This window comes from Aulonocara sp. 'chitande type north' Nkhata Bay, linkage group LG2 (assembly GCF_057382095.1).
Source record: "Aulonocara sp. 'chitande type north' Nkhata Bay isolate Kocher_YH1m ecotype deep benthic linkage group LG2, A_spYH_male_GT1.1, whole genome shotgun sequence".
NCBI lineage: Eukaryota > Metazoa > Chordata > Actinopteri > Cichliformes > Cichlidae > Aulonocara > Aulonocara sp. 'chitande type north' Nkhata Bay.
The window spans coordinates 3,491,361-3,563,449 of NC_141345.1; the positions used below are offsets into that span (position 1 = coordinate 3,491,361).

At 39.1% G+C, this 72,089-nt stretch overlaps 2 protein-coding genes across 4 annotated transcripts; one reads left to right on the forward strand and one right to left on the reverse strand.

The window, feature by feature from the left end:
• Nucleotides 1–1,132: 1,132 nt before the first annotated feature.
• Nucleotides 1,133–6,328, reverse strand: zic3 (zic family member 3 heterotaxy 1 (odd-paired homolog, Drosophila)). Its single transcript, XM_086302379.1, has 3 exons — nucleotides 5,056–6,328; nucleotides 4,139–4,302; nucleotides 1,133–3,558 (listed from the first exon to the last, which is right to left on the reverse strand). Exons 1-3 carry the CDS (start codon nucleotides 6,044–6,046, stop codon nucleotides 3,376–3,378), a joined length of 1,338 nt encoding a protein of 445 aa, XP_086158505.1. The 5' UTR covers nucleotides 6,047–6,328; the 3' UTR covers nucleotides 1,133–3,375.
• A 592-nt stretch (nucleotides 6,329–6,920) lies between these two features.
• Nucleotides 6,921–44,504, forward strand: zic6 (zic family member 6). 3 transcript variants are annotated; one of them, XM_086302396.1, is made up of 5 exons: nucleotides 12,554–14,809; nucleotides 16,463–21,196; nucleotides 23,069–23,209; nucleotides 29,296–40,833; nucleotides 40,956–44,504. In XM_086302396.1, exons 1-2 carry the CDS (start codon nucleotides 13,852–13,854, stop codon nucleotides 17,086–17,088), a joined length of 1,584 nt encoding a protein of 527 aa, XP_086158522.1. In that variant the 5' UTR covers nucleotides 12,554–13,851; the 3' UTR covers nucleotides 17,089–21,196; nucleotides 23,069–23,209; nucleotides 29,296–40,833; nucleotides 40,956–44,504. The 3 variants fall into 3 exon arrangements, 2 of the variants coding, with proteins under 2 accessions (XP_086158522.1, XP_086158514.1); XR_015130556.1 differs by lacking the exon at nucleotides 12,554–14,809 and adding an exon at nucleotides 6,921–7,449 and having other exon boundaries at nucleotides 21,127–21,196; nucleotides 29,296–44,504; XM_086302388.1 differs by having other exon boundaries at nucleotides 29,296–44,504.
• The last annotated feature ends 27,585 nt before the right edge of the window (nucleotides 44,505–72,089 follow it).

Below are 72,089 nucleotides of genomic sequence, written 5' to 3' on the forward strand. Positions count from 1 at the left end.
TCCTCGTAGTATGCTTTCTTTACTCTTATCACGGTCACCTGCTGCGGGTCAGAGCGCAGCCACGTCTGTGCTTAGGACATCTCAAATCCGCGCGTAAAAATGCAACCTTCGTGCGAGCCGCCGTGCTTCGGAGAAAGCCGGGTCTCGGTTATTTGACGTCACGGTGTGTGAGAGGAGCAACTTGAAATGTGCGACTAGACTAGCTGGGAAGGGAGGGAGGAAAAGGGTAGGAGGGGGAGGCAAGGAGGGAAGGGGTGAAAAGAAATGAAATCAAACCAAATGCGAAGGGTGCGCTTGCGCAAAAGTAGAACAAAACAGAATTAGAATCAGTTTTTCTCAATAACTGTTTATAGCTGAAGAATACTGTGTGGTGGGGGTTTAAAGTAACCCTCTGTGTCAGACTTACCGGGAAGTAAAGTCGTCAGATTACACCAGTCTCCCAGACAGAGCAATAGGAAATGTGCATTTGTTGTTGTTTCTTTTATTTTAAAGCACTGAATAAATTCCTATTTATTACACGGGGCTTTCCCGATGTGTGCATGTGCACTTGTTGTAATTCAGACAGATTTTTTTCGCCGTTTAAATGCTTATTATGGCGCCTATTGATGTGTGTTAACTCCTTTGGTTGTTTTTTATGTAGCTGTGCCTTGTTCGGGTAGTGGGAGACGCTGAGGCACTGCCACTTTTGGCAACGATTCCTGCTCCACTTTCACGGTCACACAGTGTCCTCAGTTGCCCGTCTTCCACTCTGCATGACAGGATTATTATATATTTTTTTCAATCACTGTAAGCAGTCATTGAAGAAGAAGAAAATAAACTTTACATTTGCAGCTTTCATAGTCATAAACAGATGCCTTACCGGCCTTTCTAAAGTCCCTACACACTGCCAAGAAGTGGTCCTTCAACTTCCTCCCCCTAGGATTTCCATTGAACACACACACACACACACACACACACACACACACACACACACACACACACACACAAGGCCAAGATACTAAGATGGCGCCTTAATCAGTGTCAAGTTCAAGTGACTCCTACTAAATAGCATGGCAAGCAGTGTCGGTTATATGCGTTAACATGCAGGGTGCAGAACAACATGCTGATAATAATCAACGGCGCAGTCTGACAGTCGCTTTTCATAATGTTTTGTTTAATTTCAGTCAAAATTTCCGTTCACATTTCTTCATAAATAGTTGATAAAATAAATCAACCAACATACAGTAGCCTAAAAAGTACAAGGAACGTTTGACTCTGGTAGCTATAGGCTAACGCATAGGCCTGCTGTTGTAACATGGTTTGCCTCGATGTGGCACAGTGACACAGTTCATCAGTAAAACATTTTTGCTCTTCAGGAATAACTTGGATTGTGACCCATTTCTCCCAGAAAGTGTTACAACATCACATTCTAGCTGTGTTTATACATCAGATATTATTCTCTGACCTCTGGACATGGGGCAGAAAGGTGGTGGGAATAAGAAAAAGTACTTCTTTTAAATTAAGGTATAGAAAATAGCATATAAAACATATATTCCTTAAATTATTTAAATAAACTTATTTCATATATCACTGTCAAGAGGTACCGTTTTTACATTTTATTTTAAAAGTAGTGCTGGTGGTCTGAAATTGTTCTCATATGAGTACAATATACTTTGTGTATGCATAATATTTAATTCTTGAGAATAGGTTACAATGCAATGCTGTAACTCTTTTTGCCACTGAACGTGTTCTCCCCAACCCACATAGATCTAGAATTCCTTCCACTAAATTTTGTTAAACACAAAAATGTCATCTTGACAAGTTATTCACACAAAACAAGCAAATGTGTAATCAAACTGCTCTATATGCAACACCACAACAAATAACACGCTTAGTTTCACAGAATTACATTTAAAACAATGCAAGCTGACAGACAAAAAAAACTTTTTTATTTTTGAAGATACTGTGTTGTGACAGTTCCATTGTTGCCGATGCACACATTTAAACATACTTGCACAAAGACACTGCTGGAACTAGAAAGGTTGCCATACTGGCGCATATAGTTCGGGTCTTGACCTCAATTTGAAATACTCAAAATGCTGTCACCTTGATTTGGAAATCATGACTTCGCACACTCTAAGACCTGTAGTATAGGAGTGCAATAGGCTGATGGGTTCATTCTTTTCTCTCTTTTTTTTCTTCTTCCCCCAATACTGAGTTTATGCTAAGATTGACATCTAGTTCTGATTCTATAAAAGTAAAATACACAAAAAGTTTAAATTTAACCAAAAATAAAGATAACAACAGAACCGTTTTATAGCTTCTCAGCTCAACTGAACTCAGCTCCACAAAGTCAATGATTTTACATGTCAATGGTCTCATAAACAAAATAAAAGTGACGGAAATATCTGCATTATATATAGACAAATCCATAATATTCATATAAATGATTTAATTAATCCAAATAAGACACATGTAGGCCTATTGGTTAAAAAGGAAAAAATAAAACAACAACAAAAAACAGAAGGATACAATCGCGATGTTGGAGCTTTAGTTTATCATTTGTTCCATGTTAAGCTGGTTATGACCAAAACTGTACAGTTCTTGTTAGAAAACATTTCCATAAATATCATTTAAGTTTCAGAACTTATACCCATAATTAAATTACAAATTGATAAATATGGCATCATGGATATGTATTTACAACGGTATTAACAAAAGGCAACGTTATATTCAACGGTAACAATCGTAACCTAATACCACATTTCTCCACCTGAAAACGGACGTTGACAACAGATTCGACCCCATCAAACAAGGAAATACATTCACGAGATAATATTTAGTTATGATTTTTTTTTTCTGTGTTCAAGTTCATGACAAAGACTTTGGCACGTTTCTTAAGACTGTTTGAAGTTTCAACAATCAATTGAAGAGGCGACAATAGAGCGTCACCGTTATATAAAACAGCGTGAAATAATTTTCCTTTTTTATTCTTTTTTTTTTAAATAAAAATTTGAGAAAATACATAAAATGAAAAATAAAACATTTTTTTCTGAAAACTTTAACTAAAGGATAAAAAAACATTTATTTATATTGAGAAAGTATAGCGTTTATTTATTCGTGATTTATTTGATTTCCTCAAAACTGCGGAATAAAAGTCAAATTTCGTGATCCTGAGAACGTACGTGGCCTGCTTGGTGCTGGCTTTTGCTCTCATCTCCTGCTGTTGTTCTTGTTCCAATCCCATTCGCGTGTGTTTGCGTGTGTATCTGATGATGATGTGTGCGTGTATGTGTGTGTGTATGTGTGTGGAGTGAAAATGAATAGTTTTTTTTAATGTTTTTTTTCCTGCTCATCCTCTTGGTCCACATTGAGAGGGAATTTGTTCTTCTGACTTCAAACGTACCATTCATTAAAGTTGGGTGCCAGTCCTTCGCTGTGACCAGACGTGTTTTGTACGGCTGACGGCGGCGTTTTTGTCGGGTCCTCAGTGCTGGCTGAGACCAGGACTGGCGGTGTGGACGACTCGTATCCGGAGCTTGCTGCTGGAGACGATTCAGATCCTTGAGACTCATGAACCTGCAAAACATGGGGACACGAGCACTGAGTTACTGAGGCAGTCATTGTAAACGGTGACCTTTAAGTGTCTTTATGGAAGGAGGCTGAACTTAAATGCGGATTAGCTCTGAGTTTTATGGGGCAACTGTAATGGTAAACAGGCGAGCTTCTGGACTGCATAGAAATATCCGCATCAACACACTGTTAAAGTTTATATAAAAATAGGTTTTCTCAAAGTACTAGATGGTTAAAATATATTTTAAAAAATTGCTTATTGCTAGCGGATATTTATAGAAGACGGCTATTTTAAAGAAAAATACAAATCAAAATCCATCATCAGAGAACAACAACAAAGGGGGAGTTTTTTTTTAAACTATTAATCGTTTAATCTTTTAGCTATTTAAAATCAAGAGCCGCTAACACACTAATTGTGATTGCACACCATTTTTGTACCTTTTTTTGCAGTGTGACTGGGCTAGCCTATAACATCTTAAAAAAAAAAGCCTAAAGTTGTGATGGTCTCTGTCTGTGGTAAAGGAGGTGGAGTGGCGTGTGTGTGAGTGTGTTAATGTGTTTAAGGAGTAATGAAGACGTTAATTACCTTCATGTGTTTCCTGAGAGAGCTAGGGTGTGTGTATGACTTGTCGCACACTTTGCAGATGTATGGCTTGTCTGATGTGTGCACATGCATGTGCTTTTTCCTGTCGCTGCTGTTGGCGAAGCGTCTGTCACAGCCATCAAATTCACACTTAAACGGCTTCTCACCTGGAGGATTAAATAAACATCGTGAATTACCCCTCAATGGCCCGCACAAACAAACCCCCATTGTAACACCGACTGTAAATCCGAAGACACAAGATGTAAATTGTCTGCAGCCTATTATATAACAGAGTAACCTACATTCTCGGGGCGACATGGATACTGCTCCACTACTACACACTGCTCTGTCAGGCTTTATTTATTCAAGAGGCCTGCTCCTTCATGCTACTACTGGCCTCCTCAGTGCGTGTGCGCTTGTATAGTAAATACTGAATCAACAGGGCATTCTGTACCGTGCACTGACTGAACTAGAGCGACAATTATGAACGCAGCCAGAAATTGCTTACTTGTAATGTGTTCAAAAAGCACACGAGCCCCGTGTCTGCCCTAAGCACCAATACAGCAAATGCACCGAAAGTTTGGCGTAAAGTAAATGAAGTATCTTTTGGACTGGCACAAAACTTCTCAGGACAAAAGCTGCAAGAATTAACGAGGCTGAACACTACAGCAAAGTTGCAGAGCAATGTGGTTTATACTCTACTGTGGAAACATTATCCAATCTGTATATTTTCATATAATTTCGAAAAAAGGGAGCTTATCGCCATTAGAAAAGTTGGTCCAATTTCTGAAAAGGACCTCGTAAACAATAACACAACAACATGCACGTTTATATCTGGAACACTGAAGCATGGGGTCTATTTAAAAATAGGCTCTCTTTCTATATTTTTTACATGATGCTAAGATGCTGTTGGTGCCTACCTGTATGTGTTCTTTTGTGTATTTTCAGGTTTTCCGATCTGGCGAATATTTTCCCGCATCCGGGGAACGGGCATGGGAACGGTTTCTCGCCCGTGTGCACACGGATGTGATTGACGAGTTTGTACTTGGCCTTAAAAGATTTCCCTTCTCTCGGGCAGTCCTCCCAGTAGCAGACGTGGTTGCTCTGCTCGGGGCCGCCGACGTGCTCCATGGACACATGAGTGACCATCTCGTGCATGGTGCTGAAAGTCCTGTCGCAAGTCTTTTTGGGTCTGTTCATCTGGTTCTCGTCTATCCATTTGCATGATAATTCTTGCTTGATCGGTTGCCTCATGTATCTAAAGAAGGCTCCCGGACCGTGGTGTGTCGGCACATTCATCCCCATATTCATGTTGATGGGGTGGTTGTAGTTGTGGAGCTGAGCCCCGTAGTGGTCTGTCCGAGGGCTCGCTACAGGACGATACGGATCAGGTCTGCCGAAAATGTCCCCGCGCAAGCCAAGATGCATTTGGCTGTTAACAACATGTCCACTGGATGAAGTGTGGCTCACTCCCTGGTCATGAAGTCCTGGAAACAACAAATGTCCTGGGTTATCGGTGATCCCGGGCGGCCCGTGGAGGCTCCCCGCCGAAGCTGCAAAGATCCCATGCTGGGTGCTCGGAGCTGTGGACTCTCCAACGCTCCGGTTCCGGAAGAGAAAGTCTCGTGTTGAATTGAAAGCTCCCCCGCCGTACGAGCCCACCTGCCCGCCGTGAGAGTGTCCCAGTGCAGCTGCATATCCACTGGCTTGCGGTGTGAAAGCTGATGTCTGGCTGGAAGCGATATCGTGAGCCACGGGGCTGATTTTAAAAGCAGCGGAGTGGGAGGAATCACTGAAGGGATTCAGTCCCAGACTAGGGTCTCTGTTCCCGATTTCGTGGTGCCGCGGCGTCCCGAAGCCCCCCACTCCTAACGATGCAAACTGCGGACCGCTATCAAGAAGCATAGTCATGAGCTTGAAGCAAACTCAGGAGCTGGGAAGAAAAAAACTGAAAATAAAATTAAAATCCAGTTTAGCGGAGCGCGCAAGCTGCACACTGCGTCGAGATGTACCACGTTGCGCGGAAAAATCCAAAAACAACAAAAACAAACCAAGCCAAAATGGGGAAAAATCCTATGCAAAGAGTTGGGAGAAAAAACTCCCGTTGACTGCAATCCGTGAGAAAGAGGATCAAACTTCCCCCCCTTACCAAGCGGATGATGTCCTTGGACTGATAAAGTCAATCACTCACTCCCAGAACATAAATGAACTCGGGAGGCAGTGCTACGACGGCCAATCGGCGTTCTGCTACCCCTGTAACACGTGACTGCGACGAAGGGTGGTAATTGGCTTGATTTCTGGTGATTGGCACAGTTTGTTATTGAAGATGGCAGTTCGTCTCAATTGCTTTCATTTGATTGGTTGTTGCAGGCATTATTTTGCAGGTATAACAACGCTCTAGCGCAGATCCTGCATGTGTTATGTGGAGCGCATGTCAAATGCAGCCGTACACGAGTCGTACTCCTGATGAAACTCCCAAACAATTTTAAAGATTCAGAGAAATATATAATCTACAATCTGTAGAGGATATACTAGAAAGCTAACTTTTCGAGCAACCACTTATGGCACTTTTGAACTGAAATTTGTAGTATTGAACTTAGAAAAACTAAAATGTGTTGTAGGTTTTATATAGTATCTATCTATCTATCTATCTATCTATCTATCTATCTATCTATCTATCTATCTATCTATCTATCTATCTATCTATCTATCTATCTATCTATCTATCTATCTATCTATCTATCTATCTATCTATCTATCATTATCCTTTATTTTTTCTCTTTCATGTGACCAGTTTGGCTCTTATTAACTGAAAACTTGAATGTACTTGGCGCAGTTCCAAAATGTGGCTTTCTTGAAGCCGCTTGAAAGGGGAGGGGGTATTTTTTTTATTTTTATTTTTGCAAAAGCTCTATAGGGTGTAAGACGGAGGAATAAAAGACAGAAAGAAAGATGGCAGTAATTGTAATATCCTGAGATTTTTTCGCTCAGCCAAAAAATTCGTGCCATTGAGCAAGTTTCACAGGGCTGCCGCTGACTCGCTGCAGGACACATAAAATCTGATCAAGTTCAGAGACGCGCTGAGTGCTTCAAGCGGCGCTTTTTAACTCCAAGCCTTTCACATCCTTTCCCCCTCAATCTGTCCCAGGAAGGAGCTCACATTCTTTATTTTAGGGGATCTGGGCTAAAAAAAAAAAAAAGCGAGAGAAAAAAGAGAGAAAAAAATCAAATCAGTCCTTCATTCTGTTCTCGCCCTCATCCTACCGCATTCACTCCCAGAACATTTCGTCGAGAAAGAGTTATAGATTGAAAAGGTGAGTTTTCCTACTTATCCGTCGTCTTTCTGTGCTAGAGAGAGAAGAAGAGGCCTGTGTGAACTGCATGCTGTGGAAGTGCTAAACTCTACACTTTATTTAGCCCGTGGAGGTTACACGGGATTTAGTTTTGTTGAAGTGAACCTCGGCTGCTTAGTGTTTAGGCCTGTTACTCATATGTTGATTCAGTTGTTGCAAGAACCCGCAAACCTCTGTTTTTTCTTTTTCTTTTTCTAACCAGCTCGCATACTAATATAACATTTACGCTTTTTTTACATAACGACTCGACAACATAACTCAATAACTTATTTTGAAGGGGGGAGAGGGAAAAATGAGATTCACTTCATCGTTTTCCTCCATAAGCCGCTCTCTCTCCCTTTCCCTCTCCCTCTCTCTCGCTCAGCCTCTCTCCCTCCCTCTCTCTACTTTTCTTCATCTCTCTCCCTTTCTCTCTCTCTCTCACGACGAAGGGATAGCCTCTCACAGTTTACTCCCCCCTTCATTCTCACACACTCGTCTTCTCATACTGCAACACAGTAAGCGCGTACACACACACACACACACACACACACACACACACACACACACACACACACACACACACACACACACACACACACACACAGTGTAAGACGAACACATACACACAGAGAAAAAAAAAACTCATCGGGATTTATTGCGACCTTTGTGAACTTTCGCAAGCGACAAGCAGCCTGTTAAGTTTTCCTAAACTCCCTCCATATTTTATTGGCTCGTTGAAACGTGAATGCTCCATACACCACTTAAGGTTATGTGCCGTGTATTCGCAAGCCATATTACCGCTATGAAATAATTAAGTGACATGGTTAAGATGAGTCACAAATGTTTGTGAGCCACAGAGCAGCAGCGTAGGCACCGAGCTCTTGCTGAGAAAAAGGGGGGGGGGGGGGAGCTGTCATCAGCCAGGCCTAATGTAAAGCAACTGTTGCTTGAGAGTTAAATTTAAAACTACCGCTGATCTCTTCTTGTATCCTGGCATTTGTTAAATATTTTTTATTCAATTCACTGCACGAATGTGGAATTTGACAACTGGGGACATCAAACACTCATTTACTAATTATTCATGCTCTCATCAAAACAAACATAAAGAGAGTCAGGATTACAAGAGTATTAGGTAGCATTTTTATTTATTTTTTTATTTTAAAATTTCTGTTTTGTTCTGTATTTTATCCACGACTTCTTGCCAGGAAGGGGAGCATTTCCCGGGAACGTTAACATTATTATTATTATTATTATTATTTATTGAACAATAGAAAATGTGGGAACTTTCAAATAGTGGGGAAATAAACTTTCCAAAACTAACGTGACTGCGGTTTTGCGTATTGTTTGTCTCATGCACACCAGCTTTTTTTTTTTACCCCAAAATATTTAACATCGAGCTCTGCGCTGAGTGGCGTTTTCCTCTCACGTTTGGACGTATCTATTTAATTTAATGTAGGTAAAGCTGCAAATCCATTTTACAATCATACTGATTTGTATATTTAATTTAATATTTTTATATGTTCTTTTTAATGGCCAATTGCATTAAATTCTTGCAGGAATATGCATATATATCATTACTTTGTATTTGGGTGTGTGTGTTTTTATTCATTCTGTAGCTAGCTTTTTAAGTATCCGTAATGAAACGTGCCAATTTATTGAAGGCTCTTCTGCAGGACTGCGGTATTTATAATTTGCTTATTTAGTTATCTTTCCTGGGATTACCTCACTGGGCGTTGGAATAGCCTATTGGTTATAACATAATCTTCTTCCAACTGAGCATGCGCGTTACCTAAAAAATATCAGAATATTTTAGTGTGCATACCTCTGTGACAGTAGGCCCACTGCTGCTGGAAAAGAGCAGAACATAATCATCACCCTAAATGGTAAACATCTCACATTTATATGTTTATTCTAACTAGATGTGTTAGAGTCAGTAATTATAAAGGATTTTTCCATTGTGTAATTTCGTAAATGACCTAGATGCATGGTAATTCTATTCTTATATAAACCAGTAGACATATCACAGCCCAGTCTTTTTTCTCTCTCTGTGTATGTGCATGTAGCAAAGTTGAGTGATTTTTTTTTAGTCCATGATGTCTGGCCTGTGGCCCACACTATGTTTGGCCGGCTTAGGCCGCTAGTGCTATAGACAAGTTTGTGGACTTGAAATTAACTCAGTAGTGACCAGACAGAAGTATAACCTTAATCTCTCCTAAAATGGAAAAGCTGCAACCGAATGCCACTGTATGTGATCCTGTTTTCAGTATTTACATTTTAAAATGTAAAGTAAAGTGATCAATGTATCCCAGAGGCACAATTACATGGATGATTCTGTGATTCACTGTTTTGGATAAATAGACAATGTGAAGATTGAACTTCCACATTTTGCTGTGGTTTAAATGTGTCATGTCTGTTGCTTGATTTATTAAGAAAATGAATTGTGGTGCTTTGTGTGTTGAATAAGGGTGCATTCTCTATCACTTTTCCCACTTCTCTTATATTCGATGGAGCTTAAAACACTACAGTGGCTCAGGTTCGCATTCACTCGAACATCCAGTAAATTTAATAGAGTCTGAGAATAATAGAGGTTCTTTTATTTGTTCCAGCTCTGCTATTTGTCTTCATAACATGTGCATCCACTTATTTTCAGAATGCATAGTGCTTTCACAAAGCAAAAATTTACATTATGCTTTGTGGTTTCAAAACACATGGAGCTGCAACAAATGCTGTTTTAGTTTTTCCTGCACATGTAGCAGCTGATAATGAGAAGGATTTTCTCATCATATTGCTTTACAATACAAACGGTAATTTAACTGTCTTGTAATATAGAATTTCACAGTGCCTGTATTACGTTGATACTAGGCATGTTTTTGTGCTATGCATGTGTTTAGTTTTTTTCCAATTCTCATGTTTTTCAGTGGCGAAATGTTTCCGCAGTTCCATATTTTCGTCATTTATTTCATTACAGGCTCATAACTGTATGTAATACAATAATAACTGTGCAGATCGTTGTATGTGTTTCATAGATTATATGGTCAGTTGGGCCTTGACTGACTACAGCACATGGAGTTTGCCTTTATATGGCTGATGGAGAGGGCTAAATGACTTCTTGCTGTGATTTGCTCGAGCATCTGTCTCCAAATGGACTCATCCCAAACCTGTTAATTCATCTAAATTTCATAAAGTCATGGCAAGACTGTGCACTGCCATCCCTCATCAATTATAATATTTCAGCGCACTCCACACTAATGCATGCAGTTGTTTAAACAGCCACACAAACCCACATACACACGTTCTTATTACTACAAGAAAACACAAACACAGCTCACACAATCACAAATGAATATGGATACTTGAAATCATTTTGTTTTTGGTTTCCATTTGAAGTTTTTTATTATTATTATTATTATTATTTATATCTTGTGTTACATTACAGCATTCACCATGTGTAACGCTAGTGATTTGTATACGGATAGTGACTAGATTATTATAGAAAAGAAGCCATATTATTATAATATAGCCTACAACAGGCTACATTTCATTTTAATATGTGTGTGTTTATGTGTGTGTGTGTGTGTGTGTGTGGTGGTGCTTGTTTTTCCCTTTTGTGTGCAAATAGTTTTCCCCAAAAAGGGTCTTATTTAATAAAAAAAAAATAGACTTCTTCTCATCACCATCCAAGGTTAAATTAACTGAACTTGCTGAATTTTCAGTCCAGTCTATAACATTGCTTCGTATTCAGTAAGCCTTGAATTTAAACTGGCATTTGACTTGTCTTCCATTTTTTCTCTGCATTGCGCCTTTATAATATATTTGATTCATATTGACTAAGAGCGTCTTGGAGCGACATGGACCTTGTGGCTGTAAAAACTATGCCCTGACATGAATGTTTTGATTGTTGCAAGTGATATTTCACATGCAGCAGTCACCAGAATTTCATCTGCCTTGTCAAACAGCCAGCATAAACCAGACTTATAAGGCTGCAGGGCTGGAGGAGATTTCAGATGTCAAAATGCTTACATTTCTTACAAAGTAGATATTTGACCTGAAGTTTTGTACATTGACGTGCAATTTTCAAATTAGTTGTTTGTCATAATAACATTGCATGTGCGTAAAGCAACATTGCAAACCCCTAACCAAATAAACACTGTTTACTGTTGTTGCCATTGCTTCCAATTTTATGATTTATTGTTTGAAGGTAACCTCTCACAATATTTATCTCATGAAATTAAAAAATTGTTACATTTATGTAATATTTAAAGCAGGTACACTAACTAACTGAAGAGCTCACATTTCCTTGCTATAGCACAAAAATGGGGCAAATATTAAAAAGGCCTATTAATTGTTAGATATGTGTAAGCCTTTGTCTCAAACTTAACTTGCTGAAAGGGTATACCTGAACAGCCTCAAAATCAGCATATGAATTTAAGTCCTTAAAGTGCAGCTACTCTAAACAGTTTTCCTTTGTTTCCTGTAAATGAGGAACAGGGGTTATTTGAGGTCTCTCAGGCTTTTATGCCATCTGAATATATGATTGGAAACTTTCAGTTTATTGGCCATTAAACCTCGATTTTTTTCGGAAATGCATCAGGTTAAAGGTTGATAAACATGAGCGTCCATTACAATCCTCACGGAATTAGGCCAGTTCTGGGAATGTCTACTATTTTCCAGCATTTAATGTCAAGTGGGCCCCTTGCTTTGTCTCTGCATAGGACCCACTGCAGGTGACGTCAGAAAGTTTTTTTTTTCTTTTTGCACGTTGATTATACCACCAGCTCAAGTCTTTGGAAATAAGAGGGGTTTTCACCTTAAACCTGCAAGCTGCAGTTCGGATCTTACGCCGAGTTGTGTAGATTGAAATAAAAGTAACAGATAAAAGAATCAGGCTAAAGTGGTTAGGGTGGAAAAAACCCCCCAAAAAGCTGCGTGTTTATCGAACCAGAGCCACGTCAAAGCTCGAAAACGTGCAGAAATATGTGTTGCAGTTCAGCAGCTTGGGGAGCTTGAAGCTCGCTGTCCTCACAGCACCCCAAAGTAAGAAAGTTTATCTGAGTTTCCTAGGAACAGTGGAGCCTATCCACTGCTGTTCGTCACGTTTCATAATCTGCATTTTACGTAACCATTTTCACATTTGTGCCAGCCTGCACGACGGTGCGTGACGAACTTTTGAAAATTATTAATTTATTTAGGCTTAATAAGAACAGCGTTATATACAGGCGTGATTTACAATAAGCACATGGATAAAATAGTACATCTTGTTCTGCTGTACTCCCCAGTGACACTACTAGAAATGTATGTTTGAAACAACTTTTATTTCCAACAAGATGATTATCGTGCCTCGTAGGACTACTTGTTGCTTTATCAAAGTTGTATTTTCCATACTACACGAGCCCAATAGATTACTGCGTCCGTACGGAAATGTACTCTAAAATAAAAATGTACCACAATGATCTTACCACGGAGAGAGAACAGTAGCCTTCTATTACTATTAGAAAAAATGTGGATCTAAACGTGGTGCTCATATAGGTTAATGAGTGCCGAAGCAATTATGTTTTTGTTTGTTTGTTTGTTTGTTTGTTTGTTTGTTTGTTTGTTTGTTTGTTTGTTTGAATCAAACAACTGCTGCATTTGTGAGGAATAATATTCTGTAACTCTGACTATTTTCAAACGAGGTGCTCTACTCAAAATGAAAGTCTTGACAATAATTGGCCTGGACACGCAAGGACCAGTCTCTCTATTATACTTGCCAGGCAGGAGCAGGACATTTGCTGAAATAAAAGGCATGAAGGCTGGGAACTGATTGTGTTGTGTTTTTGCTCACGTCGGTTTTTAATCACTCGATTTCTACTAGAAGATTAGTATTATGCATTAACCTGTGCGTTTTTCCTACGCAGACATTTAGAGAAGGGGAATTATAAGACGTCGCCTGAAGTTAAAGAGGCTGCAATATTTGGGAGTATCGCGGCACATTTCAAAGCATTTTCTCTGCGATATTTGAAAACGGAGTCGTGCAGTGAACGCCTGCGTGTCCCTTTTAAAACAAACCCAGCGCCTGTCAATCACAGCGCATTCCAACCAATCCCAAAGCTCCCTTTTTAAAAGCAGGTTGGCCTGCTGTGCTTTTATATTGCACCATGGCCTGTTTCGAAGCATTTTTACTACCACGGTTATTGCCACAAATCAAGAGGGCAAAGTGAACGGCATGGGACTCACACCAACTTTAACGAAATTGAGTCTGGTTCCTACTTCTGCGAAGTTCACGGCCAAGAATTTCACATGCAGATGATATACAACAAGGAAAATGGAAACAGAATTTCTAGGTGTATCCTGAGTGCTGAATTGGTTGATTTTGCAAACTCATAGCCAAACTCACAACAAAACATGACAAGCCTTTCGAGGTTTAGTGGCTGCCCTCTCTCTTGCGTCAACCCCGGGGAGAGCAATACTGAACCCAGCGTGGTGCTGCCACCTTTGGCAGGAGAGCACATGGGACACCCCACTGGCAGTTCCTTAAAACTCTGCCCCTCGCACAATTTGCGAGACTACCCAGAGACGAGGTCCAGTGCATATGTTGACCATTCGGTTCCCAATTTTTCAGACTCTGGATACCCCAGTCACCGGTTAGAGCACAGCCCTAGGGGCATTATCATTGGAGCCAATCTTTCTGGAGCCGGCATGCCACCCGTCACTGATCAACTGGCATCAAGACCTAACCAACATGGAGGGATTGGACGCTATCGTGACTTTCATGGCTACAGAGACAACAGAAACCATACTTTTTTCACAAGTTATCAGGAGCAGGCCCATGCGTCCTCCGACGCATCTCGAGATCTCGGCAGCCAGATGATGCTGGGTCTGCCTGGCGACCTCCTCACCCGGACTCACCCGTACGGCCAAACTATCAGCCCCAAGGGAAACAGCCAGCAACTTGTCACTCAGTTCCTGGGTCTGTACAAACCCCTGAACATGGCAATTCAGCGTGGAGGAGGAGACGCTTTCCTCAGGTGCTCAAAACAAACAGTAAAGCATGAGCTGGTGTGCAAGTGGAGTGACGGCCAAGAGGGGGCTGGAAAGCTGCCTTGCTCCAGAGCCTTCGGGACCATGTATGAACTTGTCACCCATGTGACAGTGGAGCATGTCGGAGGACCTGAGCACTCTGAATATGTGTGTCACTGGGAGAATTGTGTGAGAGACAGGAAGCCTTTCAAAGCCAAATACAAGCTGGTGAACCACGTCAGAGTCCACACAGGGGAAAAGCCATTTCCCTGCCCATTTCACGGCTGTGAGAAAGTTTTTGCAAGATCAGAAAATCTAAAGATCCACAAGAGGACTCACACAGGTCAGTTAATGATAAGACAACAACACAAATAGTGATAATGATAATAATAATAATATTAATAACGTTTTAGTAGTTTTCATTTTTTACCAATGTGAACATATTTTTCATGTTTTCAATATTCAGTTTTTTTTCTTAAAAACATTTATTATTATTATTATTATTATTGTTATTATTACTACTACTACTACTACTACTACTACTACTACTACTATTATTATTATTATTATTATTATTATTATTATTATTATTATTATTATATCTGCACAGCACAATGTAAAGTGTTATTGAAATGTTACGCAAAGCTTTTTGTGACACTTGTCGCCTTCTCCGTTACTGCCTGACAGAGAAGTAGTAAGACAGTTGCAAACTATGTGTAGTATAGGCAGCAGGCCTAGTGGTTTGGGTGCCTCTCCCACTTCATTCAGTGAAATTATTAAATAAATCCCGGGACACCGGAGAGTCGTGACGTAGCCGTTACGCTGCCTCTGCCTCCCAGGGACTCATCTCCTGTACTCAGGAACACTAACAGAGCACATCACACTGTGATGTAGCAGTAGCTCATTCATTGTAAACAAAATGAGTTATATTTGAATGATTTCCTTATGCCCTGTTGACTCTAATAGACATCTTACTTGAGGCAGTGTGAACCTTTTATAAAAAGAAAACTCACATCACTCTACAGACTAACTTTTGCCCTTTTTTCTGCACAACTAACATAAGCACAGAATTATATATATATAATATTTCTGCTTGTGTTGTATATAAAATATTTCAAAATTTGCGGAACAAGATTTAATTACAATGAAATACAGCCAAATTGTACTGAATAGCCTCTTTAGAAATAAGAGAAGCTGGACCGAAAGGCGTTTATTAAGCAGCCCTTTTTCTTGTGCTGTAAATTATTTTACTAATGAAAGCAAAGAGACAGAGGCAGAACAGAGAGGCTTAATGGCATTTAAGCTATTACACAACTGCACACTCTGTTCAGCTTATCAATTTATGTAAAAATATATATTGAGATATTAGCTTTTTCTTTTTAATTCTGTTTTTAAATTTAGATAAATATGCACACGCAAGGATTACGATTCAGACTCTTTTCTTTTCTTTTTTTCCCTTCAGTCCGGCAGGAGGACGAGGGCTAGCAGCTATAGGCAGCTTTGTGCTAGAAGAACAATTAGTATCCTGATGGCCATAATTCACTCTAAGCATGGTAACTGAATTTAAACAAATCAACTGCGGTCGCAGGTTAATCTAATGCATGTTTAACTAGGCCCTGGAGCCTTTTTGATTTAGTCTGCAGATACACTGCCTCATTTGTTGCAATTAGCACCGCACCAAAGTTTCAGCAACTATTATTTGTAAATTGTTAGCAATTTACCTTTTAAGTGTCACATTCTTAAAGAATTCTAACCGATGCCTATGGGCGACTCTGTGTTTTGCTGAGCGAGTGATTAAAAGTAATTTCACACTGTTGGGCGAAACATGGCTGTGCACTTTTAAAAAAACCCCAAACTTTTAGATTCCCATTTCATATGACATGGCCCACCCACTGACCCAGCCCACATAAACATTAGTTTACATGGTCAGGCAGAACATGCGGAGACCTGCAAACCTTTTCGTAACTCGCCGTCACTTTTCTCTTTGCACGTTTAGGTGAAAAACCTTTTAAATGTGAGTTCGAGGGCTGCAACCGGAGGTTTGCGAACAGCAGCGACAGAAAGAAGCATTCACATGTGCACTCCAGTGATAAACCCTACATGTGCAAGGTCAGGGGCTGCGACAAGTGTTACACCCACCCAAGCTCCCTGCGAAAACATATGAAACTCCACTGCAACAAGACCCAAGTCGCCAAAGACGGCGACGCGCGTCCTGGTGGTGGGGGTCACATTGCGGAGGGCAGGTCAAGCCGAGTCTCGGATGGAACCCAGATCAGCCCCACTCATCCACCCACCTCATCTCAAGATGTCCCCTTGTCCCCAGAGAGTCGAGACGAGCCGACCCCGAGGTCACGTTTCCATCACACATTTGACAGCAGTTTGGACTACTCAACACACAGGTCACAGCCCCTCTTGGACCCTTTGTTGTTACAGAGAGGCAGCTACAGGCCTCAGTCCTCCCAGTACCCCTGCAGCCAGACAGGTCACGCTTTTGCCCAGAGCTCAAGGACTTTCTCCCCTGCTTCTTCCTTTCAGAAAAGTATTGTTAATGGATGGTACACATGCCACAGCGGCGTGGACTCTTTCCCACCAAAGCAATGCAATAACATCCCGTCTCTCTGAGGTGTTGTTGGGACACACACAGGCGGCTTAATATGTTGGGCCTATTTTTTCATGTGGTAGCTCAAACCTACAGCTGTTGTTCTCTGTACTTTCGTAAATGTTGTATTACATATTTTGCGTGACGTCCTCAGTTATCCTATTGAGTATTCAATGGAAATGTGGCAAGCTTTATTTGTTGTCGTGAGGTCTGTTCGGTTGGGTTTGGTTTAAAGCCCATACATCTCCCAAAAGTGGATTATAGGAACCGTTATGTGTATTTCTAGTTTTCGTTGTGTTGCATAAGTATTGAAGATATCTATCTTTAAGTGGGGAAAAAATGACTAAGGATTTAATGGAAATCTGCGTGTTGATTAGTCTATTCTGAACTTTGAATCTTTTAAGTAAAAGGAAGTGTCTTGCTGAATGTAGCCCTGACTGTAGGGGTCTTTCTTGAATGTAAACTAGTCTAATGTATGTCTGGATGAATAGAAATATTATTCATGACTTATGTACGTCGCAAGATAAAATAAATATCTAATTTTTTTTCGCCCCCCTCAAGTTAAATGTTGAGGTTTAACAACCCTGCGTGACGGGCCTGGAGCATGAGCTGTAATTAAAATACCGCAAGGCTCACTAGTTTTTTTCCTGCCCTTGATTATGTTTCACTTTTTGCCCCATTTTTTTATATTATTTTTATTACACACTGTGTATTATATGTATATTTCACATTTCTGTGCAGAGTAAGAGTGTGAGTATAAACCAGTGGTCGTGTTACTATTCAAACGTTTAATTAGCATACAGTTCAACTGTACATAAGCTCACTGTATAATTAATTATCCTATATTTTATTAAAGTGTCTATATTCTCTTTGATCAGGAGTGTGTGGTTAAACCCAATCAATGCATGATGCCAAACCTTGTTCTTCCCCTTAAAACACATCCAGTGCTATTCGCCATATTTGCAAGTTTGCATTCTTGTGCAAGCCAGACCTACCGATGAGTCTGCATAATCTATATGTACATACATGCAGAGTCTATATTCTAGACTAGATGTGGAAGTGATTTGATTGAGGTAAAATCAAAGGTAACTGTAACGTGGTAAGATAAACTCTTCTTAATACAAAAAGGAAATTGCAGTCTACTCAACGAATTTAATTTTCTTAACTGCGCAATGATTTTTTTTTTGTTGTTGTTTTTTTTTTGGAGAGGCTGGAGATGTGTTTTTGTTGCGGGGTTTCGCGCGTGTTTTCATTTAGTGATATCAAATCTGATTTTTCTTCATGTTTAAATCAGTTTATAAATTTTATCTCCTTATATTATTTCTGTGTCTTATTTAGACGCACATATACACCATGGAGCGTTTTATTTTGAAGGTGAACAAGCTGTAAAGATAAAAAAGAAAAGACCCAGATTATAAGTTAAACATACTTTAAAGATATTTACATTCTAAGAATTTTGACACTTTTTACATTCTAAACTGTTTTGCTAGACATATGTGCCGTTCTGTTTGATTTGGGTATTGGTATAAGTTAGAAAGTTTTTTTGTTTGTTTGGTTTTTGTGGGGAAAAAAAGCTCAAAATGATTCACTTGATTGCTCTTTATGGATGCACATATTATTAATAGTTAAATGTTTTACTTCGCCTATAGCACATTTTGGGAGAAACATATGATCACATTTATTTGTTTTTTGTTCCTTCAAATACAACCCTTCAATTAAAACTCTCTTTAAAATAAAAAACGTGGTATTGGGATTTCAGTTTGAAGCCTGTATTTGTCTGTACAGAGCTTTTAGTCCGTTTTGCTACTAATCCTGGTGCAGACAATAGCTCATTTTTAGTGAACTATTGTTCCTATCCAGTCTATTCTGAGATAACACTTCCTGTTTCCTGTCCAAGAAGCAACACCCCCTCTCTAACAATACCAAAAGAAAAAGTAACTGGAAATTAAGTGATCAGGTTCAGGTATGTTCTGTAGCTAAAGACTATGTACACAAGTATGTATGGTATAGCAAATACTGTATGTCCTTGTCCTGCTCAGGAAAGTATAGTGCTTGGTCATTGTGAAGGTGGCAATAATCACAAATAAAGTAAAAGAAAAAGAAATTCCACTCTACTACTATTAGAAAATGTTATTCATTGCACCTGTATGGATGTCAGCATATTCTACCATTAAACACGTCAATGACTAGTGCCATCTAACCTCATATACCAGTTTGTGTAATCAGGTCTCATGTGCACCAATTTTATGTTTCCTTGGAATATTTTATTATGTTGATCTGACAGGCTTTGATATATATATATTGTTCTTTATTGCAGTGAAATAATTTTACTTATAGGTGAGTTTGCTCTGATCATAGAATATATGGGAAAAATAGGCTGAAACTACATCTGATTATGCACCCCTTACACATGTTACTTTATACACATTCTGTGATGTTACATAAGAGTTTGCAATTTTAGTTACATTTGCTTTTATTTTTACGTTATTTGTAAAACAATTTCAAGCGACATAAGTTTACTTCTACGCTTATAAAACTGTGGAAAAAAATCCAAAAAACATCTTCTTTAATCTTCTCATCTTTTTTGACTAAAACACACATTCTTCATGTATTTCCACAATGTAATTGTTATCGAGATGGTGATACTTGCAATCTGTGATGCACTTGTTTATGCATTCTGGTTCTAGTGTTCGTTGCTCATGATGCTCATGGGAATAGATCTTTTGGGAGAGTCAGATATTTTTGATGATGCACTTTACAAATCCCTCTTGAATCTGACCGCAGCTAATTTTTGTTTTTAACTTTTCAGTGTGAGACTTTGTGAGAAGCGTCAACATGTTTTATTTCTATTTCAATAAGAGAAAAAACAGTTTTAACCTGTGTTAATGATTTCATTGTTGACTTTAGCGAATTGGTGCCGCTGCATCAGTACTGTTTAGGTTGATAACAATAACATTCATAGGGTTGAAGTTCTGTGTGGTAAGTACTGTGATATGGCCTAACATGAAGATTTCAAGTGGCTGATATTGTAAAATATTTATATTGTGAAGTGTTTCCTTTTTGAGGAAATTTAAGCCAACCTAGTGTGCTTTGATCAGTATGCTTTAATGATGAGATGACTGAAATTATGAGGCCACTTTGTCCTGAAATGCAACAATATCAATACCTTTCATCAAATGCTTTATGTACTACAGTTATCTTTAAAAAAATCTTGAGATATTCTGTAACTCATTCTTCTTCTACTGAACCCCAAACTGTCGCATTCTGCCCTTTTCTGCTCTGTTTCTAAAAATAATACATCTCTCCACAGAAAGCATAATAGAGGTGATCAAAAATAATTTTGAGCTCAAAGAAGCCTCTGTGTTTGTATAAGCAAAATAGTTCTTCTGTAGTGTTAGGAGTCAAAAGGTAACAAGCTAAACACTGATATTCTCAGCCTCCAGCACGTAACCCTTTCTTCATATATTCTGACCATGCTATGGTCTGAACCTTGCCACACCCTTCCCCCAAGTAATCACAACTGATTAGACCTCCACTTCTCAGTTTGCCACTTGTCTGCCGCCATCTTTACTTTTGTACTCTCTGCCTAGCAACAAGCATAGGCGCCATTTTGGACAAGGTATACATCATTTTAATGTAAATAAATCAATTTCACCCTGGGATCTGGTAAATTACTATCTTACCCCCTGGGCTGCTGTTGTGCCATACTTAGGTTGAGCGCCAACTGTGTAACGTGGTCTTTGGTTTTATGCATTATCATAACCACATATGGCATCTAGCACAACTTACACTGTGTAGCTGGCGTACTTTTCTGGGTGCGGCTTAGGGACTGAGCTTGGTCTGAAGAGGCAGGAGAATCTGTGTCAATGTTCATTCTGACTGACCAAATGTGTTTTTAATTGGATCTCTGGCTCCTCCCCCCCTCCTTCCTAGGTCAAGCCAGTGGTTCTTTTGCTTCCCATCTTGGTTTCTTTTCATCCACCCCTCTGTGACCCTTCCCATTTTAAATTTTTTTCCCAGATCCTCTTGTTCCTCTGCCTCATCTATGTCTATCCCTGCAGCTCCTGCCCATCTTCACCTTCCATGACTTCTTCGCAATGGCACCCTAATCTCTGCCAGAGTGGTCTGATGGTAAGTAGGTATCCTCTGCTAGATCCCCCCCCCCTGACATGCATGGAACTTGACTCACATATCTGCTTTTTCTTTACACTGCCACTCCATGGAAAATTGCAACACCACATGGAAAAATGAATGCAGCTGCACTGACTGCTGCTTTATTTTCTTTTGCTTGCCCTTTCCAGCTAAAGAATGGTTGCCACAGAGGGGTGATGTCAACACTGTATAATAAGAACAGTTAAAAAAAATGAACAAATTTTAACTCTGAAGTAAATTACTGGACAATATACTGTACAACTATTAAAAAAGACCGAATAGAAGAGTGAAATTTATGGGTCACTTGTTTCTATCTGAGAACATTTGTAAGGCAATCTGTTTCATGTCTAAGCATGTGCAGGTTGACAATTAATAAGCTCATAAAACACTCAGAAACTGTGCTCTTATGGTCGATATTGCAATCATCGCACTTACATGCACATGTTTTGTGTGGTTACGAGCCATGAAATGGTGAATAGCAATGCCGAATCCCAGTGCTATGCTCTTATGATTTAACCAAACTGATCCTTTAGTTTTCTCTCTCATCTTCATCTGCACTGTAGTTTTCTGATTTCAGTGGTGCCAACCCCCTGTGTAGTCCAGCTTGTACCAGGTCTTATTAAACTAGGCTCGTGTCACTCTTCCCTATGGCTGCTGTACTGTCAGCTTAATCCCAAGTCCCTGAAATACTCAGCTTTCTGACTGTTGTTAGAGAATTTACGAATAATTAGTGTCACTAAATAGAGCATCACTTAATAGCCAATATATAGCAGCATAGAGAGAAAGGTCCCGTCTATCCTTATATTTGCTGCATATTTGTCTTTTGATGCATTGCAATTTACCCCTGTGGTTGGTTCTTAAAAGATGCCCCTTTTTCCTTTTTCATTTATTATCTATGCCTTACATAACTGAGATTTTGACAGTTTTTGATGAGCCAGTTTTTGAGATTTCATGGTCTCTGGGTAAGCTGGGAAGCTCAGGAGGTAATCATATGACTGACAATGATCATTTCACATGGAGAATAAACAACAACCTAAAAGCAAAAGGTTTTTTTTTTCAGATGTGGCCTGCAGCACTTGTTGTGGCCTGTTGCAATGCAAAAGGAAAATAAATAATATTTTAGAAGTCCACATCTCTCAAAATTCATGCTTTCAAGGTTTTTATTTTTTTTTAATATATTTTTTTATTTTGGGGGAGTTAGAGTAGGTTGTGTTGGGTGAGCCGACCTTTGAAGATCTTTCAACTCCTGCAAGCTCCAGGCCTATGAGATGCACTGCCATCCTTTTAAGGGAATGACCATAACTTTGGTCCCCTTGCTTCTAATCCCTCCTCCAGACCCTTGTCATCACAGATCAACCAGTCTGAGCCTTAATGTCCTCCACTTGCTGGCAAGGGCAGCTGGTAGCTTTCATGTATGCGAAGAGTCACATCAATATGCTTCAATCTGCACTTGGACCAGAAATTGATGCCTTTATCTTCATCTGTCTTTCTGAACAGTATATGATCTTTGACATACATCTTAGAGCTTCTGCATAATGATTCACGTTTTACAGAATGCATTTGAAGCATTATTAGAAAATCGCTTTGATTTGGACTCCTAAAGAGCACATTGCCTTAGATTTTACAAAAACAATGCAAAGAGATCCTAAATGGCTGTTGTCTTTGCTGTCTCTCAAAACTGTCACCTTTCATTAGAAACAGTTCAGTTCTGTTGCGAGATACAGACTTTTTGTACGATTTCTCAAATCTCTGCTGTTTGAGGTTGAACTTAAAAAAGAAATTACATTGATCACGGTCCAGGGTGTTTCAAAGTGGTGAGTAATCGTCAGTGTTTAATTTTATCTGTTGCAGTATGCATTGCAAGGCAGCTGCATGATCAAGCCTGTGAACTCTACATCTGAAGGAAGGATTCTGTTTCTGATCATATCCCTATTGAAGTCCATCCATTTGCCGAACATGGAGGTGTTGACGCACTCGCGCTTGCACTCACTGGTATGTGGTGGTTACATTTCTATGTACTGGACGTGACTGTGTGCCGATATTTAGTGTTTGTAGCAGTAGTGGGAGCGCATTTTAGAACGCTGTAAGGGAGGATGCATGGCAATCTCGCTGTTAACCTTCAGCCTTACGAGTTCACTCCAGGGCCTAAATCTACAATGATGGATATAAGGTGACGGGGAATAGGGGGTCTTCACACAACCTAGGAATTTCCCCTGATGTTTTTTACTTACATTTAGACCAAGATTTGCACTGCGATGATATTTTATATTAGGGGTGTATCATTAATGGAGGGGACAAATGTGATTTGTTGACCCTAAAGTGGATGGCACAGACAAAAACAGAGTAATGGCATTGAGGCAACAAGAGGGAATGCAAGGTAACCGGTTGATGATATATGTATTTACACTCATCAACAATATAATGTCCCCAGGGGACCAAGGTTTCATTTATATCCCTTTGAAATTAAAGCCCTAATGATGGAAATTATTAGCCACTTGCTAAAGAGAGCACAGGGGCATGCGAGAGAGTAATTAGTGACCAGTGAAGCTTTGAGGAGATGAAGTAATGTATTTAAAGGCAAAAATAATCATCAGTAAGGAAGCCTGGCCTTCTATTAGGTGCAGTCTATGATATGGTAATTTGATATGCATCGAGTGAGGATTCGTGCATACAGCATCACATTAAATCAAAAACAGCAGCATTAATTTTTGTCTTACGATCAGTGGCATACCACCTTCACTGCTGACTGACTCAGACCTGTGACGTGTTCACCTTTTCATGGATGACTTTCAAAAAGAACAAGGAAGAACTGATGGTATTTATTTCAGTCAGCAGGGAATAATCCTAGTTTTAAGATATCTGAAAGAGAAGAGGGATCAAAACTCCATCTCTTATGTAACAGGAGAGTGTGTCACATTGTTTTTTTTAGGTAATTAGCAATTTTCCTCAGCTCAACTCCAGTACCTTATGTTATCTGTTTGGTTGCTGTTGTGAATGCCATAGCATTCCTTTCAGTTATGTAAGTGACGAAATTATGCAATCTCTATAAGTATGTTTCAGAAAAAATAATCTGCAACAAAAAGGAAAATATACTTATGGAAATGCTATGTCTACAGTATAACAAATACAAAATCCCCACCGTTTTGACATGCATCAGGTCAGTAATACCCAAACAAAAGCTGAGTGTGCAACAGAAGAAAGAAGAGAGGGAGTTTGTTTACTGTAGAAACAATGATATTTGTATTTAAAAGTGTACGCTTCTTGACTTTCAAGACCAAAGAAACAGCTACAAATGAATCAGTAAAGCTATGTGTGTAATATATTTGACTCGTAATATCACTTCCTGTTTGAAAACATCATTAACTTTGCTATATGCATTAATTTCATTCAAAATATCCCACAAAAGGGACCATGAATAATTCCAAGGAACCAATGGAAGAGAGGGAAAAAAAGATACAGCCATCACTCATATCACGCAGCTTCAGTATAAGTACCCTTTTCTGCCTGTGTTTTAAAATGGTGTAAATGTCCTTGTATTGATCAACACATTACGGTAATGTGCCAAACAGGTACAGTGGAAACAGCTTAGAAGTCAGCATGCGCTGTTGATAATATAAATTGTAACATGTGAACAAGAGATTATTGCAAAATGGCTGACTTGACTGCCTACACATCTTTTTTTTACTGATCTCTAATATAAAACAGCTTTTACTGTTGTTGCATGTTGCATGTAAATCCATACGTATAATATCATAACAATATCAATTTATGTTTTTTCCATTTTAGTTTAATTTGGGGATCCCAAGTAAGAAGATAATTTCTTTTTCTTTTTTACTGTCTGCTAAGAAAGACAGATTGTGCGACTGGAAGGTGGTGTGTGTGTGCGTGTGTGTGTCTGCGTATGTGTGTGGGCATGTGTGCATTATGCGTGTGTTAAACAGGACCTAGGCCACAGCAGCGTGGAGGACTGAAGTCTCCGTGTATTCTAGCTCAGAGATCACAGAACTTATGAAAGACTGCTCTTTGATCATTTCCATTTCTAAAATAATTTGCTTTGAACATTTCAAGTCACTTGTGCTTTTATTTATGGAGCCTGTAGACAATCAAGGAGTTGAAAATAATTAGGCTCACGCGCACATGAGTGTGGACACGTATTCCCTTTCGATCAGTTAAAACCAGCTCTGTTAATTAAAGTTCTAAGCTGTGACTCTGCCCAAATAATTTTCTTGTAAGCTACTGCATTCCTCAGATCTGTTGTCAGTAGTGCATATTTTCTTTTGGTTGTTCCTTTCTATGTTTTTTTCTTACAGAAATCCCACTGACCCATATAGTTGATCTCATTCTTGAAGCATATAATATAGATTCCAAGTTAAGAGAATAGGGGCTCTATTATTAGTCCCATTTGAGGTGCGCAGCCTCCATCTAGGTACTGCTGTGTATTTCTGAATTCCCTGAGTGAAGGCATTACCATCTCATTTGGGTGAGGGTGAGATTACCTCATGCAACCGAGCTGTTTTATCACAGAATATCTAGGGGAGCTGAGCTGTAGCTGCTGACTGTTTATTCAGGCAGCTGAAGGAAGAGACATTCCAGACACATTTCACAAATATCACACATGACAACTTGTGATGCCACCTTACTGATGTTTCCCATGAAAGGTCTCTCACTAACAATAACATCCTATTGATCTTCAGCACCATTTTAACAACCTCCTCTCATCCTCTCACACATACACACCTGAGTGGGTATGGATTGAAAATGTTAGCGGTTAGCGGCTAACTTTGCCAACACATCCTTTGGTACGTCTGTCAATTAAGCCCAGTCATTGTAGGAGTGGCACAAGAGCAGATCTGGGCAGAGAGAGAGTGATGATAATCAAAGGTGTAAATAACGGCTCATTTCGTGGTGCAGAATTAATATGCAGGACTAACATTTTTGTCCTTATTAAAAGGATGAGAACTCAAAACAAGAAATAAACTTCTTGGATTAAAATTTTGTGTTTAATTGGATAGATGAAAGGAGCAATTAGTTGCAGTTGAGTTAAGTTCTTTTTTTTCCCCAAGTCAGCTCATCTTAATTTATTTAAAACAAAAAAGGGAAATAGTAATAATGCATTCATTCACTTCTTTCATATTTATTTCACATTTTTATAGAACGCCACTGCAATTCATTCAACAGTTCGGCTATCGAATATCTTTCATTTTTCTATTACGTTTGAGATCATAGTTCAAACGAACTATATTCTCTTACTATGTTTTCCTTTTTTTCTATTCACACCTGTCTGGCCTTTTAAACAAAACAATAGCTAACATATTTGCCACAAACTTTATAACAGTTTTTACTGAGTTGCTTTAAATTTTAGTTATATTTCATAAACTGCATGCATTTCAGTTTTTTTTTACATGAAGATTTATGGTACTACTGTTGCTTTATACTGAGTGTTTTTTTTATCTACTGAAATGTGATGAGCAAAATACACTTTCAGTGTAATGCAGTACAGCTCAAATGCACATAAGACTACAGCCTGCTAAGCTGCTGTTAATACTCATGCCGTTTAAAATAAATTAAAACAACATTAGTATCAAAACACTGAATTATATCCTTGCTGCCAGTAGATTTAAATTCAAGGCCATTATATTAGGCTACAATATAGTTAGGTAGTTAATAGTATAGTATTTTATCCCAGTGTAAACAATAAACTCCTAAATAAGTAGGCCAACATTGTTTGAGTTTATTTTGCTTCTCTGAAATATTACAAAAAAAAGCCCAGACTACAGGTTAATGAGAAGTTCTAATTTCCCAAAGATCATAGGAGAGATAAACGCCCACCTTTTTAGTTCCTCTCTGGTTATTTCCTCTTTGCTGGCTCTACATTTGTAGGCATGAGATGCTCGTTTTGTAGATATACAATTTCAACCGAGTGATGCTGGTGCTGTTGTAACGTTAAAGGATATGTTTCTTGTTGTGGAAAATGGGTGAGATGACTGGTAGTGTCGTTCCGTTATTGCACCGACCTTACTCATCAGTCAGAAATCAAAGCTTTGACAGTTGCCAACATTAAAGGGCTGCTTCTGGCACGTCTTGTGCCAAGAGGCTTCTTTATGCTGAGCATATTAATATACTGTAGGTCATGAGCAGGCTCATCTGCTGCTCATGTATGAGAAGATGGATACTCTCGAGCCACACCAGGCACAGATCCAGCCAATATTCTTGCTGGAATATAAACTCATCCACTACAAGTGCACTAGCTGGCTACTGAAATGACTGAAGTATTATGACACAGTTTTTTAATCAACCAGGAATTTAAAGTAGAGTTCCTGAAAAGTAAAAAGCAAACCTGAGTTTAACTGAAAGATCCATCGCTGCAAAAAAATAAATACAATCACTTCTTCCTGGTGTCACATCTGTTTGTAGAAAAGAAAGTGATTCAACAGTACAAGCTGTTCTTATTGTTAGTTGCATGTTGTGTACAGGCCATAAGCTCATATTGTTATTACAGGCTACTTTTGGGTTTTGATTTCAGACATTAAAAATTAATAATTAAAATGTAAACGCTTCGAGTTTCAGACCTTGTCACAAAATAACCTTTCATTTTTAGTCCATGTATCCACATTGAGGTATTTTGTCGCTATGTTTTTTCTCCACGCGGTTTGGAATTTTGACTTGGGCAAGCTATCTGTTTATCTGCACACGCAACAGAACTTGAACCGACTCTTTTTAGCATTAAAATAGTGTCTTAAAATCTCAAGGAAGTCAGAGTTAGCAGCGAAGCTAACAGCTGTAACTCTTTGATTTGCCGCTTCAGCCACACATTTATGATCATTAAGGCAAATGTAACTTGTGCCCACTTATTACCTGTAATTAATTCTTGCTGACTCTCAAGTAACTACTCATCATTTTTAATTTTAGTCCAGTTTGGAGTAAGTTTAGACATTAGATGTAAAAATGTTGAATTCTTATATTTTTGCAGATAATTTGGCCTGTTTTGAGATTTAAAGTGTGTATTATTAGAATTTATATTGACACATTTTTACTTCTACAATGAGCCTGTCTGTCTAGGCGAACAGAAAAAGCAAAGCCCATTCATCCTTCTGAAACCGCGTGCACAACTTCTACCGCTGACTGCTGCTTCACAAAATCACCAGCGACGAGTGCTGTTTTGCAAGGGGCGGTGTCTCTCAAAATTGAGATGGATGGTTTACAAAAAATATGTGAAACATAACATGCATGTTTCATGATGTCAGTGACAAGACATGGCACCATGTCTCCTGCAATGTAGTTTGTGCCTTTACCAGAGTATCTTAATTCCTGTGCAGAGACTGTGATTTAGTCTTTTTTGTGTGTACCGGGACATGTTTATGGGCTAATAGGCCTTTGTTAGTAGTACTCTATTTATTTAATACAATTGTAGTGTGAACAGGAGGAATAATAAACAGGCTGACTAAACATACGATTCTTCTTTTGGGCTGAGAAAACCCTGTGTAAGGACACAAAAGGGGGACGTTTCCACAGCGGAAAGTAAATTCTTTTGAAGTGGAACTAATCATCTGAGGGATGGTTTTCGTTGTCCTAACAACGCAGCTGAATTGGAATGAGCCTTCTTTTTTGTGGAAGATATGTTTTCTTTTTTTCATTCAGAACTGATGATGATAGCAGTTTCACGCCCTGTCCACCCACATTGTCCGTCCAAACTTCTTTGCAGATAAGTCTTTACTCGGAGACGCCGAACACACGGCGGGTGACTCTTGGACTGTGACGTCAGCCTCACTCTTGTGTCTCCCAGTCTTTCTCTTTTTTAAATACCATTAGAATGAAAGGGGAATCTCACAGCAAATCCTTGTCAATAACAATTCTTTCATAGTGCGAATGGATCAAGACTTAAAAAATACCCCATATCATAATATATCATCTTTTATATTATGATATGGATAATATGATGCATTCCTCTTTAGGTTAAGGTTATTTAAGTCAGGTTTTATCAAAATAAACATTTATGTTTTATAGAAATTAAAAAATATGAAGGTAAAAAAATTAACTAAAGTTACATTTCCTTCTTATGTTTTTTTCTTGTTTTGCAGTATTGAAGGCTCTTTTCAAGATGAGAAAAAATACTTCAGGCATCTTGTTGAAGTTTTGTGTGTGAACATCTTGAATGCTGTCATAAAAGCTTCAATTAAAGATCTTTACTCAGACGTTTTGTCTTTATTTACATTTCTGTTGTGACAACAAAGTCTGAAACAGTGGATTGCACATGAAATAATAGTTGAAAAAGATTTTGATTATTTATTGTTGTTGTTTATTTTATGAGCTAAACTTGGCCTAAAGTAAAATAAAAAAAATTTCCTATATCACTATGATGAAAAAACAAGAAAGGAGAGTAGAGAAACTTAAATCATCGACCTGGTAACATTTGCATGCTTTGAAAGTCAGTCAAATGATAAAGGTCTTAATTAAATCTATACAGAGAAAATTAAATGTCTCTTTACAAAGGCTTTGATAGACAATTATGATAAATACTGTGAACTGTTATTCCTATAATTGTCCATGCTACTCATTCTATTAGGTAGTAAAAGGTTGGATTAAAGTGGACTGTTCTTTCTAAAGATAGCACATGTCCTTTACAAACTAAGTAAGCAATTATTGACTGGAAAGATGAGATCTGGCAATGATTCACTGTGATATAATCTTTTGTCTAAAGCTGGAGGGGTGTAGCTGTATGTTTCAGCTTGTGTCCAGCGTCTTCTCATTTGCGATCCAGGAACTGAAAAGGGTAACTTTGGCCTTATGACCTCAGCCTGAGAACTGTAAATCTTTCTTCTTCACACAAGCTGTATTGCTTTGCCTCTCCTGAGTTGTAAACTACTGGCCTTTCTGCTAGTCCTATAGCCATCCAGCCGTTTTATTGTCTCAGTAGGGATAGTGAGTTCAGGCAGTAGTCATCGACCAAAACAGAGGTGAACTGTTTGGGGAAGCCTCTCGGTGCTGTGCTAACTTTTCAGTCAGACCTGTCGAGTTTGAGGGGAACAAAGCAAATGCAGACTTGTAGATTTGAGTATATATTAGGCAAAGCAATAAACAAAAGCTCCCGTTATGTTTGTTGCATATTAAAAAATAGTGAATTTTATGTGAAATGTGCACGATTAAAGATTTTGACTGAATTAAAACATCAATTATCTGTAAAATGTGAATGGACCACAAATTAGGATTTAACAGTCATCAGATGTCTTTGCTGGACTCCAAAACTTATGAGTCTTATTTTTAACAGTTAGACTTTTTCAAACCTTCTCTACTGTGTTTTCATGTTGATTTCAAACCCTCCCTACTGTGTTTTTTTTTTCATGTTGATTATATGCAAACTTTTGATGGTGATTTAAATCTACATTATTTAAAACTTTCCCCATGGATGATTTATTGATTGCAATGTTGCACTTTACAAAGAGGAACATCCAAAGAACAACTGGAGCCTGATTTAAGTCACAGTATGTTGTAAAATTGTTAAAAATGTAATAAATCAAACTGCTTTTCATTACTCCAAAAAAGCAGCCTGTTGGCGGTAAAGCCATGAATGTAGCCACAGATTTGGCAAACAAATTAAACCCAGTGTGAGTATGTGTTGATAACTGCAGTGAAGTATTTGTATTAGTGAGAAGCAGGTGGCAGCCAAATGAGCAAAGTTGTTCTCAGTCAAAAACTATTTCAAGCTCAGCACAGATTTGTACTGAGAAATCATAAATCTACATGATGTTCAGTTAATGCCAGCTAGTCACACACCAATTAATGCGAATTTAGGTGGCTTTTACAAGATTTGGCAGCGATGTGATGTCACACAGGGGTGGATCCCTGGTTGCAGTGACAAGAGAAGACAACTCTTTCTTCCATAGGAACACAGAAACAGCAGGATGAGTCATGATTCTTTTTTGTAAGCGGTACAACAAATTTTCAGAAGATGAATCATTTTTGTCTCCACACTGTTTGCCTGCTGTATGCTGCATATTCTCTGCTAAAGCCTCACCAGCACACTCTAGTACTGACTGGAGCAGGTTAAGGCAGGACACAGTAGATAAGCACGTGACACACTTGAATGTAGGCCACTTTTAGTTCTTGTTGGGTAGAAGAGAAATTCAGCTCTTTAGAGGATACAAACTTAGAATCCTCAAGGAGCCTCATTTCTTCTCCTTCCAGCTCGAAATTGGCTCTTTTTAATGCAACTGAAAGCTCGCTGTTTTACAGGCACGAATAAAGAAGCGGATGTCCTAGAAATTCAAATGTTGTTTGCAATGGCCGTGCCCAGGAATACATTTTCTTGTCAGAGTGATTGATCAGCTATATTATAGTATCTTCGCATCCTCCAACTGTCCATTGGCTTGCTGGTATTTTTGTCATTTTTACATGCCATGCGGTAACTGGTTGCCATTGTCATCACGGCAGACTGGGAGCCGGGGAGAGGACGCCAGTGCTGTGCCAGTTGGCGCAAGTAGTGAAAACACAAGGCAGACACAGCACAATTCTAATTTTCATCGTTCCAGACACGAAGGTCACTGCTTTGGCACCTGTAGTTTTTACATGTTTGGCTAGTTATTGACTGAGTCCATGTACTTTGGATGTATGTGTAAATTGAACTGATTTATTCCTGTATAAATTATGAAAGTGTTGATTTTCTTCTCATTAAAAAAAAAAAAAAGAGGTCAGGTTATCCATGCACAGTTATGTAACACAGGGTGATTTAGGGCCACTCTAGTGATCAACTACAATAGTACAAGTCTATTAATAGGACACACTAGTAAATAGATAATTACAAATCTTGTGATATACATTTATTTTTCTGAATTATATAACACCGTGTGTAAAGAAAGAAAAATTGTTTGTTCACAAGAGGCTCATCGTGATTGTTATTTAATGAGTTAGCTCTTATGCCCCAGTTCTGTTAAAGAAAAAAAAAATCAAAGAAATGCAGCTTTCTTCTTTGCTATGCTGCACACACAACACAGGAAAATGTGTGTACCTTAGGTTATTGTATGGCTTTATCAGTTTTCTTGTAGCTCTTAAGCCTGTAGATATATTCTCCTGGTGGTGCTTTGCTTAGCACACAATAGTTCTGCAAATATCAGGGGCCAAGTCATTATCTTCTGCTCAGCAGGTCACATTATTGGAGTGTTGAACTAATGATATGTAATGAGCTCTCTGTGACACATGTCTAGCCACCCTTACTATCGTGGGGCCCATTAATAGATAACAGCATCATAATTAGCTTCGTTGGGAAGCCAAACCTAAGCTTATAAATATATCAAACAACAGTTAAGTTGCGTAACTGCAATGTATGCAGTTCTTATATTTTGTTTTCTTGTGTGTATGGTATTTTGATGAAAGTATTGTGTTCATCGGCACAGCTAAAAATTGCTAAGTACTATGACAGGCACTGATACCGTGTACTGTATAGTATACACAATACCGACAAGAGCGTTTTCAAAGTGTGGACATGTATAATTGTCTACAACTACTTTTTCTTTTTAAACAAACAATAATCTATGGCTAACAGAGCGTCGAATCATTATTGTCAGTGTTTTCACTGTGCTCAGTAAATTGAAAGCCCGGGACACAAATACATGGCTGTCTTAAAAATGTATATTGGAAATGGTTTTGATGTTGTACCCCACTGCAAACACTTTCAGCCTTCTGCAGGTCTCCTAGCAACAGCAAACAAAGGCAGGACCCATCTCAAGTTTCCCGTGGAGCGGCCAGTCCGGCGTGCCTTTGATCTTGACTGGGAAAATAGCTGAGTGGGCACTACTCGCATTTGTCTTTCATTTACTCCAGCACCCCCACCCCCTCCCAAAATGTTCACTCAAACAGCCAAATCTTTATCTGTCCGCAGCAACCAATACCCCTCTTGGATAATCAACCATAGCAAGAGAAGTCATTGATGCACTGTTTAGTCAAAATTGGACGTTTTTGTTTTGGAGCACAGCTGCTGCAGCTATCATTTGTGGTTCCATTGCAAGAAAACAAAAGTGTAAACCCAGATAGTTTAATCCAAGACGGTTTAACCCTTGTTTCCATTGTGTCAAAAGTGTCAAAAAAGACTTACCTCAAAATTTATGAACCTATGCCTTGGTACTTTTGAATGAAGCCGTTTATCTTCCATTGCAAGAAAATACAAGTGAAACCCAAGATTGCTTAAACCAAGATAGTTTAGCTGTTTTTGCAGCATGTAAAAAAGGACTCACCTCAGAATTTATCTGTCCATGTCCTTGGACTTTGGGACAAGGAACACATGAAGCATCTAAAACATTTTCATTCTTTTCAACTTTATAAACTCAAAGCACTTGTCTCAATGCCAAAAGGATACTAAGCAACCAGCGTGGATTTTGCAAGTCTCTGGGCTGACACAGTACAGGAGAGTGCTCCCATTTAAATTCAACATTACAAGTCTAGGCTGCACATGGGAAAAAATATTTAGGAAGTTTAATAATGCTTTCGAAGTAAGTCTTTGGAATCAAAAATACATAACTCATGACCAAGTAAATGCAACACATCTTAAGGCTATTTAATGTTATCTTACTCTGCTCTGCTTTCATCCAAAACAGCTCAGACAGCTCGAGAGATTAAACAAATTGAAGTGTTACACACCGTTTTGGTGTAATTTACTGTAATTGATGTTTCTATCTAGTGCTGAGGCCTTCTGAAGCAATTGCTTGTGTTTGTAGGAAGGCATACAACCCAGTGGGATGTATTGACTGAGGCTGTTGACTAATACTGCTATATTGGCATGTTTTAATGCTCTCCCATTGTTTGACTAACAGACTCCGCTCTAAAGTTAAAGCACACCTTGCACACTGCAGAAAAAAAAAAAAAAAGGATATCAGTGTGTGTTTTATCACTTTTCTTTATCAGAGATGACATAGAAACAAATTTCTTTTTCGTTTGGTATCTTAATAGGTTAGCATCTAGCTATAATATATGCTATAATAACCTAGCTATAATATATGTTTGGGGTGTATCTTAGAGTCAGAATACTAACATTTTTTGTTATAAAAGTGCTGAAAGAAGTTTTGTTAAAAAAAAAACAAAAACAATATTTGCTCACATACCTTTTGTGATTTCATCCTTCTGTGATGGATACCCCATGGTGCTCCCATTGCCATATTTGCCACATTTTCGAGTGTTATCTCCAGGTATAGTTACACTAACATTGTCTGTACGAACAAAAAGGCTTCTGGTCTTATTTTTTGATGTAGTTTTCTTCCTCTGGAGCAATTTCCACAACCAAACTTCTGTTTCCTGTTTGAACATCCACACGTCTTCGCACAATACGGACAGAGATCACTCCTGAAACTGTGGTAACACTGTCCTTGTATGGACAGAAATTGTTTCAGTATTAAAACACAGTTTTAAAATGAAAGCATATTACTGTAAATATAGCCTTCCGGTGCTTAGAACGTTTTTTTACTTTTAACCCACAAACTCCTGTGTTCTTGATTATGTGATTGTTGCTTATCAGAATCAGAATACTTTTCTAATCCCTAAGAAAATTATGCATGTTATCCTTGAAATGCAATAATGTGCAAGAACAATGTGTCCACATCTCCAGTTATACCACATTGTGTTGCATATGTGGTCCATAAATGTACCACAAACTAACACCCAACAACAAGCAAGTGATCAAAATTGGGACTTGATGAAGAACACAGTAGAGATCACGAATGAAGCTATACAGCTATAAGATACATTATCGTACTGTTACAGAACTGTAACTCCACATCATAGTTTTCCCCAGGACTGCTGAGTTTGGTAAATAACCACGTGTTTACTGACATATTAGCTAATGTGAGTGATATGCTTTGAAAAAAAGTAAAAATGAATACATTTGCAATTTAAATTCATACATTTAATACAACTGTAACAAGACGTGCAACAAAACTTGCTTAATGTACCGAAAGTGAAAGTGCAGAAATGGTTATATATGATGTTAACTGATCATATAGTGATGTATTAATCGATACAACAGCTTGAATGTTGTAGATTTTTGGATATGATTTGGATCAGATAGGTGATTAGTTCAAGAACATCACATGTTTTATTTGTAAAACTTAATTTGTTAAGTAACAACAAACCATAGATTAAAAAAAATGCAATGTAATAAAAATACAATTTTAAATCGAAACGTGATGGAGTAAATATCAATAAAGAGAAATAAAAGTACCTGAAAATTGTCTAAGGAGAAACAAATTAAATGTAGAGTCATGCAATATAAGGCTTATCTTCAGAAATGATGATTACATTATGTGGTGAAATAGGGAAATAGTTTTGATTGACAGTGCAGATGCCTTTGTAATTTCAAGACTAAAAGCAAACATGAGAACTTTGATTTAAGTATATTTGGTAAATATACTGATGCCAATAGTTTCACACTCAAAAGTCTAAACAAACACTGCAGGTTGTTTGGATTTATTATTCCATTTAGACATTATCACAACAATGTCAGCTCAAATTTTGTAGATATAGTTCTTCTCATAGTGCACCTTTGCACTATTTCCAATTAACCTAAAAATGGGAAATAAATATTTTACCTAGTACTGTTTTGTTAGTTGTATTATCTGTCATTCCTGTTGGTGAGTTTTTCAGTGTCTTTAGCAACTGAAAAAAAACTCCCAACAAAAAACCATTTCATCTGTTATAGATGGTTGTTTTCAGGGAATACTTGTTCTAGCTGGTTCCTATTTTGAGTCGTCAAAGCAAAGGTTCTGTAGGAGTGCAGTTTTTTTTTTTTTTTTCATTCCTTCAAGATCCTATTATGGAAGCATGGAAGTTTTTTTTTTTATATCTTGGAATTGTAGGGAAAAAAATGCCCCACCCTTGCCTTCAGCTGCCTGTATTCTTCTCTACAAACATGTTACACACTGAGAAAGAAGTCACAATATTTAATATATAGTCACATTTTTTTCCAGGTTGAATAACAAAACAACAACAAAAGAGGTTGTGATCTAATACAGAAAATTTGAAGTGCTCAGACAAGGAGACCTTTACCTTTCAAGCTACCTTCTGACCTGGAAAAGCCAGAGTAACGTTTCGTTTTGCATCTCACCTTCAAGAACTCTTTACTAGCTAAAATAGTTCTTCTGGGAAGAAAAGGAAAACATTTGAAGTAGATCTCTCTTCTCCCTCTTTCTCTTCCCCCAAAACCCATTTGAAGCCATTTTAGCATTTATATATAGTATATTTATGATTCAGAATCCTGTGCAAAAAGACTGTTATGGCATCAAGTATCATCACATTACCACTGACAAAAAATAAAGCATGTCTTCATGCTTGTCTGCACCAAACCCCACTTGGAGTACCCTTCTGATGACTGCTTGTGCCAACTGACAACAATGTTGGGGTGGAAAGAATGTATTAATATCCTCTTGAGCCCTAAGCATGAACATTTACTGTCACCGTTATTTATCCACTTATATGCTTACCAAATATAGGTGTCCTAAGAAGTAGTTTAGTTACTGGAAGCATTTCAGTATTTTTACCTTAATGTAGCAACGAGGTGGGACTCTCTCTGTAAAAAAAGAATCATTTCTGTTTTCATTTAATAAAATTATCAGTTGAATTGCTTTTTTATTAACAGCAGCTTAGGGTGCAAGTTCATTGTGCTGGAGGACATTAATGTATGAAAATAAGTTGCGATGTCTTTAAATGTAAAAACACACACTCTTATACACACCATCCTCAAAATTGCTTTCTTAGAAGCTGCAACTCACTTTTTGTGCACTTAACTTTTCAGATTTGAATCCAGATAAATTCTTAAACTAGTTTTTGGTACTTTTTATTATTTTCTTTTTGTATTACAGTTTTAAGCATTTCTTGAGGACACGTGTTAATTGTTAACCTGCTTTAGATGACAGTGTTGGTTGTCTAGCTGGATTTCTGTTATCTACTTTACTACAACAAAAGGTAGATATGTTTTCCACCACACTGTTAAAATTGCCAACTTCAGTTGTACATCTGTCAGTAGAAACAGGATGGTGTTGTTTATGGTTCATCAGCTGATTGGATCTTGGGTCTTTCTGGCTTAAAGGATAGTATTTCTCCTATCCTTTTCAGGATTTCAAGTGCCATGTCTTTCTTAAATAGTCAGAGTTATTGCTCCCCCTCTGCCAGTCATGAATACTCTACTTGCCTGCTACCTAATAGCCTACTCCACCACCCTGTGCCCAGGAGATTTCATATGTTTTGTGGTTTCACACAATCTAACAAGTGCCCCATCTTGCCTGATCCTTGTTAATATAACACATGGCAGAATACAGTGAAATTCGCATGTGAAGAAAATTAATGAATCTTCTCAACAAACCAGTTTTGATCTTTCAAACCCAACTAGAGCCAAAACAGAAGCCCTCTTACTCTCAGAGGCCCAACGTGATGCTTTCAGTCCCTGTGGAATTTAAAAAGGGAATGGAAGCTGGCAAAGAAATTTCTCAGCAAAGTTGTCTTCTTCTCTCTCCTAAATTTGCCAGTTTTCAAGAGCTCATCAGTGTGGGCAACAGGCTTGGGAAATAGAACCCTTAGATACAGATTAATTTCATCCTATAGTTCCCCCACAACCTGTCTCCTTACAAAATATGATGATGGACAGACCTAGAGAAGGTCTTTGCAGCCAGCCACCTTACTTGATGTATTCTCCATGGCAATCCTTAACCCCCCCCCCCCCCCCCCCCCCCCCCCAAAATGACAAAGGGATGAATGGTCTAATGATAAGTGCAGAAAAAGGCATGTAAAACCTTTCTCAACATACTGCTCTACTGGCTGCAACAGTGGAAGCCTCCAGTTTGGTTAACAAATACTGACTCAGCTTAGTATGGAAAACAAAACCTGGAGAGTTTTGTTCAAATGCTTAATCACTGACTTCAGTCAAATAGAGGTATTTAACAAGTTAAATTAGAAATATTTCTAATATCTCCACTTCATCTAATTGCCCATAGAGAGTGATGTGTGTTACTTTACATAAAAGTGCAGGAACACAACAATATGCTTTCTGACCTGTTTTGGCTTACAGCCTTCAATCCCTGGCTTCTCCAGTCTACATCTCACATATCCTTGGGCGAGATACTAACCCCCATCGGATTACGGATGTGTGTCGTGTTAGATAGAAAGCTCTTACGTAGAAAAAGAAGAGAAAAAAGTGCTTGTGTGAATGGGTAAATAAGGCAAGTTGTATAAAGTGCTTTGAGTGCTCAGGTAGAGTAGAAAACCACTACGTATTTTCACGACCATAAGACGCACTGTGCTAAAAGGCGCAGTCTCAGTTATGTGTGCCATTACTGTATTTAACACACACATAAGGCGCACTGGATCATAGGGCGCATACAAGTACCGTATGCGTATTTAAAAATAAAGCATGTAAACACACATATTTGGAAAACTCGTGCCAAAGGAGTGTTAGAACAAAAGATGATAAGTAGTGATGTGGTGAGTAAACATATCATTACAGACCTGCGGAGAAGACGAACAATGGACCTGAAACTTGGGAAAGTTTTCCCCTGGAACGAATTAAAACTGTAAGTCTTGTGAGCGTTGTGTGGACTCAGATGCTAGATTTTCCTCCTTGTTTCTCCCTTTTGTATGTGCTCATGGTTAAAAAAAAAAAAAAAAAAAAAAGGCATGTAAAACCTTTCTCAACATACCGCTCTACTGGCTGCAACAGTGGAAGCCTCCAGTTTGGTTAACAAATACTGACTCAGCTTAGTACTTTTAATGTATTATTACTGTTTAAGGCATACATGGTAATAGTTGTCGTAGTATATAAATTATTAAATGGTTCTTGGCTACTTCAGATATACATGTTGATAAATGTTATAGATACATAAATGATTAAACGGATTCTTGTTTTTCAGCGTACACACTACCTCAGATGCTATGGTCCAGGCATCCTTAAATTTACCTATAATAAGCCCCTAATAATCTAATTTACTTTAAATATCAAGTTCAGAGCAAACAGTATTTTTACATGATATTAAATGTTTTATTTTGTGTTATATGGTAAACAACTTATTGGAGGTGAGTGGCCAACCACAGATGGTCACATTCCCACTCAATCATTGTACCTGCATAATGTACCACTGTTGAGAGCTAAGGGTGTCGGAGTGGGAAAGGGTGATTCAAACCATTGTAAAGCAAGAGTGAGTTGGTGTCAATCATTTGAAAACTAAAGAAATTTAATAAATGTAATCAATACAAGTGCATTTATTAATTTTTTCTTATTAATATTTCTAAAATAGCACAGTGGCTATAAGGGACATTTTATACCTATTTTAAATGCAGGTACACCAATAGAATCAAGGTGTTACAAACAGGAAAATCTGGCAAAAATGTAAGGGTTGAACATTTGTAAATATATGTTTATTGAAAATATTATTGAATAAGTGGATCGGTGTACATAGACCCTCTAAGGTAAATACTTTGTTACCTTACCACATCACTCTAAAATGTCGAACTTGCTTTTGACCTCAAAAAAACAACAAGTTTTACTAAGGTACTTTAAGGTATTTTCACTATGTGTGGCAGAATGTTATTAGGAAAAATAAAAAGTATTTAAAAATCTTACTACTGAAAATTCTTGGGCCCTCTTTTGAAATAGATTGACTGGACTAAAAGGCCCCCCTACTGGGTATATAAAGAATGCTTAAAGCTTTCGTGCCTATTTAGAGTAATGCGCAGACATTTTACACCATCTCAATCTGTCATCCTATATGTTGTGTACACATGGAAGAAATCAGTGTCTGTTTGTGCCATATAGAATCTTTAATATATGACATTTCTAGAGAGGGAAAAAAAAACCAACAACAACAATCATGGCACAGACGGAGTGGGGGTGGGGTGGCTCTCATTGGGGTTCAAAAGTAGAATGTAAGATGTCTGTCTTTGTCTAATCCAACACATTTTATTTTTATAACTGAGAAATCTGTTCAGGGACCCCAACATTTTTTTTTCCAACTGTCAGGGTGTCATTTGTCAGAAAAAAACAAAAAACAAAAACGTGAAACTGTATTCCCACCCCCATTCCTTCTGTATGTTATGAGGTTTTAGCTCTTTCAAAAATGCAAGGTGGGTGTTTGTATCAGATGGACACGTAGACACAGCGACCTTCCACGTACTCTCCACACTCTGCGTGGAGAGTACGGACGATCTCCTGATTTCCTCTTTTTTTAACGGTGTTATGCACTTTAGCTTCATCCTCAGTCAGTAAAATATGCCTTTAAGATGACGAAGCATTTGGACTATAGTGAGCATTGTCCCTCATGATTGAGATGTTAACCTTCAGGGCAACCCTTGCTCTTCAGTACCTCATTTTTTCCTTCCCTCTTTTCTCTGTTTTCCTCCTCCTGCGTCTTCTTCGTTCCCCTTTACCCTGGTTTCTCTTCTCTAGCAGCCTGCACAGTGATGCTCTAAAGCCATTAGTGAGTCCTAGCACCGATAATGAAGCCACAGAGGTGGTCTGAGCCAGTATGGCATTGGCGCTGGAACACGGGAGGAGGGTAGATTAGGATAATTACCTAGCCATGGTGGAGCAATGGAAAAAAAAAATCTCTGACTTCCTGCAGGCCTTGAACAGCAAAGGAACACAGTTCAATCAGGTGCGACACCAATTGCTCAAAAAAGAAAGAATAAAGCAAATTGAAAAATTAGTTCCAAGTATTTTTAGTGAACATCGTGTGTATATTAGACTTTTTAAAATTTTCATTTTTTGTTTTTGCAGGTGTTCTCCTCATCCCGCTCTTATGTATATATGTGTTTATTTGTTGTTTGCGAGGCTGTGATTTAGGTCTGTCACACATACTGTAAGGACATCCTAAATATCCACGCTCACAGAGACTTTGAAGAGCCTATGAGGTCAGGTTTTAAATTATGGTCTGAACCCACACCAAGCTTTCTCCCTCCACTCCTGTAAATCCATTTTCCACACAATGCATTTCAAATCAAAGCGACGTCACCATAACATGCCTTAGGAAACATTAAGCCATAGTGCGTTACTTTCATGTATGATAGCACAGCCCCTGTATGCTTTGATGTGCTCGCGTTTTTTTTTTAATGCTTTATTAATAATAACACATTGGCTCCTTCTCACACCACCATCAGCTTCTGATGCACCTTTCTCTCCTCCTGAACAACATCCCTCACTCTTTCCATGCCTCAGCTGCGTCATCCCTCCCCAGCCCCTGAGCCGTGTCTCAGGATTGGCCCGTTTGTGTTTGGGAAGGAGATTAGAAGGAATGACATGGGCCTTGAGATGAAGAGAGTTACAAAGACCTATCAGAGGGCAGAGAGTACAGAGAGCAGAAACACCATTGGCTACTGAGGAAATCAGACATGTCTTCATTTCTCCCAGCCATCCTCGCTGAGTGTCATTTCCTCACCCGAGGAGGGAAGCATAGGGGGGTGGGTGAGGATCAGGATTTGAGTTTCTGTTTGTGAGTGTAAGTGTGCGTGGAAATGTGTGTTTGCTTGCGTGTTGTGTGCAGTAAACATAGAAATACAGAGGGATGAGCATGTAGATACTGATAGCACTCACCTCCTCCAAAGCTGGCCAAAATACAAAGCAGCCTGCGCATTCCTAGTGTTGTCCTAGCTGAACACTATGAATGGGATGCCTGATTCATAGACATGCAAGCTTATCTCCTAATAAACTGCTGCAGCTTTATCACTGGATGTTTTACATCTGTGTTTTAATGGCAAAAGTATCCCAAATCACACAACTGCTGTTGAGTATTTGCTGATATTTTCCTTCTGGCAAATTCAATATAATGCCTGCAGTTTACTGGATCACTTAGCAGTTTGTCACAATAACATGTGTACTCCTGCACACAAACACAAACACAAATTTAATTTTCTTCTTTTGTGATATTGTTGTGTTTGTATACCTCTTTGATCATGCTCCAATCTTCCTGTTATGTAGTATGATTGAATCTTGTGTATTTTATTTTCTGATTTTGATTGATCCTTTCTTCCCTACACCTTCTAGAGTACATTTTTTTCCCCAGCTCATTCATCTCTGTTTATATTCAGTGAAAAATAAATAAATATGTATTAACATGCTGAAATAACTCGTTTCTGTCTTTATTGCTTTCAACATTTACTCTGTCATTTCCAAAAGCTTTCTGCTGATCTACATTTATTCCATTTATCAGGTGTGCACACGTGCCAATTGTGCAGCGTTTTACATACTGATTTGACAGAATTTCACAGTGGAAAATCTTCCTAAAACACACAGTTTTGATGATGATACGAGACGTTACTCAGTATGTTTCTGCTTGTTGTTGCTTGACTCTGGCTGTCTTCACAGTGATATGACTGGGAGCAATGGGGCTGAGCCCCAGCCTAATCTCTCCGCCTCGACCATAATAGATCTGTGTGGTCTAAAGGCCCTCTGGGGGCACCTGGCTCCCCTCCCTGCCATCTCTGGCTGAATCGAGTGTTGAGGCCATCCCAGCGCAGAGACCAAGGGTCAGCTTCAAAGGCCTCCTGCCCCCTTCCTGCCACCTGGTGTTCCATTTCGGTCGAAGGGTGCATTTCCTTTCCAGTCCCTCCACCCTCTGTTGCCCTTCTCAGAACAGGTTAAGGACATCGAGCTGGTACAGCTCCTCCCTGTGATCTCCTTCAGCCTCCTCCCTAGCCGCCCACATGCGGAGACAGGGTGAGAGATCAGTCCCACCCAAACATCACAGAGACACCATCATTTGAAATATAAGTCTGCTTTTGATTTAATCGAAGCCCAACAATATATATGTCTATACATTGAAGTAATTTGGTAGTATATAGTGAAGGATCTGCTACATTTTTATGAACTTGAAGGTGTGTAAGGAACTTCAAATCTGTAATCCACAGTTTGATTGTGTAAAGTGCATCATTAAAAAGTCCTGAGTTTAGTCATAGAGAAAATAATTACTTCCACACAAAGAATGAATATTTATAGCATACCTTTTAATCATATTATAACACAATATGTGTACATTGTTCCAACAGTTTTTTCAAAGGCAAGAGCTTGTTTATAAAGGAGCATTAAATAAGTAAACTTTTTGGCGGTCACTTGAAACACATTTTATTATTAACTGAGCACCATATCATCTATGGTATGAATAACTCTCTCTCTTTCCCTGTTGGTCAAGTAAAAAATGGCAGGACTATAAAACACACATTTTTATCTTCGTCAGGGCTGCTGGACAATAAGCTCCAAGAATACATATTAATCAATTGAGATTTTGAATCTTTTTATAATGCTGGGCCATTTTTTCCCTCCAATACATTAGCAGATCTCAGTATGTCCGCTACTCTTGTGAACAGGGATGAGAAGGAGAAAGAGGGAGAGGAAATAAAGGTCTGATGAGTTTGGCAAAGAGAAGATGGAGGCTGAGACAGATGGCATGAAGTCTGCAGCACTCTGGCGTGGCTCGCCTGGTGCTAAAATCCTCCTCTCTCACATTCCAACAAATCCTACCAGGAGGCTGGGGAGTCTGTCACACCACTCCAAGTATCCACACAGCTCGCTTCACCCTCCTCCCCCACCCACTGTTGCCCCCCTCGTGCAGCCGAGCCTCTGGCCACTCTGTATCACATTTCTACTATTTTATTCTCACGTACGTATAGATTCACATATTTGCATATTTGCGGTAGGTCATGTGGACCTTTACAGACCTGGTAAGATAAGCAGCTCCAGGGGTGCAGATAAGAAGAGAGGCCAAGTGCATAATGAAGAGATGCGGCCTTGCTGTCACTGCAGTAGAAAAACCTTATTCTGTAAACACTGGTGCAAATCATAAGGGAAAGACTGTACCATCCATTTATATCAGAGGAGACTTAAGAAGCTTTTTGATTAGTTTCACCGCAGTCAGCATCAACCAATGGTCTTGAAGAACAGCTGTGTTACCCAATCTCAGTCCGAACATGCTCCTCAGACCCTTATTTTAAGGCTTCCCTTGGGCCTTACAGTCCAAAATGGACAGTAGTTTGACTGATTACACATAGCACAAACTAACAACTGGATCACGGGCTCCACATGACATCTTCATCTCCAAATACAGTACTATTGGATTGCCTTTGAATTTCTGAAGCATGCTTTCTTTCACCATCTCAAAGTGGTTCATCTAACAAGAACAGTCTAATTTATTTTACACTATGCTCGCTCCCCATGTCTCTTCCTCGCTGTCTTTCTGCCTGCCTTCTGTTTGTTCTAATGAATGACTTCTGAAATGAGGTGCTGCTGTGAGGAGGTCACAGAGGGCTTCAAAATCACATTACTGTTAATGATAATAAAAAGAACAATCTGTGTTAAACCTCTTGGATGTTTTCTTTTCTCTCTCCATATGGAGAGAATGTTTCATCTGCTACTATTTTGAACATCGTCATGTTTGGAAGTCTCTGCAATTAAAATGCACACTAAATATTTTCATTTTCATTTTTGGTTTTTTTTGGTGTTTTTATGCAAATGTTGTCTCTTTGCAGAAGAGTGTGTTCTGATAAAAAGGTATGCAGTGGTGCGCCATCTGGATTACAAAGTACATCACCAAGCACAAAAACATAGTGCGGCATAAAAGGTTTACCAACAACACCTAAATTTCAAATGCGACTGTACCGTTTTATAAACAAATGCAATAAAAGTAAAGTAAAGGTGACTTTACCTCTTTGTGTGTACAGACGCTACACTGCAGATCTAACAACTACGACTGATTTGCATCTTATCATATGTATAGTTGTAATTTGTATAATAGCAGTCAAATAATAACAATAATAACAATTTGAACAGCTTCTGAATAAGTTTTAAGATAAAACTCACAACTTCAGGCAGATTCAAATAAGTTTTATCTTTCATGTAGGTTTTCAACACTAATGCATCATATGAGAATCTGACACCAACGTGTTTGCTGGGGTTGTTTACGTGGATGTCATCTTCACAAACAGATCACCATCACCACAGAGACAGAGTTTCTGGCTGTCCTTCCTACGTGGCAGGGCAGCATGGCGTCCCCAGGCTCATTGGCACTGCAGCTGTCACCCACAGGATGGAAAAGTGGCGGGGTCGATGACTGCACGGCGTGGCTTCTGGCAGCATCCCTCCCTTCCTGGCCCGGTGAAAGGGCAAGGATAGGGAGCCCAGTCTCTCAGTGCATTGATCGAGGGCCAGCCCTCCATTAGCCACCGTTAGAGCTAAAGGTCAGCTAAGGCCAACGGATGGGTCCTGCATCCGCATCCTATGGAGTGACTCATTCTCACATCCAGGGATTGAGTCCTTGTCACTTTGGTCTGCATTACCCCCTACTTCTGGTGGCCACATGAGGATGCCCATTCCTCTCAGAATAGCCCCCTCCCCGATGAGCGGATGCACCCTACTCAGTGACATTTTTTTTTTTGGGGTTTGGTGTCAACCACATTCTCCATTATTTTTGCTTTTACAGATATTACTATCTCCTGCCAAATTAAAACAGCCTTCCATCTCATTTTCTCCAGCAGAAATTGCTTAATAAATGAGCAGGGCCTGATTTGCACTGATGATCACAGAGCAACACAATTGCATCAAATTGCTCACCCAGAGATGGTGCACCACATCGTGCTGATCACTGAGTGGCAACTACTGCCTGGTGTGGTTTACATTAATGCCGCCAGGCTGTGAAAGGGGATAATTGTGGTGCTAAATGCTGTAGAGGCTGACAGGATCCATTTCTTGACTTGTCAAGGGCAACAGCAAAAGAGTGGGTCATGCCGGGGTCTATCCACACAGAGGAAGATGAACTTGTTCGCACAAACATGCATGCACACACGTGGGCACATGGACACACACATAGCCAGACAAAATCAGCCGCACTCCACATAGAGATGATTGTCTCTTTCTCCTGTCAGGTTGGGCTTTTTTCCTAGCCATAGAGACCTCATCCTGGGAAATTGAGCAATTTCTGATTGAAAATAGTGCCGGTAATTAGAGCACTCACTATTTGTAACCACTTGGCAATACATTAGTATGCAAAGCTGGCAGCCAGCTTATCTTGGGGAAAACGTTTGTTTCCTTAATTGCCCTCTTAGGACAAAAGTGAACGGGGTGGGTGGGGAGGGAAGAGAGTAAAATGTTAACGTGCTGCAAGCTCAGAATAAGAATGGAGCCTGTGTGTTGAGGGGATGTGACTCCCTGAACACAGGGGTTAAACTCCACTAATAGGCTGCATACAGCACACATGGGTGCACACACACAGATACAGAGTAGTGGAGCATGCATACACTCACATATGGGCACACACTGACACTGGCACACAGGCACATGGAGGCACAGACAACAAGACAACTATGATGAGCCCATACATTCCAGAACACACACAATTAGGCACAATTAGCTCCACAGACATACTGTATTGTGTAAAATTAGACACGTGAATACAAGTGTTCAGCACGCCAGTGAATTAAATGGATCTGTCTTTAAATCCATTAAGATGTGAAACACAGAATGGCTTTAGTTCCCTCATTTAGTTTGATAACTCTTTCTCAAACACTCACTTCTCAGTCTGGAACACTCATCTTTATCAGGAGACCTGATATAAAATTGTGCTCATACTTGTCATCTAAAAAGTGTCAAGGTTTGACTGCAATCTATGTGATATATTACAGTTAAACATATGGAATTTCTTAATAGTTAAGTCCTATAATGCCTCAGTTATTATTCGCACCGCACTTCTTTAAGGACTCTTTTACATTGGAAGCAGAGGTGAGTCTAACATGTGAAATTCTCCATTATTTTTCTTGCCATTTTAGGCACAGTAAGCTGGACCCTAATATCTATATATTTGCACACAGAAAAAAAGTTTCGTTTTTAATTAGAAAATGTGATGCAAATTAATTCTTTCTTTGCTTAGTGACTCCAGAGGCATTTTACTTTGAAGTAGTTGCTGAATTACTGTGATTTCCCCTGATTGTTGGACAAGAGTATCTATAACTTAGAGGACCAGACACATTCTACATTTTCTAAAAACACAGACCAAATAAAACTTTGTACCTCATGGAAAAACAAGGTAGAATTATTAAATAACCCTTTGCTCATAGATTAAATTGGTTTCCATGATACATGCGACAACTGTATGACTGAAGGCCTACGTTTAACTAATAAATATCCAGGCATAGATATTGATATCCAGAAAACGTGATTTTAAAAGTAATGGATCTTGTTCCTACATATAAACAGGCTAACCTCAATCATAAAACTTTATTCCTTCTGATACACTAATGGCGCAGTCAGACCTCAGATGTGGTTTGTATATGTGTATCCTGAAGACTATTAGCCCTTAACTCAGTTCAAATCTTGTAAGCTGGCGCTTGATATTTTTTGGGCCCTTTAAAAAACGCATGAATGAAGTAAATGAAATATAAGAAACTGCGATGACCCGCTGTACTGTTCTCCTCTTTGAAGAGGTTATCACCACATGTTGAAACTCATCTTTCCAAGTCTAATCCGCTTACTCACAAGCAAGCACAAAGACGCAAAATCATTTCATATTAAGCACAATCAAAGTCAGTCAGCGCGGGCTTCTAAATTGCAATAGAAAACGTACTTTTTTCAAACAGCTGCATTTGAGTGATGAAAAATCAAAACCACTGCAAGCGCCAATAATGGAAAATGTTTTTTTTTTTTTTATGACAAATAGACTGTGGGTCGAATATCAGTAGCTTACTCCGTAATACCCTCTGCTGTAAAAAAAAAAAGAAAGAAAGAAAGAAAAGAAAAAGAAAAAGAAAAAAAAGAAAAAAGACGATTTTCTATAAATTAAAATACAACAAACATAGCTTTGGTTAAGTTTAGATTTCATTTACATTAACTTTTTTTTCGTCGGTTTTATCGGTCCTCAGCCAAACTAAAAAGCACAGTAATGCATAAAATTAAATATTTAAGAAGCTGAGTGTCAAAATTAGTACTCTGAAAGCACTTTTTTTGTCCTCGTTTTAAAGTTTTTAATCTATTCTCCAACAGCACGGCTTTAATGACTTTCACCAAATACCAGCACAAAAAAACAACAAACTCAAATGATGGGAGTAGAGTAGTTTGCGAAAACAATCATTATTAATTTCAAAATCAACAGAAGCCTTGAAGCTACAGGTGGATGAATACTGATGAAAACGTCACGCAGAGAGGGGGCCTATACGGGCCTTCTGATGTACTCTTATTACAAAATCCGCATTAAAACTGTTTTCCAATTAGTTTTTCTTTGGCCACTAAAATCATGAATCGTAAAGAGGCCATGGCGTTGCATATCGGCCAGTTTGACTTTTATCGGTATCCCATTAAATTTCCCTCTTTTGTCTCCGACATCTGTTGCATTTCATATTTTTAGTGAGGACACATGAAACGAGGTGGACTAAGCAAAAGTTTATGGGAGCAGAACAGATCGGAAAAAAACAAACTATGTTTCTATTCAAACGGCAAAGATTACGAAAAAATAAAAGCACGGACTCTAAAATATCATCTAAGTCACATCTGTTGGATCGCACCTGACAGACGTGAGGGACGAAACCCGCTCGCAACGATTTTGAAAATATTTGGAAGAAATCGTGGTAGGACAGCTGATATGAAGACAAATTGGTTCTGGGGGATGTTTTAATTGGGCGGCGTTAATAAACCAGTCCTTAAATTGTTTGTCTTAATTGTTCAAAAACTGGAAATATGAAGAAATACGTGCAAATGTTTATTTACACAGGTAATCACGTGCACGCGCGGCGGGTGGTCGATGAGACTGTATGGGTGGGTGTTCCACATGCTCCAATTTCATGTCACCAATAATATCAGTCAATCAAAACTAATAATTATAGATTCGATAGGTCTAATTAAAGGTATTTATCTCTGCCTGTGTTCACTGGGTTATTACTCGAATTCGGGGCTTCGTTTGACGAGTTTAAGACACCAACAGGATGTTTTCCATTCGTCTTTGCAGGCTAAACTATAATGGAGGCTCCGACTGAATTCAATGTTTTTGCATTTTGCCAAACAAAACCTGAACCAACACAATAATGAATGCCGTGTTGCTTCAAAAGGAATCCCCCATTTAGACCATCTCCTAAGAATGTAAGGCTTCCTTAAAGTTGTGAGGGCCAAAATGGCTTTTGGAGAGCTGAATCAGTGTCCGTGTGTACACACCATGTCCAACAAAAGCAGGGGCTAATCCACCTAATTCACACAATGCACAGGGCCCTGTTTACATGGGATATACTCACACAGGGGCCCTCTGTCTCGTCTTCTCTGTAGAACAGACCGAACAAGGTATCCTACAGATGTTTTCGTCTCTCTAATGTGATGAAAGGCAATATGAAAGATCACCGACAGAATCTGCGTCAAATCCAAATCAGAGAATGTGACGCTAAGCGGAGAGCATAAATATGACTCCGTCCCCATCTTTCATCTTATTTTTTAGTCTGTCTGCATTCCTTTCATACTTTCACAGGAACCATTCCACTTTATTTAAGCATTTATTTTGCAGTGAAGGAAAATATTACTCAACAAAATGTGTAAAGTTATCATATCAAAGAGCTAAATGTATTTATATTTGAACATGAAGGCCTTTTGTTTGTATATTTGGTCATAACTGGTCAGTGAAATAAATCATAAAAACAGACAACACCTAATTGTATTCAGGCCTTTTTTCTTTCTTTCTTTCTTTCATTTTTTAACTAAAGCAAATGAGCTGGCGCAGTTCTCCATACAGCACCTAAACACATCACACAGATGAATAAAAGCTTTAATCTGAAGAAGCTTGCACCTAGGGACTCCACTAATTACATTTGAGCGCAACAAACTTAAGTCAACATGTTATGAGTCAAAAAAGAATAAATTACAAAAAACATCACATTCCGTCTATTTTGTAGCAGGACGGTAAACGTACAAATAATTCAACTTTAGCTTACAGCAACAACCTCAGTTTAATGTATTGTAATATTAAAATTATGATTTCAAATTCGGCCTTTAAGTTTAAAAATGTCTTTTACAGGATATAACAAATATTAAAGTTTAACATCTATATTTTCCTTTGCGATTTTCTTACACGCATACACTGAAACTACACCAGGTTTCCCACAATTATAATTTTCTATCCAATATGAATATTTCCTTTTATACTCAGTGAAATTTCCAAATGATATCTCGCCTCTATATCTATTTAACCTCATAATGTTAAAAAATGTTTTAAACAAAATAATATTATTATTAATAATAATAATAATAATAAAATAGCGTTTCCGTTTTAAGGAGTCTTCGACAGACTATGCTCCCAGTCCAGACTGAAAAATGATGTTATAATAATGTTCCAGAACATAAAGGGTTAACACAATATGCTACCTAACGAACAGGACTAACACCGAATGGCACGTTGTTTTATTTTACACTATTAACTATTTATTATATAATGAAGAGATTTGGCAACCGACACGGGTTTTTTAATTACTTTCATTAACGTCCCAGATTTCCTCTTTATTCGACTTAGAGCCATTCACGTCGTTCCCGTCTGTAGGTGTGTTTCACTGTTTCCATAACTGCATTTTTTCCAGAAGGGGTAGGTAATTACTTTGGCACAGCCAGGTAAATTCCGGCGCTAAATTGAAATATTCTGCTTTAATCCTCACTAAATCCCCATTCTCAGGACACGGTGATGTGAGCAGCAGAGGAGTCATGTGGTGCTCCGGTAGCTTCTTCAGGTGAGCGTCGCGTCGCAGGGGGGCGGAGGATCTTCTCTCGACGCCATAAGCATAAAACAAGATTACTAGATCTTTATCGTCGTTTCAGCGTTTCTACCCCCCCTCGCAGAGCTGCTACGTCACAGTCTCAGGTTCAGACGGGGGAACGTTGCATAATGTGCAGGAAATGAATTGTAAGTTGTTTGGGAGAGGGGTATTTTAAACTTAAATTAATAAGTCATAAATAAACTTCCCTGCGTGTTTTCCAGGGTGTTTATAAGCAGGTGAGCTTGTTTATGTAAATTAATCTGGAGATGCATTACAAAAACAGGGCTTGATAGCTTTGCTTTTCTTGCCATTTGAAGCAGGAGAAGCTCTTCACGATCACTAGACATTAAAAATAACATTTTTGTCGTCTTATAAACAAAACGGGGAAAAAAACATCTACGACTGAGCCAGACTATATTTCAGGTTTTTAGGTATAGTGTCTCTCGCAGGAGTAAATACTGGCAGAAGTTTGTACCTTCTGCTTGTCATGGTGCTGCCTGAATTTACCTTCCCCATATCTTTAATTTGTAGTCACCAGGAATAAAAGGCTGAATCTCAGCTCTGGCAGCTCCCACGTCAGTCTTTGCAGGAGTGGGTGACAGAGAACAGCAGAGGCAGATAGCATGCTAAAATCGCATCACTAGAGACCCCACATCAAAGTAGACCAAACCTCATATTGAGTGAACTTTTAAGCCAGAAAGACCGTGTGACATCAGAGCACCTAAAATGTGACTGTCATGTTTTTCAAACTTCGCTGAACACAAGCTCAAAGACTTGAGAAGTATTCAATGGCAAGCGCCGTTCAAACGCTCACACTAAGATTAGCAGTCTTTGTCTTACAGGAACCTCAAAGACCAATTAGATTGAGAGATGTGTGTGACGAATTTGTCAAAAATAAGATGATAGATACCACTTTGGCAGTGAGCAAACATGGCTGGGGATTTCAGTCAAGCTCATTCATTGACAAGACACTGTCAGACAGTGTCAACTTCAGGAGACCTGCCAGTTGAGAAAGATACAGCTTGGAATTGAGACTGATCAATTCCCAAACTGCCAACAAGACGTGGCTATGATAGCTGCACTTTATTTTGTGAAGTGAAAAAGTAAGGATTGCTTGGATATATTGTCAAGTTTTTATGCATCTTAAGCCTTCACCATCCCAAGATACAGAAGACAGAAAAAAAGCCTAGTGCATAATATTTATCTGCAGTTTCAAAACTTTAACACCAGAGTTTTAACCTTTCCGTATTTCTTTTTGGACACACGGAAGTGGCATATAGTGTACGTGGTTTTGTTGTTTAATGTACACCAATTCAACACGTCTGGTAGCTGAGCTTGTCTTTGGCCACTATTTCTGAAGTGAAATCCAATACTCAAAGCATTTTCCTCTTCAAAGTAGTCTCCTGTTGTGCTTTGTGACCACAATAGTGTCAATCTCATACTTTCAAAGCCTCATCTTTGTGTCAGCTTTGAGTAGCTGTCTATACATGCCTCCGAATAGACTTGAGGCTTTGATGGCTGGTTTGAAAACAGTTTGCAACAAATTCTAAATTGGAAAAAATAAATAAATCATTGATTTGGCTGTGCATTTAATTTGATCCATAAGCACAAACTATATTTCTACCTCAACTTTGTAATAAATGTTAGTAAGCTTAGATATAGCCAGCCGCAGAAAGAAACATCCAAGTCAGCTGTAAATTGCAATCCAGCACTAGAACTCCAGCAGTAGTATGTGGTGATGATTAAAAAATCTATCAGCACAAGACAGGAAGAAAAAAATCAGTTTCAAAATGGACATTACCCCTTTTAGACCATTGTGTTTATAATAAATGTACCAATACTTTATTAATCCAAGAGGAAATTATGTGAGAATTTCCATTCATTTTATCACATAAGATGAATGTTAGTCAATAGTTCCAGCCCTAGCGTTACATTTGTACAAGCACAAATGATCTTGTTTTTACTGGTTTAGTAGTTAACAATGTAAGGTTGGTGGGCATGAAAACTTATCCCAAACAATTGCCGTTTGAAAGGCTGCATTTAAAGGCATGCTAAGTGATTGGGATGATCAAATGACAATCAGAAGAAAAGAGAGGCAATCTCAATAAACTTTGTCATTCATCCATTCAAGGTTCAATCATATCACAGGCGTTTTGCATAACTATGAGACACTGGTTCTAATCCTCAAAGGGTTTTGGGGCTACTTGGCTTTGCACTGTAGTCATTCAAGGTCGCAACCCGGTAGGAAATATGGGCTGCCATAGCAACACAAAGATGGCCTCTAAAGGCTTAGCATAATTCTTCCCTAATAGAAAAATAACAGCGGCAAATCCCATCCTTAGTGAACTACCTCATTTGACAGAGGCAGACTCCCACCTGTGAAGCACATAGTCACCACACCAATGCTCTAAGACTACGATAAGATGAAAAAAAGCCCATCTCTGGATGGGGAAGGGTGCCCTAAGCTCAAGCTAAATTCTTTCTCTTCTCTGAAGCTGAAAACGACCCACAGTGTGTCTTTGGCTAGCTTTAGGTTTTTGAAGCTGGACAATACAAGCTGCCAAATGAATCGTGCTCTCTATATAGTAGCCTACATAACTTTGAAGTGCTTAAGCCAGACTCTGAGAAAAACTTCTGGCATCAGAAGATGGCTTATATGTGCTCAAATCTGGGAACTGTTCTTTACCTTTGCTCTTGAAAATATTTAAACTCAGTCAGACCTGTTGAACGAGTGATCATGTCTATGATAAATCAGACCAGTTTTACTCTTCACAAGGTGTTCTAGTGGGAGTTTTATGACACTGGGACGTTTTAAACCTTCCTAGTAACTGTCCCCACGCCTCTGATTGTGATCACAAAATATGTGATCCCCCTCCTTTGTCCCCCCCCCCCCCTCCGGTTTGTTGCCAGGTACTACGAGATGGATTCTTGTCACTGTGTGAGTTGCATCAGGATGATGAGCACTGGGGAGAGAATAAATTACCGCCACACTTTAGAGTGGGAGGCATGTAAGTATCAGCAGCTACAACAGAGCATCACTCTCTGCTTATGGAATCGCTAATGAGGTGAGGTATCCAGCAATGTTGCAGCCATTGTGATTGAGCTAAAATCAAAGGCTTTATGAAATCATTACTGTCAAAGCTAGCTATGAAAATCAATGATTGCCCAACATGGTTTCCTGTAAGAAGTATATGGTGCTGTTTTGTCGTATGCAAAAGGGAGAGGGAGAGATTATAGCAGGAGATGTGATGCTATCTCTACTGTGTGTCTGAGTCAGCCATTTTTAGTTCAACTGGATTTCTGTTTATTCGCTATGTGCAACAGCTAGAGGCTCATTGTCTGGCTCATGCATTGCATCTTCTCTGTCAGTGTGCTTCTATAGATGCTTGCCTTATTCAGCTGGGTTTAAAAGAGTTTTTTTTCCCCCAGCCCATCTGGATGAGTCTCGCTACCTCACACTGGACTGTGTAATCACATCATTGTCAGTGATGTTTCTGTTCAATAGTGTGCAGCCAAGATGACAGAGCAGAAAAGAGAGGAAGATTATCATTTTATCAAAATATCCTTAGAGCTCAGCAAAAAGCTACATGGTTTGGGCCTTACTAGAACACCAATATTGAAATAATTAAATCATAAATGATTCTCCAGCCTAATATCTTCATTTCACTGAGGTAGATTTGCTCTATCTTAACATCTGGTACTTGTGGTTCCAACAGTCACGAGGGTACTCTAAAGGGACTTTTTTATCATGCAAATTAGAGTTCAACAGCTTTCTTGTCTTATCAATTCATCTTTTTGCTGTCAGGCAAATATGCAAAATTCATGTATTAATATTCTATTTCTCCCATTATTTTAAGGCATTCACTGTGACACAGTATTGTATTTAAAACAATATACTTTTCTTTGCTGTTCTTATCTTTATTTAAACTCCTTTGGCTTGCCTAGATTATGGAGCGATTGATAGTGGTGTCTTCACATTAAATGGACAGTGACATTCGTAATGGCCATTTGCCGGACGGAATTTCATTCCTGTGCCTCAAGTGCTTGGATGGATAGCAGAATAGACTAATTAAATCAACGCTCCACGAATGTCCAACGAGAGCCCAGATTCTCCTCCCTGAAGGGGAATCCCACTGAATACCGGCCTGTAAGCCTCCTGTTTCAGAGTCTTACACTGAGCACCGTTCTACATCAAAGCTTTCTCAGCACCATGTCTCAAAGATTCACATCTCCAGGAAAGAATGGCTTCTGCTGAGATATGGACACCTCTGGTCTCATTTAATGTGCAAGGTCCCCTCCCCCTCTCCAGGCCTGAATCCGAGGATAGAGTGGCTATCTGACGAGATCACACAGAGAGGTGCGGGAACTTAAAGGCAAAGAGTTACTGAGCATCCTACCAGGACTCTCAAAAGGGTTCTATTAAAGCATGTTCAATATGCCGGTCAGGGCTTTCAAAGTGCTGCACACCCTCTAGCCCCAGCAAACTCAAAGGGCATCAGTGCACATTCAGTAAGAGGAATCTGGCCCCCATTAATTTAATGAGTCCAGGGTATTAGTATGCCATAGCCAGCTATGAAGTCTCCTTTTTTCATCTCTAGTGGAGTTTTAAGGAAAGATCCCCCAACTTGGGAGTGACAAAGAAGAGCAGGGAACAAGGTGCAATCATCTAATCTGAGATAAATTTTTAGCTGTCAGTCCTCAGAGGGCAATTTCCAGTGGTTAAGATGTCTTGTGCAAGCTGGAAATCCACATAAAGAATGCAGAGTGGCACTTTTACTGTCACCAGGAGAACTTCGCTATCTCTTTGTCATGATTGCATCCTCGGAAACCAGACACGAAACTTGTAAAAAATAATGGGCAGGAATTGGCACTTGGAGACGTATTTGCATAACATATTTGGAAACATGCTGTGGTCATTACAGCAGCGCGAGCACTTCTTTTTCTTTTTTACTACTCTTGTCTACTGTCACTTCACGGTTAATTAGACTTAAAGGAGAACACACATCCCAGCAACTATACAACATCTGACACGTAACTGACAGTCACCTGTAAGAGATTACAGAGACAGTGGAGTTTGCCAGGGCCTGTCAACCAGGAAGTAGCAGCTGCTGGAGCTAATTAAAGGCATAGTAACATGGTAACACATCCCAGCTAAGGGACACATCAAACACTCCTCTTCATGCAAGTGTGGAGTCTCATCTCTGGGATGTTGAGGCCTTCTGTGACCTGTGCTGGGAACCTGCTGGGCCCAAGGCTTGACCTGAGAGCTGCGGGGTGAACCAGAGTGGGTCAGGATCACTGTGGGGTGCACCTGGACCAGACTTACCTGTGTCTGTGTATCTGCATACCAAAACGTGGCCATGTGGCTGTGTTGGCGCGAGTACATGGACTCTGACCTGAACAACAAAGAAAAGGAGAGAGCTTGGGTGAGAGGTCACAGAGGCAGAGGAGGATTAGGAAAAACACACATAAGACACACTGACTACATATGATCAGACAGTCACATATGGCTAAAAAGAGGTAGAACCAGACACCTCAGATGTGGTGATGAAATCCAAACCTATTGTAAACAAGTCCTTTTACAATGGATTGTGCTAAATTATGCATAAATACTGCATAAACATCAACTTAAAGTCAACATCGCTGTGTACATTTAGTTATGTCCAGATTTAAAAGAAAATACATTTGCCCTGTAGCAAATTGAGAAGCCGTTTCAGATTTCTGTCTTTCAAAATAACACTGAGTTCAGTCATAATGAGCACTCGCGCTGAACAATAGTACCTGAAGCCCACTGAGGAAAGGTAGTTCCAGCCAATATTTATAGACATTTGATAAAAGGAAAAAGATAAAAGAACACATAGTTGACTCTCTCTCCGGTCCGTCTGTTCTTTTCTCTCTGAATCTGTACATCAGTTTTAGAGCCTGTGTGTAACTAACCAGAGAAATCGATCCAAACAAATCTCTCATGAAACTTTTTCTCAGATGCAGTTACACTGATAACATGCTTAATATAACTGTGGAAATATTTGCCTATTACTTAGTGCGCAACTTAATTAATTCAGATCTGAATGTTTATGCATAAATAAGAAATGCATTTAGATTTTCATCAATTTCTGAACCAAATGTTTTCCTGTTTGCTTACATCAAAGTCACCCTGACAATACGTTACTGCATGACAGGTCTGATGAACAAATCACACAGGTTATAGCTCCTGGTGATTCAATATTGACTCTAAAAGGAGCATAACAGAAGGATGTAGACGTCACTTGTGTGGAGTGATTTGGCCCTGTTGGGTGAAAGGCTGTGAATGCTGTGATATAGCTCTCAAGCCGGTCTTGTTGCCACATGTAGGAAGACATCTGCAGTACGTCACCATGGCACTTCTCTCTGGGGAGCCATGCTGCAGCACATGGGCCACCTGAAGCAGGTCTATGTCTCCACCTGCCACATAGAGCGCTGACATGTGCTCATGCAGGGATGCATGTTGGTGGACCTGTCTACAGGCATGTAACTGTCAGCGCCGACAGACACCAATTTGCCACCATCTTGGGAAGGCGAACATGGCACATGTGATGCATGCAGAGAGCAAGTTCAAGAGAGGACTGTAAAATAGAGATTTTTTGACATTTTATTTACTTATTTATTTTTACTAATACTCCACAACAGCAGTGAAAAAACTCAGTCTAGCCTGTGCCGGGTATTTTCTGTGCCTGCCAAGTAGCAGACCTAAACAAAATGAGAAAGCCCTTGACTCAATTTTGGCGGCCTAATATTATTCTGCCACCCTAGGAAGCCAGGGTTCTCTTGTTGTGTAAAATAGAGGGAAGGCAACTTTCCCCCTCACATCTTTATGGCTTCATGCTCGGAGTTACTGGCTGTGAGGGCCTGAGTGCTGTGTGCTTTTAAGCAGTTGTCGTATGGTCTCAATCTCTTTACACTTTTCTCTGCCAGTCTCCTCTCTACCAGGCCTCCCCAAACTGTGTAATCAGCAGATGTCTTTACAGAACAGCCGTTTGCCACGTGCACACCGTGCATTCTTTTCCAGTTTCATTTTGGAAATATATAATTTCTTCATTTAGATTATTATTATTCTTTCAAGCCCAGGAGCCATGTTGATTTGGTTCTTAATGTGGCCAGAGGCTGAAAATACCGCTTCACTCAGCAGTTCAGATTCAAATGCTTCAATGATATATCTTAAGTCTACTTACGTTAGTCCATTCTATTATACTGCAGACCTGCTGAGTTAAACAAACCTGCACAGACTAATTCATCAGAACCCTTTGGCCTTCATCAAGACAAAGTCAAACTACTTGACACCAGAAAAGAGACCAAGAACTCTGTTCTCACGCTAACATTTCAGGGACAAATTTCTCAAATTTCTTAAAAAAAAAAAAAGCATCATAAACAGCGAACTCTGTCACATTTTTTAGAATAAACACCGGAAGCTATATATTTTTGAAAATGACTAATACACGCTTCACGTATCTTATATTAGTCTTCGTTGCGTCACACTGCCTCAAAACTATGAAAGACTTACAACAATCTGAAGTTTTATAATGAAGAAATGTGTGGCATTGCCCTGAAATACATAAATGCTTATATTAAATTGACAGATCTAAGACGATATCGACTGGAATACCCGGTTGTAATGCTTACTTTCACCGACATGAAATAGACATCATGATCGCAGACAAACATGTTATGAAATATAAGTTGCAATATCATTACAGTAATTACGTCAGTAACTCAACTTGCGTATTTCCATGCCATATTACTATACTTCAGCCATGCATTTCAAATGGAAACATTTTGTGGCACGTGGCTGCTTACAGTGTAAGTATTTTACACGTCTCACCCAGAAGGATTAAGTTAAATTTAGCTCTGTATAACATTAAATGCTGTTTAAGTGTTACTAGTAATAATGAGCTGATAGGATAGTAGGTATAGCAATGCAAGCAAGCAAAATGTACACATGTATTCCTACTTTTTCTGCTATTACTATTAGTACTTTCACTTGAAAAATAAGTAATGCCCATATGAAAGTCAAGAACTGTTGATAAAACTAACTTTTTATGGATTAAAGCCAGCAGATGTCCACCCATTATGGGCATGTGGCAACAAGCATTTTCAGAGCACCACTTGGGCACCATCAGGGCACCACCATGCCAGTGTTTCTTGTCTGTCACCAACTTCAATATTGCTGCAGAAGGTGGCAGACTCGTGAAGGGCTGGGTATCCATGAATTGAGCTGTCAAAATTAGCAAAAGGCAAAGTGGGTCACGCACTGAGGCAACAACTAAGACCCTAGGGGGATGCCATAATATCCCTCGCTAAAAAGTGATTCATTACTGTAAGTTAGCACATCAACAAAATATTTTCAAATGTTTCCTCATTACCATCTAAAATAACCCAACAGTTACAGGGGCTAATTATTTCACATAATTGTGTCATATTAAGTCACATAATAGTGTTGATACTTCTGTCACTTACTTAATGCCTAACCTGACCTTCGATAGCGATTGTGTTAATGATAACTCCACGAATTCACTTTTTTCTATTAATTGCCGATTTTGCTTGTATAATGACATGAAGATAGGGAGGTGTATGAGTGTTGTGTGTGTGGGAGTGTGTGTCTCATAAGTGGTAATGTTAGACTTGTGCACTTGGCAAGCATTTTTTTCGCTCCATTTGGTGACAGATTGGGTTTAAATAACATTATATCTTCACAGTTGTGACTCACAAGCCTCAGTGTTACAAAGTCAGGGTGAGGTTTAGCACTTCAGATGAGGATGAAGGAGGATCGGGTCGCCTCACTTCGTCTTTTAGTTTGTCACTTTATGCTGGGCCTAATCTGGGACTTTATGAATAACCTTTTACTGTTTTACTGACACAATCAATCCACTTTCCCCCCAACTAAACCCATGGTTTTTCCTTCATAGCTAGCATTCCCAGTGGTAAAATGGGCAGAAACACGAACTAAGAACGACTGAAACTGCTTGTAAACCTCTGCTTGAGACATTTTACGAAAATGTTCTAAATTCGTTCAACAGATAAATGTAATCAAGTGGCCTATATTTCATTGGAAAAAAAGCATTTGGAAAAGTTGTGACATAAATTCAATAACACCAGTGTCCAGTAGTTTAAAGAAAAAGATGCAACTTTACATTGATTGTGACACGTTGCATGGCGGGGTGCTAAGCATTGCTGAATACTTCCTAGTCAACACAGCACTACATTTTTCGACATGACTTTGAATATTTAAGCAGAGGTCATAGCAGGGTGCATCTCCTCTTGCCTCTCTGAGCCCCAGGTAGAAGGGCATGAAGAGGGGTCTTAATATTGATGCTCCGGGCCCAGAGTGCTCCACAAACGTTAATGTTGCACTGACTCTCTGAACCAGTATACATTACTGTCGGCCCTGACCCCCTCATCAGCCATGTTTGTTTTTGGTGGTGTTATGAGATCAAAGACTAACTGCTTTACAGCACCTCCTGGTGCTCCCCGAGAGAAAACTTCTCCTTTTGGAATGAAGAATTCACTCTACAGATTTAAAGGTAGTAACATCGCCTGTTTCGCCATGTGTGAATTTGATATTATTTTGGTCTTTCATAATTTAACAAAATGTTGTAAACTTGTAGTGACTTTATTGAAGGGAGTCGGTATCCATGTTATTATGAAGATTTTAAGCCAACACGTGCGGATTTGGGCTGATGGATTCTTTTTTGTGCTGTTTGTTCAAAGATTGACTTCAGACGCTCCACAGGTAACTTTCTGTTTTAACTTTTTTAACTTTCTTTTAAAGTGAATCCTGGCTGTGTGGCAGATGAAGCATAAACTGTGATGTCTTTTTCAAGAAGTGAGTGTGGTTTATTTGTTGTCTCTGAAAGACACACAGGAGTGTGGCCTCATGCTTTAGAGCTTTGTTTACGTGCTGCTTTGGCCCGCTCGTTCTGTCCTGAGCTGCCTGTCCCTCAAATCCAAGGCTTACTATGAGGTGGAGCACAGAGGAGGGATAAGGGCTGTCCCTGCTGCTACTAGGGAGTGCACGCCAGCAGTGCATAGAAACTAATAAAGATGCACACTGGCAGAACCCATTGACCAAGCAATGAGATGTCACCATAAACAAGCGGCAGGACGTTGGCAGTTAAACGGCTGGTTTCATAACACTAGATGAATTTTAATTTTTAATTAAAAGACATGCCTGTTATTTAAGATCTCAGAATATACATACTACTAATATGATTAATATCAGTTTGTTTGGAAGTGTTATTTTGCAATTTTTCCATTCACTTTTGACTAGACGTGGCTATTGCTGTTTTTAAATACTAGCTATATGTTAGTAAATCTCCTCAGTTCAAACTTGCACATCAGAGTCCTTAAAACGGGCATCAGCTCTGGCAGTAACATCTGCACAGGACACATCTCATGTATGTCATTTTTGCAAATACAAAATAACATCCTTGAATCAAAAGTGATGTCTGGCAGTGCTCAGACGACTCTTCAGATTTATCATGTAGTCATGAAACTTTTAAGACCATAATAATACATTTGTTATAGAGCCTTAGAAGGTGCAGAAAACTCAAGGCCCAACTCCCAATTCCCTGATCTCCAATTAAAAATGTTGATTATATTTCTGATTATTAGTCTTAAATGATTTATTAACAGTTAATTATGTATTTGCCTTAACAAAACAAGAACGCCACAATATATCAGATTTCCTAAATTATATCTTTGGAAAAGAAAAAGCCCAAAGTCCAGAGAGCAGGAATAGCACTTGTGGGCCTAAAATATGAGTGCTTTAATTTGATTGTGTTAAATTGAAGCTTCTTTGAAGAACACCCACAACTCTCTTTAGCTATTTATTTCTCATCAGTGGTTTGACTCTGACATGTCTCTTTTGTACACCTGAATTATGGTAGGGCTAATTTAAAGTACATGATGCATTTAAAGAAATATTTGACCACAACCTTCAGGCGAATCAATTTAACCTGAAGAAATGAAAATGAGGCTGATGTGGCATGAGCAGGCCACCTACCTGAATGCATTCTGTTCAGAGATAATGATGGGGTGTTTACTTTATTTTTGTCGTTATTATTGTGATTATCATTTTTGTTTCACACGATACACAGCATACTCATATCACAAGATAATAAAGAAATACAAATAAAGATGCTCTTTTTAGAAAACCTATTAGCGGTACACTCTAACTGTTGATTAATCTAATTCCAAGACTGTGTTTTCTGTTGACGGAAATGTTCCTTTTGCTAAAGGAACAGTGATTTGAATTTTTCTGTCCCCGTGAAATTTTCAAATTCCTGGCATTTCACTAGTGCTGAAAAACACTAAAGTAATATCAATAAAAAGAAGAACTTCAAAAATTTGCACATTATACAGCATTGGTAAAATGTTGTTCAATGTTAATATTCAGTCGCGGATTTTCGCTGAGTGAAATTAAATTAGGACAAATAAATTTTATTTGAAATTACTGTTGCGATTTAAAGTTAAGGGTGGAGAGCATGCCTTTTTAAAAATAAAAAAAAATGTTTAATGAAAAAAATGAAATAAATCAAAATAATAATGCGCAAAAATGTATTCACAGAGACATTAAGAACAAAAACCCATCAAGAACTATTTTAAGGTTAATTGAAAAAACGTATTTTCGGTGTTTTGTTCTGATTTAAAAAAAAATAAATGTGTAAAATCGACATAAAGCATAAGGAGGCAATGCACATTTTTGAAAAGGTAATTAAAACAAAAATAACTTTTTTCATTACATATATAAGAGCTTTGTTTTGTCCTTTCATACACATCCGAATACTCTCTGTAAAAAGAAAAAGCTTTAACAAACTCTATGAGTTTCATTGTAATTTCAGCAGATGGAGATATCAAAGTTCGCAAGAATTAATAAAAAAGTTTTCCTGCTAATGTCAGACAGAGAACAATCAGAAAGTAATTATGCATACATTTTGTTAGTTTAGCTGCTTGTTGAAAAAGCCATCTGTTTATAAGATTCTTTGTAATTCTTTTCCATTGTTTTTTTACATCTGCAAAACTTATTGTGCAGCATCAAAAGACAATGAAATTCATTAACTCTCCGTGTCTAATTGGCAAGATTCTCTTATTTCAAGTCTTTTTATTTCTTCAAGGGACATTGTCTTGAATGGGAGGCTCTCATCTCAATCAAATAATATGCAATGATAAACAAGAACTAGAGTTTTTGATCAAAAAGTGCAACTCAAATCAGATGCTTCTGCTGGACTGAAATGTGAAACTTCTCCCAGTTTGTAAAAGGAAAGACGCCATCTGTTTTTTTATGATTGTCTGTAAAGAGGACATTAAACTGTCAGTGGTGTTCCTTGTATTTTTGCAGACAGTGACATACTCCCACAAATCATCAGTTCTTTACCAATCTTACTACATTGTATTTAAACCAGTAGGTCAATTGTAGTTAAAGTACAGACAATAACTATTTGCTTTTCATAGCAGTTCTTTTATTTAGGTTAGTGTAATGGCATTGTAAAATCAGTTAATTTAGATAACGCCTGATTAATTTGATAGATTACCATGATTTTAACAGATAAAATTCCCAGTTTAATTTTTCATTATAGTTTCAAAGACTTTGTTCTTTCTTTCTTTTATCTGTTTGTCTGTCTAAGAAACATTGAAAACGATGGCAAAAACTGTAAAACCCAATTTTTCTCCTCCACATTCTAAACTTGAAAAGCCGTGATCAGTGTGAAACTATAGTTGAGGAAAAACTTAGCAGTCTTATCCTTTAGATTTCAAGAAAACTATCTCTCCCATGATTCCTCAAAGTTTTAACTGCATAGGGAGAAAAAAAGGGGGGAAAAAACTGAAGGCTTTCATTCTGTCATACAATGAAGGCTTTCAACTGTTTATGCGCTCACTCAATCCAATATTCAAGTTTGTTAAAAAAGAATAGTTATTTTGTTTACTAAATTTTTGTCGACGTCTTATTAATTGTAAGTAATCCAACGCCAAGCAAACTAAACTGCACGTGTGTTGAGTCAGTGTGAAGCTGTGGTGTAACGAAACCTTTGGCAAAGTGATTCGCCTGTGTAATGCAATAATACTGTATATTTGAAATAAAAGGTATTACAGCGATATCTAGCTTATAAAACAAACTTGACAAATGTAGCATTTTACACTCCAGAGTCCTCGTAATGTCGCTATTTGCAGAAGTCAACCATCTAGTCGCTGATTTCATGTAGAAGCATAAGCATCAGCTCCATCTTCTTCCTCCCCAGTTAGCTTAGCAGCAGCGGCCATTTTGTCTGATTTTGCATTGGTCTAAATGTGTATTGAAGGTCATGAGAAATTTCTGGCAATTTCTGCTAAGGAGATGGTAACACCAGCTTCTTGAAAAATTTTTACAGAACAGGTTCTCTTACTTTGAGCCATCAACTAAGATGGCGAGCAGAAAATGCGAATTATATCAGGCATGCGCTGAGCATGTTCCAAGAAATAATGCTTTCATTTCCTGTTCACTGTTCATTATTAACCACATGGCTGTCAAATGTACATGCATACAAGACATTCATGTGCAGGCACATCAAATACTAGTGTGCGCGCACACCCACACCAACACACACACACGCATAAAATAAGATGAGCTGATCCCATTCTTAGAGACTGCGTCAACCACCCGCTGATTTCACTGCCACACCATGTAGACAACCAACCACAGGATGTATACACCCAGCTGTCCAGAGGTCACCTTGGCTTGTTTACTTGACTGGAGTGGATGCACAGTGGCAGAGTGGACCACCGCTATCCACAACAGCTCATCTAACAACATGTGTTCATGCTCTCACCTCTTTTAGGAACCTGCGTCATCTTCGGGGTAAGTAGCACAATCTGTACTTTACCCAAGTCCGCTGCACCAAGGAGTAAAAACTGTGATGGACAGACCTACTTTACGACCGCTCTTTCTTTATGTGTTTAACTCTTTGAAAGTCTGTCATTTACACTCACGTCATCAATTAGTTATTATTCTACCAATTACTATCTTCCTTTTTAACTTTGACAGAATATTTTACTTGAAATTAATACATTTTTAATCTAGTTTTTCAAAGTAGCAGTGGGCTACTGGGAGATTACTGTAAAACACTTTCCTCTAACACTTTTCTGAGCCTGAAGTAGTAGTGAGCATACTGTATATCATTGCAATGGAAAATTACACTGCACCATTATGACACAGGAGCAGCAGCCATGCAATTGCACAAAGATCAATAAATGCATTTTTACAACAGCAACAAAAAAAATCATGGTTAAGTGTAATCGGTCTGTGCGTTTCAGCGTTGGCCCATTGTCACTTCACAGGCCAAATTACCAAATCTTAGTGCTATGATACATTTGTAAATAGTACGTACTAAATACACAAACACTCACCTCTGCACTGCTTAAACACCCCACTTTGGAAACACTGGAGCTCCAAAATCTCCATGTTATTGGCACAGAGGGGTAAAACGACTGTGCGGGAGTGAGGCCCGGAGACTGGGCTTTCTGTGTTTCCAGAGAGCTGCCCTGACCACCCTGGTAAATATAGGAGAGCAAATCCTTTTCAGGTTGAGAGTATGACACGGGACTACCACATAAATCAGTGTAGGCCCAGCCCGGCACAGGCTGGGAACGCCATGGGAGTGGTAGGCGGCTCTACGGTGAGGTTTTTGGGGAAGGATTATGGATTGAGACGTACAGCTGGGAGGCTAAAGTTACACTTTTCATTACCACTTCGAGGGGGTCTTGGCTGCCTGGAAGCCAGTCAGATTTGTGAAGACCTCTTTCTCCCCCTGGAATGGTTGTAATTCTGCAGGCACATTCTTCACCTGAGGATAATTGTTTTTGATATGGCAAGAACAATTTGGCCAAATGCGATGGGAAGTGCTGTTTTTCTTTTCTTTTTTCCTTTTTTTTTTTTTTGCAGTGGAAGAAATAAAAAAAGAAAAAGGAGAGGGTATTGTGAAATGTCCTCATTCACCAAAAGACCAGAGTAAAGAGAGAGCAGTATGCCCCCTTCTGGCTCTTTTCTTCTCTCCCTCTTTTCTTCTTCTTTTTTCCCTGGCGTCTGGAGATGTGAAGAAATGTCTTTTGATCAGCTCTGACAGAGCTTGGGCCATGTGAAGAGGGTGGCTAGCAGGACTCTGCCAATCCATGCAAGGCAAAAATGTTCCTAATAAGAGAGTAATAAGCTAACGAGTGCTGGGTGTCTGTCTGATCCACATTCTGGTTACCGTTTGTGCCAGCACACCCAGTGGCTTCTGACGTGTACCCGACTCTCATCAGTCTTTGGACTATTTGCCAGGTCACTGCGTTTCACCTGCCCAGTCCCATATGCTCTCAGCAATGGTGCAATAGTCTGAAATTTAGGGACCTTGTGGGCACAACTAAATTGAAATTGGGAGCATTCTATTTCAAATTTTTACACACAGCGTTTGGAATTGACAACATGTGTTACGTTTGCTGTGCTGGAAATATACAGGGGCAGAAAAATAAAGTACGGGGTTGATTCTGAGCAAAGAAAATTTGTCTCACCTTGCCCACACAACATCAACTTAGGCTATTTCCACAACTGACTGCTTCCATTGTATTTGTGGGTTTGAAGTGGTCACATATCAAAGGGCTCTGTCTCTGCAGGGTGGATTCTCTGGTACTCTGTACAGCACAACAAGGAGATAGTTACCTCTCACAGCTTCTCACTGCAGCCCAAATAAACACATCACCTCCACTGCAGGGGGAGGAGGACAACAGCACAGCTGCCAACTCTCCCTCTCCCTCTCTCTTTATCCTACCCTAGCAGCAGCACCAGCCAAGTCCACAGTGCTGCGGGGCATCTCAGGCATGAACAGGTGCACTGTTGGTGGACTTGGGCCTCTCTTAGGCCTGTCTCTGGGCTGGTGCTAAGTGCTGGATGTGTGAGGACTGGTGAAGACAGGCTGGCCAGACTTTAATGGTGTGGTGGTGAGTCCTGGGCTCAGCGCTGGTAATTATGGTGGGGAGAAGGTGATTAAGGAGCGTTGAGCAGCCCAGCGAGGGGGACGGGCCCACGCCCAGCAGGGAGGGGAGTTCTGCCACAGGAGGGACCAATCAAGTGTGAAGCAGAGCACAGACCTTGGGCCTTGGTTCAGTGGGAAAAGGCTTGGCCACTGGTTCAGAGCGCCGCAACTTTCACGGATTAGTAGAGACACTATTCTGAAGACTGAAAAGGGGAACACAGCACGGAGGCAGCATCAATGCAAGTGTGCGTGCACACAAACACACAGTCTCTCTCTTTCTTTTACCCTCTCACACACAAAACCCACCAACAGCTGGGAGGAGGGCTACAGCCATCGCCATATTACCATAGCAACGGCATATCTCACATTTGAGCCCAAATGAAGACACTTTGGATTGAAACCGGGATATTTATTCTTCCAGTTAATGGAAGTATTTTAATAGTTTCTCTCAGAGCTTATAGAACGTTTCCCCCTGACTGAGTTAATGAGTTGCAATTGAAGGTGCTTACTGCATCAGACAAGCATTTTGTCATTTTGCAAATTACAGGAGATCAACACTGCAAAATTTAACTTCTGTATTTATGTGGCAATGGGTCTTCCATATCTACTGTGAAGACTTTCAAATTTTTGTTAATCACCGCTAGGTCCTTTGGTCCACTGTGGAATTCCATGCAAACAAATGGATCACATTTCGAAAAAGCAGCTCTTTTAAGTAAAGTGATTGCAGTTTGCCAAAATTAAACAATTTTCACTGTTCAATGCCTTTGGCAGGTCCAGCTTTGAAGAATAATCTTTTACTATGCTGTGCATGCATCAGACCCTTTTATTCATTTGGTTTTAAATGAAATTCTTGAAAAGCAGATAAGAAAATGAAAAACTATTAAATAGTGGGGTTTGGTTCTCTGTAGGAAAATGGTCCGAGTCATGATTTAAAGGACTAAAAATGACAAATTACTTAAAGAGGTTTTATTAAATCTTTTTGGTCATGAAAAGTTTTAAAATGGTGCAAGCTGAAGCACACACGCCACTTTGAAATACAGTGTCAGAATACTTTAGCTCCTTCTGTTTATATTGTCTATACAAAACTGATATAAAGCAGACATTTTAAATCACAGGGCTAGCAGAATGATCTAAAGTTACACTGTTATATACATGCTGCAGCCTGTCCTCCCTAAAGCATGACTCTATTTGTGGCATGTGAAAGGAGCTCGCTATGAACAAGCAGCAAACTCCAGGGCTAAAATAACAGGCAGTGGGAAAACTGCAGTGCCTAGAATGGCCACTTAAGGCTGGCACCAAAAGTGAGTCGGTCCCCACCGAAGTTATTACAGTTCTGCATTTTTTTTTTTTAATTTATTCATTTCATTTTGAGTGTTTCTCTTCATTTTTAGCTTAGTTTCAGCTACAACCGGACAGTTTCTAGGTTAGAATTACTGGTTTCAGCTGGTTTTTATTGTTTGGCAATGTTGAGTTTTTATTAGTTTCAGTGTTAGTTTAAATGTGGTTGCTATTTGTCAGGAGCACATTTAAGAAGTTTAAAAGGGGCCTGCAATTTGTGGAGAGTGTTAACTCACAGACACAAAAACACCAGAGCCCATGCTGCTATTGTTGACAAATCTGACCACACAGAAATGAGCCATACCTCATTTCAGTTAGTTTTTTTGTTATTGTTCTTGTTACAGATAACCCAAATCTTTATTACATAAAGTTTTGTTTTTAACTACAATTCCTTGGTTTCCCATGCAAAATGCTCATATTTGCAGCAGAAATAAACACATTAAAAGCCAAAAAGTGTCTCTATAGCTAGTTTCCTACCTTCATAACAACTGTGAGTGTACATGTGGGGTTGATGGATTGGGTAAAATTCAAGTTTTTAAAAAAAAATTGTTTGTATATTACTTGGCACAAACTACCACGCATCTGTGCTCTGCACATTTTATGGAAGCCATATGCCTAACAAGCTTGCTGGTGTAAGCTTATAAATGAGCATTTCACCCTCCTGTTCCAGTATAGTCACTGTTTTTTCCAAAAGAAAAACAAATGGCTGCATTCAAAATGAAGACTTTAAAACTGGATTTTCCAAACCGATGCGTAAGGTCACAGTGTCTACCACCATCCTTAATTTGCAGTCTCTGATTACAGTCTGTTGTTATACTTTGTAACAAACTATATTATTCATTAGATAAAAATCTTAAGTTGACTGGTACTTATATTTGTACTTTATATGAGCACTCTTACTACAGACCTCATTCAACAACAAATTCATAAAAGCACTTTACATCTAAGGTTCACAGACTCAGACAGATGCATCATGAACAACCCAGGCTTGAGTATTTTGCTCAAACATACCTTCACACACAGACTACAGGAACCAGAGGATCAAATCACTGACCTTCCAAATAGTAGATAAACATGCTTTGCCTCCTGAGCCACAGCTGCCCTGCAAAGCAAGTAGTATTTAGTAAATAGAAAGAAGCCAGTAAGAGAATGAGAGTAGCATACAAATCCATACATAGAGGTCACTGGGATGGATTGATGGGTTGTCAGCACATTATATTTGAAACAATCCTTTATTTTCCTCTTCAAACCAGTACCTTTATTTTTCTAGTGGATGTTTAATATTTTAGCACAACCAAGTAACCACAATATAATTCATAATTAAGTTATTAAACCGAAGAAAAAACTTGCCTAAACCTAACGAAACAATAAATATTACACTGTCAGATTACAAAAAAGTTCAGTCATGATTGAAAAGTGACTCTGTGAGTTGTATTAAAGACTGGGGGTGTTTTAGCGTTAAGGTTATTTAGGAATTGTTGGTATACTGAGCTTGTTTAGTGAGTATATTTGCAGAGAAAGCACAAGGTGTAACTATCGCAACACACACCTGGCTTTGGCTCCTGTTGTTGAAAGATAAATTGAAAGTCTTCATCAGGCATGACAATGCTTCAGCTTTCTCAGCATGCATATTTTCAGTGACTGTTTGGGTTCAGTTTTGTCCTCATTTTGGAAAGAGTAAACACGTAAATGGTGACGCTGATTTGTTTCTATATGGGGTTAGGGAATGAAAACTCAAGTCCTATTGTATTCTCTTTAATGGCGTCTCTTCCCCAACAGTGTGTGTGTGTGTGTGTGTGTGTGTGTGTGTGTATGTGTGTTTGTATGATTTAGGATTCTTTGAGATGAGGAGAGCACGTCTGTATCCAGGGGCCTCCCCCGCCTCAATCCCCCATCTCGTGCTTGCATTGGGCACAATCATCCTGCAAAGCTTTCTCTCTCTCTCTCTTTGACACATATATACACACACTTCCTGTCTCTCTCTTGGTTTCTCTCTCTCTGCAGTGCTCATCATGCTTCGACTTTGAAGTCACAGCTTTCTCTTTCCCTTTTTTTGTCTCTGTGTGGCTTTGATGCACTAACATTCTGTGAATAGTTCCTCTAATGTCTGGATCCTTGTGCCTTATTCTTCCTACTCTGCCACTGTAGAAATGGTGAGTCTCTTGCCTTTGAAACGACGTCCATAAATTACAACTTGTCAAGTGTCATTTTCCTTGTTTACAGCCATTTTGGGCTCCCACTCCCCCATGTTCCTCTCTTGTGTTTCACATTAAACTGCACCAATAATGTTGGTGGTGCTCACCAGGTCTGCACATGCAGCTTGTTGCCACTAAGGGGGTGCGGAAACTATTAAAATATTTTCTAGTCTTTACGAGTTTTATGTGTGTAATTTGTGTGGATATATCCCACTGTGTTACCGCCAACTAGGAAAACAGAATGAGTTTGTGCTTTGGCCTGTGTTACGACAGTGACATGGAGTCAGAGAGACTGAAGGAAAGGGCTGAAGGGTAAGAGGAGTAGTAAGAAAAGAGGGGGGTGGGCAGAAAGAGAGAGTCAAGTCTGTACAGGAAATCTGCTCTAAGTGTTCCTAAAGAGCTCATGTTTTTCCTCCCCTGCACAAACAGCTTAATTTATTGCATGTCTGTTGAAGTCAACAGCCCTTTATAACCCCACAATAATTTCCCATATGTTCCATATATCACCACAGAGAGGGTGGTGCACAGGGGGAGGGATGAGATGGGGGGGAAAAAAAGGACTGAAGCAGCAAATATGTTCAACACCCTACACACACATGCATGTATACACATACACCTACACACACACACACACACACATAGAAGACCTGGCCAACTGCGACAATAACCTCATCTTAATCAGCCTTGCATTGGTGTGGATGTATGTGTTATTCCCTGCACAGAGCTACACCTGTGGGTGGGCTATGAAATATTAAACACTCTTGTTCATGTTGTTTACTTTCATCATTAGGGGAGAATCCTTGATAATGGAAAATTTCTCTCCTCTGAATCTTCAGCAGGGAGTACCTTGTAAGGGTCTGGCACAACCTCCACTTCTCCAGCAGGACCAGTTTGTTCTTGTCAAAACCCATGTGCCACAACGCAGGCTGATGAGGTGTAGGAGTTCTAAAATAAGAGGGATTTGAGTCAGCAGGCTTCCAAATCTCCTTCTTAGTTTAAGTGTTAGTAGCAAACAGGGATGAGCAACGTTTTAACTGGGCCCTCATGTGATTCTCACTTTATATTTCACCACGAGAATCTCAATGAGCACGCTCTAACTCTACAGTTCTGTAAATATTATTTTATCTGTTATCTTATTGGACAATACATAAATGAGAAGTTCCTACTTGATATTGCCCATCCATAAAACATATATATATATATATACAAATAAAAATGTAATGTTTTACATGTTCTATGCAGATTCTTGACATTTTGAAGTGTGGTGTAAAGTAAATGAAACAAGATTTTAAAATGTCGCCACCTCCCTCTAGGTAAGGCAAACACAGTTAGTGTTTATATGCAGCTAAATGGGGAAGGAAATGATAAATTGCACAATAAAGAAATAAAAAGATCGAAGGATAACACTTGTTTTAACTGACAAAAAAAATTGTTTAACATACAGTATAGTACAGTCAAAAAATGTCTAAAAGTCTTAAATCCACTTGCACGCCATTGCACGTGCATGATGTTTAGTATGCACATACAGCAGTTGTAAGAGGTTCTGTATCACTTGTGAATTTTGTTCCAACTTATGCTATTAGTGTCCTCTTGCGCAGCTATGAT

Coding starts and splice junctions, on each gene's coding strand:
- zic6 (XM_086302388.1), top strand. CDS start 13,852: ATGACAAGCCTTTCGAGGTTTAGTGGCTGCCCTCTCTCTTGCGTCAAC. Junction 14,810..16,462: donor CCACAAGAGGACTCACACAG/GTCAGTTAATGA, acceptor TTGCACGTTTAG/GTGAAAAACCTTTTAAATGT.
- zic3 (XM_086302379.1), bottom strand. CDS start 6,046: ATGACTATGCTTCTTGATAGCGGTCCGCAGTTTGCATCGTTAGGAGTG. Junction 4,303..5,055: donor ACACAAAAGAACACATACAG/GTAGGCACCAAC, acceptor TTAATCCTCCAG/GTGAGAAGCCGTTTAAGTGT. Junction 3,559..4,138: donor CTCTCAGGAAACACATGAAG/GTAATTAACGTC, acceptor CATGTTTTGCAG/GTTCATGAGTCTCAAGGATC.